The 72,089-nt window shown below is 34.7% G+C and overlaps 1 long non-coding RNA gene across 1 annotated transcript; it reads left to right on the top strand.

Annotated features, from left to right (window-relative positions):
- The first annotated feature begins 30,124 nt into the window (after positions 1-30,124).
- On the top strand, positions 30,125-59,492 carry LOC116423320. The gene is made up of 3 exons (XR_004233875.1): positions 30,125-30,185; positions 30,606-30,641; positions 58,522-59,492. It is a non-coding gene; the product is annotated as an uncharacterized LOC116423320 (long non-coding RNA).
- Positions 59,493-72,089: the final 12,597 nt, after the last annotated feature.

The following is a 72,089-nucleotide window of genomic DNA, read 5'->3' as shown; positions in this document are numbered from 1 at the left end:
TACAGCTGGTCCCTTCCTCAATCTCCTTTCTACCTGCCACTCAAGTGAACAACATTCCTTTCTGCAGTGTAATTTAAAGAATATTAGCTTTGCTACCCATCTATCACTGACTATGACCCCTATAGCTTCTATATTTCTCTCCTCCCTATAATAACTAATCATTGACATTTTAGGAGAATTGTTTTCAACTTCCCCCTCCTGTTTTCTTATCCCTGTTTCCTTCAACCTTATGCTCCCCCCCACCCCGCCCCATGTTCCAAATTAATCCTTTCTATTTCTTCCACTGTCCTTCCTTTCCTTCTATCCTTTGCACTCTGCTATTCCCTTTCCATGATGAACAAATTCCCCTTCATCGGGTATATACTTTTAAAACCCTCTTTTCTTTTTTCCTTCACTGAGTCCTCACTCTGTTCTGATGAATTTGAATCCCAGACAATCTTTAGCACTGTCATACCTCCTTTCACATCTGGGGCAGGGGTATCAGAATACTCCTTATTCCAGACTTCCTTTGCCTCCATTCTCAGTTACCTTTGCTCCTTTGAAGTTCACTAAATCAAAATTTTCTATTTAAAATTATGGCAACTGTAATATACCAAGTCCCAGGTCAATCCCCCTCCTTTCTCAAAGATCACCTGGCTCACCATGTTCCTCTCCTTTCCAATTTCTGGAAATTTATTTTATATCTCCATATAGATGCTTCCTTTCTATTGAACTTTAGTCCTACATCATCAATTGCCTACTGAATTTTTCAAATGGCCCAAACACATTTTAAACTCAGAATATAAAATACTGAATTCATTATTTCCCCTAAACCTTTCTTCTTCTAAAAACTCCTCACTGAAGGCATCACTGCCCTTCCCTATATCCAGGCTCTTAATCTTGTCATTTTCCTGGACTTTTTACTCTCCTTCATTCCACATATCCAATCAATTGCTAAGTCTCATCATTTCTCCCTTTATAGCATTTCTCATTTGGCATTTCTCCAGTCATACATCTACCTCCTTAGTTCAAGTACTCATCACTTCCCACTTGGATTACTTAAAAAACCACCTAATGACCTCTGTGACTTCTTTCTTTCCCTTCTCCAGTCCATCTTCCACTTCATTGCCAGAGCAGTTTTACTTTAGTACAGATCTAATCAGAGCACTAACCTGCTCAATCAACTCTAGTAGCTTTCTGGGATAAAATATCAACTCCTCTGTTTAGCTTTTAAATCCCTATGCGATCTGGCCCTCAGCTACCTTTCTAGCCTCGTTAGATATTATTTCCCCTTCCACACTTGATGATCCAGTCAAATTTTTCTTCTCTCTGTTCCTGTCCTGCTCACACATTATGATCTCATCTTTCCACACCTTGATTTTACAATGTACTCCTTAAGGTGGCCTCATGGTGTCTCCCTTTTCCCTTAAGATATATTTGGGTACCATCTTCTGTCTGAAATCTTTTCTGATCTTCCTGCAAGTGCCCTTCCTTCCAAACTTTCATTTAGCTATTTAGTATATAATATTAACTTCATAGTTATGTCGCACATGTGTATATGTACACACATACATATAATGTATATATACATATGTACATACATATACAAATTTTACATATATATATATATATATGTATGCAGATGTGTATTTATTTCTTTGTTGTATTCTCAACACCTAGCCCAGTGAAAGCACAAAGTGGGTGCTTTCATTGATTAAGTTGATATTAGTCAGAACAAAGAACTAAATATTTCTGAATTTTCTTTTAGTACAAGGAGGAAGGATAACTAGTTACTAATAATACAGAGCAGGCTTTGCTTCTGAAAGAAGCTCCACTAGAGAAATACCAAGAAATCAGAGAAAGTTTTGAAGGGAGAAATTACTTTTAGATGGGGAGATAAAGGAAGAGTTCATGAAAGAAATATTTCATTTTTCTTAAATGAGAGGATGAAAGCAAATTAGGAACCATTTCTTTTTTCCATTATCATTGAAGAATCTGACCCAAGAAATAAACCTATTTCCCCCTCCCCCATATTCCAAACATATTTTTTTTTCCTGAGATAATTGGGATTAAGTGACTTGCCCAGGGTCACATAGCCAGGAAGTGTTAAGTGTCTGAGGTCAGATTGGAGCTGAGGTCAGATCTGAGCTCAGGTCCTCCTGACATCAGGGCTGGTTCTCTATCCACTATCCCACCTAGCTGCCCCCAAACATATCTTTAGAATTTTCCCCAAACAAGGATCTGTTTATTCTGGGTTTTAGTTTCCTGATACTACCGTTATGTGGTTCATGCTCCTTTGCATTTATGTTTCTACTTTTGTGTGTCTACTTTTCAAATATGAGCCTTCTGAAGGCTCCTAATGAAACCATTCTTTAGTTCAAAGAATTGGAAAGGACCTTAGAGATAATGTCATTCAACTTCCTCATTTATAAATGAGGAAAACAGATCCGAGAGAGGTGCTTGCTGAAAGTTGAACAGATAATAAGTAGAAGAGCAAAGATTTAAATTTAATTTAAATTTCTGTCATTAGATCTGGTATTCTTTGCAATGGATTGCATCACTCTTGTTCTCATCACCATAATCCTTGAGATTGTATTATCAAAATTCTGTCTTCAAGACCCTATTATTCTTCTTAAGTTTTATTCACCTCAATTGACAGTCTTAATACTGGGGAGGACTTCAGAGGTCACTACATCCACCCCTTTACCCAATTTGATGTTATATTTTTCAGTCATTTCAGTCATGTCCAATTTTTTTGTGTCCCCATTTGGCATTTTCTTGGCAAAAATACTGGAATGGTTTGCTGTTTCCTTTTTCAGGTCATTTTATAATTGAGGGAAATGAGGCAAATAGGGTTAAGTGACATGCCCAGATTTTGACTCTGTATAAGAAGGAATTAAAAGTTAAGTAACAATATTTAAGATAAAGTTTAATAGCAAATAAAAGTTAAATGGATATCTTGAGGAGATGTTGAGTTTCTTATCACTATTTGTTAAGGATGCTCACTCAACAAGGACTTATGTCAGGGAGAGGTGACCTTCCAGGTCCCTTTCTATTCTGAGATTCCATAATGATCTGATTCAGTGTTTCAATGATTCTTAGATTCTTCTCATCACTTGCCAGATCCTTTTACTCCATTCTAGGCTTTAGCCTCATGACATTATTTTTAGGATTCTTGTTACTCCTTTGTATTTATCTGTCACTGTTTTTTTTTGTCTGTTTACTTTAAACATTGAGCTTATTGAAGGATTTATGCCACCAAATAATTTCCTTTAGCTCAAAGGATCTAGAATTGGAAGGGACTTTTGAGATAATGTCATTTCCTAGCTTTAAGCCTTTCCATAGCTGGCCCTGTTAGTACTTTGTATATTAGTAGTATCAATCAGAGGTTTCAGATATCCCCGTCTTTCCATTTTTCCACTGTGTGGAGCTCAATCATACATGGGACAGAGTCAGATATGTTCAAGTTAGGACATCATATGATCATTTTTTAGTGGAAGAAACTGAAGTCCCAGAATTTTAAGTGACATACTTGAAAGTCATACAAGTAGTAAATGACAGAAGTGCTATTCAAATTCAGATTACTGATTCCTTTGACTTTCTGCTTTGGTGTTTAGTAACTACAGAACTCTGGGCATCTCCTTTAGTCTCATGTATTAAATGAGTGGTTAGGTGGCACAGTGCCAGACCTGAAAATCAGGAGGACCCAAGTTCAAATCAGGTCTTACATATTTACTAGCTGTGTGATTCTGGGTAAATCACTTAACCTATTTGCCTCAGTTTCCTCATCTGTAAAATAAGCTGTAGAAGGAAATGGCAAATCCCTCCGGTGTCTCTGCCAAGAATACCCTAAATGGAGCCATGAAGATTAGGACAGGACTGAAATGAGTTAATGACACAGCATAAAATTAGAGGGGGGATGTTGAATGAGGTGACCTCTTAGGTCTTCTTTAGTATTAAATTTATGACCCTATAATTTCTAAGACATAAAAATTCACGCCTGAGTATGGTCAGCATTCCTCCTCCCAAAGAAGCACACTCTTCTCTCTGTGGGGTTTCAGCTTCTTCTTCAGGCTAGAGGAGGTGCCATTTCTGACTTAATTGGCAGAGCATAAAACTGAAACTCAGACTTGCTCTGGTTGGGTTCTTCTTCCTCTCAGAAATAATACTGAACATCCTTAGGACATCAGATTGTGATTTTCCCCAACTTTGGTCCTGAAAAACATTTTCAGGTAGACCTAAAAGAGGAAATGAGGTAAATACAAAAGGATACTTTATTGATGAATCAAAGTGCAGGATGGGCTCTACTTGCAATATATAAGTATTACATAAATCCTTGTTTCTTCTATACCAGTTCTCTCTCTTACATATACTAGTTAGGTGACTCTGAGCCAGTCATATAATATCTCAGGGCCTCAGGCAATTACCTGAGACTTTAAATTCTGAGAAGGTTCTGACTTACATCTGTAGAAAGAGTTTCCTCATTAGAGAGTTCTCTAAATAAACAAAACCATAAATCCAGTCGGGAGCCTTATCATTTTCACTGGGTAAGCAAATATAGCTTTTGATGTGCTTTCTGAGCTCTGATTCTTCATAATGTGGATATGAAATAGTTTTTTTTTTTAACTTGCCCAGGGTCATCTAATGTTCGAGGCTGGATTTTGAACTCAGGCACATCCTAATTCCAGGACTGATGCTTTATTCACTCTACCACCTAGTTTACCCTATAACAATTCTTTTTTTGAAATATAAGCAATGATAAAAATTGTTTGATATCTGACAGCCACTTAGGTATTTTTCAAATCTTTCTTTGAAACGATGGAGATGTTTAGCAGAGAAACTTGGGGATCTGTTAGAATTTTATTGATACTTTTTGAATGCTTTTCTGAGTGACAGACAGCTCCTGGTCTGTCGGTTGGGCAAAAAAGAGTTGTAACTGTAAGTGAAGCTCATATCTCACAGTAAAAACAATTGCTTCCAGCCCTGCTTTTTAGTCCTTTGTGTAACTCAAGAGAAATCTTGGAATCTATTTTCTAAAGGAAATAATGTTATTAAATTTGCAAAATGACAGGCACTTAGTAAGATCTTGATTTCTTCCCTTTCTTTCTACTTGTTCCAGTTTTTTTTTTGTTTTTTTTTTTTTAATTTTCTGAACTTGCAAGGATTCACACTGGTCACCTCATTAAAATTTTAAGGATTTGAGGATTTCCCAGATGCATTGTTGTCTTTAGTCTTGTGAAATACTTTCTAGCTTTGGGGAGCAATTTAAGTTTTTGTTTTTTACTAGTTCTTATTTGCCTATGCTAAAAACTAATCGTGTAAAACTGGGATAGGTTCCATTTGGGGATTAGCAAAATGAAGGTTTATTCTGTTGTGTAGACTGGCTTAATAGTTGCTTATATTAAACTGTTGGTTCCAAGTATTCCAGTGCAAATTTTGTTTGCAGACAGTTCTCAATTTTGTCTTGTACAGTTGGCCCTGACCTTTTTGCCAGGCTTAAAAGTCTGAATGATGATTTTGGTTAACCTACTTGGATCATGGATCTTGTTTCTAGTCTGATATAGCATCCTGGAATTTGACTTTAGCTTTACTTTTCAGGACTAAGAATTACTAATTATTCTATCCCATTGGCTTAATTTCTGATTCTGATATTCCCTGACCTGTTTTGTTCTGTTTTTAGAATCCCTAGGTTTTTTTTTTTTTTTTTTAAACTCTCAATTCAATTGCCTTTTCTTTATGAAATCTATCCTCTCCCCTCTTTTCAGTGGCTAGTTCCTCCTACTTCATCCAAAGAGAAAAAAAAAAGTATATTTTGTGAATACTTGTAAAAGTATATTTGTATATAATAGTACAAGTAAATTTGTACATAATTATATGTATACATGCTAATTTTCCAATAAACTAAAAGTTCAGTGAAAGAAGAGAAGATGTAGTTTTAACTTTTGTATCACAATCCCTTAGAATAATGCTGACATGCAGTAGGAGCTTAATAAATTTTTGTTGAATGATTGATGAGCCACTTTGATCTATCACTGGTGCAATCATACCATCTGGATAAGAGCTACCAAGACACGAGCAATACATAATTTTCTTCTTGTTTATTCAAGGAATAGCAGAAAATGGAAAACAACAACAACAAGAGTTATTGTTGTTGTATGTGTACTTAAATATATAAATTGGAGCTTTTGCTAAAGTCCCTTCATTGTATCAAAAGAAATAGAATTGCTACCATTAAAAATGCACATATTTTCTGAGCACCTATAAATCTATTTGATTCATTTCATTTGGCCTTTACATAAATCATAAAAACCAGGGTCAAAGGAACAATGATATTGTTGGTGGAACTTGTGAACTAGTCCAAACATTTTGGAAAACAATTTGGAATAATGCTAAGAAAGAAACTAAAATTAAAATAGATATAACTTTGATACCTCAAATCCCATTACTAATTATGCTCCTCAATGAGATCAAAAATAAAAATAAAGGCCTTATATATACCAAAATATTTATAGTAGATCTTCTTTAAGTAGCAAAGAATTGTGAAAAGGTAGATGATCTTTTATTAGAGAAGGACTAAAGTTATGCTATGGTGGGAATAAAAGAATATTAATGTATTATAATATTGTAATAAATGATGAATGTCTGAATACAGAGAAATATGGAAGACTGGTGCAAAGTGAAATAAGCAAGAGGCCAGCAAAGATGATGAAGTAGAAGGAAGCAGTCCAGACTAATTCTCCTTGATAACTATTCCTACAAAAGACCTAGAAAGAGCAATGACCAGGAAATCCAAGTGAAAAAAATGACAGTGAGGAATTCCTCCCTAAATCTCTCTCCCTTATCCCATTCACCACCCCACCTCAAGTCAACAAAGAAGACTGACTTGGGTCTAATCCGAGGATGGAAAGCTTTCAACCCAAGAACCAAGAATTGAGATCCGTGGCTATTCAATAGGGTAGGAAGCAGTACCAGATCATGGATGGATACATGGCAAAATTGCTTTCTAACAGAAACAGGAACCAGATGGAAGATGATCTCAGGGCTGTGTGACATATCTGAAAAAGGTATTTTTATTTAGGAGTGGTCTACCTATGATTTCTTACCAGGGCAAGGGACAGTCACAGGCTTGATATTATATAGTAGGTAAGGAATAGAAATAGAAGTCAGTGTCGATCATGAAGCTTTGAACCTGGAATAAGGCCTCAGATTAAGCCCTTAGTCTGATCTGGGCCTAGTCTGTTCCTAGCTTGTATCTTAGTAAACAGGGAGTGATCCTGCAGTTCTATCTCAATGGACCTGTAGACACTTCTGGCTTTTTGAGAGAAGGACCAGGGAGGCCAGCAGCAGTTTACTGGAGCTCCAACTAGGGATAAATTTACATTTGTATCTCTTATCCCCAAACAGGAATTAGGAATTTGCAAAGCTTTAACCAGATAAGCAATATTCAGACTTCACTTAGGTCAGATAACTTTGAGTGAATTGAAAGGTTGCAGCTATGGTTGAGATCCTTGAGGACCACAACATTCTATACCTGAAAAAAATAGGATCAGGATCCCCCCAAAATACAAAGTAGGACCAAATAAGGACTACACATTGCTTTCATTAGTGGGGTGAACTTGGCTTTAACACAAAGCTTTATCTTTGTGTTAAAAAATTCTTTAAGGAGTAAGACTAGAAGAATAAGTGAATAAAATGAAGCAAGCAAAACTAAGACAATGATATGCCAAAATGCCTAGACTCATCCAAGATTCTGACAAGGGAATTTTTCTTGCCTGCACTCAGGCCTTTACCTGACCTACTCACATCATGCCATTGTATTTTTGCTTCCTACAATCTCAGCTCTCCCTTTTGTATTGTTTTCCTTCATTACAGAATAACCTTCTCAAGGTTAGGGAGTATTTTGCTTACTTGTATTTGTAACTACAGTGCTTAGCATTGTGCTTCCATCCATCCATCCATCCATCTATCTCTCTATCTCTTGATCTATCTCCCTATTTAATCTATTTACATACCTATGAATCTATTTAAAAAATAAAAACAAAGCAGTTTAAACTGAATGATATGGAATCATGTTCAAATTTAGCACCAAAGAAAAGATATGAGAATGTATCTCTCCTAGTTTACTCCATTTTCTTTGCAGAAGTGGGTTTTTATGTGTGTGAAACATTACATAGAATGCCAGATTTTTTTGGGGGGAGGTATTGATTAGTTTTGCTCAATTGTTTCTCTTCTGTTTGTTTTTAAGAAATAGCTCTTTGGGAAGGGGAGGATGAAGGTATATATTGAGAAATGTGAATGTTATTTTTAAAATCAGTAAAAATTAAATTAAAACTGAGTTCAGTTAAAGTTTATGTGTGGAACTTACCTTGTTTACCAAATTCTAGAGATTCTGTAAGAGCAATAAAAGTGATGTTCCAGAGTCCTTTATAGGGAACATCATCCTGGTGCACACCCTCACTTCTTCATATGTGGGCCTCCAACAGATAATATATTGGAGTCAGAGAAACTATCTCAAAAAATCCTGGTCTTCCTATTTAGTATCTAGTACTTGTGTGCTTCCCTTATCAAGTCCAGACTCTTAACATCTCTGGGCTTCAGTTTAATTTGCCAGCCATAAATGGGAGTTTGAGTTACATGACCTCTCAGGTCTCTTTTAGCTCTGACTCTATGGTTCTGTGATTCTTATTTTTCTTTCAGATTCCCCACTATTCTTACTCCAACCATATCCTCTGCCTCTAGAAAGTTTCCTAAAATATTACTTTTATGATGCCCTCTTTCCCCACCTCACTATAATACCTCCAATAAATCCTTGTTTTCTACTTTATCAAATTTAAGTTCATTACTTGACTTTTAATAATGTTCATAATCTGGCTCAGATCACTATGCAACAAAAAATCCAAATTAAAAGCTATGGAATTCTTTTATCAAATTTGTTCCCAAATAAGAAATATAAAAAAAAAAAAAATCACCTTCCCTGGTTTTCCTCACCTTTTTTTTACCTTTTTTGTTCTCATTATTTCCAAATACATCCTCTATTCTAAGCAGCCTGATTTCATTAATCTATTACTAGGTTATTCCCAGTTCCATCATTTTGCTTTCACTTCTTATTCTTCATAATTATAATAAATAAAGATAATAATCTTCATAATGCTTCTTTCCCTTCTTTCTATTTCTCCAGATTCTACCCATCTTTCAAGGTCTGGGTCACATTTTACCTACTCCATGATGTCTCTGGCAGAAAATGCTGTTGGTTCATTTTGTTAATATCTCTCTCCTTAAGGTGCCTCCCTTAGTAACAACAACTTAGATTACATAATTTATCACTTTATATTTGTGAAGGTGTAGTATAGTAGAAGGAAACCTGGATTTGGATTTGGAATAGTTTGGTTCAAATTCTGATTCAACTATTTATTCCTTTTGGGATCTTGGGCATGTTACTCAAATCTTTTTGAGACTGTTTCCTCATCTGTAAAATCAAGGGATTAGAATAGCTCTAAATCTGTGTGATCTTATAGCCAGTCTCATATCTTGCTAAGGGGATTTTTAAAAAGTCAAATTAGTTATGTTCAAAATGTTCTATAAGTAAATTTATTGCTGGGATAAAATACAAAATCCTTAGGCTGACTCATAAGCCTTTCCAAAGCCGAACTCTTATATACCTTTTCAATTTTATTTCACTCTAGTGAAATGACATACAATCTCTTCTCCCTATGTGACATCCCATCTTTATCCATTGTCTCTTTGCACAGTAGTCCTCATATCAGGAATGCATGCTGCTTCAACTTTTACTGCATAGAATCCTTAGGCTACTTTTAAGCTCAGCTTAAGGGCCATCTCCTACTTGAGGATCTTGATGATACCTTCAGGTAATACCACTCTTTTTTGTTTTTTTTTTTCTTGAAGCTATTTTATGTTGCTTCACATACTTTGTGTTACTGACTTGTGTACATGTATTCCTCAGAATATAAACTTCTTAAAGGAAGGAACTATTTCCTTGTCTATATTTCTACCCTTAGTAAAATCCCCATCATAGATAGGCAGAGGGGTAGATGGATAAATAGATAGATACAAAGACAGATAGACAAATGGATGAATGGAAAGATATATAGGAATAAGGAGACTAACTGTTAAATGTTTGCTAAATGCCAGACACTGAGCTAAGTGATAAAGATACTTTCAAAAAGAATCAAGACAATCCCTGTTCTCAAAGAGCTTATGTTCTAGTCGTGGAAGATGTGCTAAAAAGAGGGTAGGGGAGCTGGAGAGAGTTCTTATGTGAAGTCCTGATGAGATTGAAATATTGGTGTAGTAGTAACCTGGTTGTCAGCTAAATAATAACAAAATTGGAGAGTCAGCTGTAGAGTTCAAGTTTCTGTTAGGATAAAGATAATCAGGAAGTGAGGTTAAGATGAGAAGATTTCAGGTGAGGTGGTCTGATTTCCAGCTGGATAAAGCAAAAGGTTCATTCACCTTGAAAAAGAGGTAAGTGGGGCAGAATTAAGAGTGCTTCATAATAGAAACTTAATAGATTCTTGTTAATTCAAAAGATTTGTGGTTTTCTTGATGGAGATCACCATCTTTTTTCACTTTATTAAGTAATTTTATGAGTTGCCATAAAATTACAATTCTACCATCCTTTGAATGAGTCTCTCTAACCTCAGACTAAGTTCACAGGACATAGTCCAATACTGGTCCTATATTTGAAGCCTTTCTGATTTGGAGCCACCAGAGGTTATGCCTCTGCTGGTACGGCTTTCAGCAAATTGGGGTCCTCTCTAAGCCATAGTGCCATGGTGAGTGAGGCACTGGAGTAGAACTTTAATAAAATAAATAAAGACCATTCCAGTTTTAAAATATAAGTCCCTTGGTGTTTGTATTTCAAATGTGACCTAATTCAACAAGCATTTATCATGCATCTACTATAAATAAGATATCATGCTAAGTAACAGAAATATGGAGGCACAGTGGGAAACAGTATTTGTCCTCTTCCATTTTATAAAATAGGTTGAGTTCATGTGGATACATGTGAACATAAACAAGTACATAATGATAGGGTGATGGAGACAAGGAAATTAGGAAAGACTTTTAACATGAGATGACATATGAGGTGAGCCTAAAAGGCAGCTGAGGATCCTGAGATGTAAAGGTGACAAAGAAGTTCATGTTAAGGATTAAAAAATAGGACAAAGTTATTAGAGCAGAAGGTAGAATACTCAGTACAAGAAACAGGAGAAAAATCAGTTTGGCTAGATCAAAGGTTCTTAAATTGTGCATCATGACCACATATGGGATCATGTGGGGATGATGAATAATTTAGCAATGGTAAAAGGTATCAAATGTTCCATCATGATTTAATTCTTGATGTAAAAATAAACACATTCATCTCATAAGTATGCAAATTTGCTTTCATCTTTAATCAATGGTAAAATTGTGTGTGTACAAAAGAATTGTTTTAAAATAAATTTCTTTATGACTTATTATCAGTAAATGTTTGATTTGTATGTCTATTTTATATATCTATATAGCCATGTATATGAAAATCCATATAAATGCATGTGTGACTACATATGTGTATATATGTACATGTATGTGTACATTACAGCTTAAATCTATGATTTTTTTTTCTGATTAGGAGGAGGATACTTGCATTTGTGGATATTAAGAAAGGTCTTATGTAGAAAATGATATTTGAGCTGGGCTTTCAAAGAAAATTAGTGGTTATCTTTTCTTTTTTCTTTCTTTCTTCTTTTCTTTCTTTCTTAACTATATAGCCAAGGGGCAGCATAGTAATTTCTTGAGTGAAAAGGGGTCTTGAGTAGAAAAAGTTTAAGAGGCCCTGGGCTAGATCATAGAGCACATGAAAGAGAATAATGGAAAATAAGTATAAAAAGCTATGTTATAAACATTATGGAAAGTATTAAATAATCAGTAGAAAATTATATATTTTATTCTAGGGAGTTACTGAATTTTTTAGAGCTAAGGTGTTACATGGTTGGTTTATATTTTAGAAAAGATGGACTTGGAAATTGAGCAGAAATTGGATTGCAAAGGAGAGATACTAGAAGCTAGGAGTCCAAATAGGAGATGGTTGCAACAGTCTAGGCTAGGTGGTGCAATTCTCAGTCAGGATTATGGCCATGTCAGGAAAAAGAAATAGATGAATAAGATATAATATAGATAGGATCATCAAACTTAGCAATAAATTGGCTATAGGAGTGGGGAAATGAGGAACAGAGGTATCTAGGATGACTCTGATGATGTTTGAAAGGATAGCAGTGTCCTTTATTATTATTATTATTATAGCTTTTTATTTATAAGATATATCCATGGGTAATTTTTCAGCATTGACAATTGCCAAACCTTTTGTTTCAATTTTTCCCCTCCTCCCACACCCTCCCCTAGATGGCAGGTTGACCAATACATGTTAAATATGTTAAAGTATATGTTAAATATAATATATGTAAATATGTCCATACAGTTATTTTGCTGCACAAAAAGAATCATACTTTGAAATAGTGAACAATTAACCTGTAAAGGACATCAAAAATGCAGGCGGACAAAAATAGAGAGGGACTGGGAATTCTATGTAGTGGTTCATAGTTATCTCCTAGAATTCTTTCCCTGGGTGTAGCTGGTTCAATTCATTATTGCTCTATTGGAACTGATTTGGTTCATCTCATTGTTGAAGAGACCCATGTCCATCAGAATTGATCATCATATAGTATTGTTGTCGAAGTATATAATGATCTCCTGGTCCTGCTCATTTCACATAGCATCAGTTCATGGAAGTCTTTCCAGGCCTTTCTGAAATCATCCTGCTTGTTGTCATTTCTTACAGAACAATAATGTTCCATAATGTTCATATACCACAATTTATTCAGCCATTCTCCAATTGATGGGCATCCACTCTGTTTCCAGTTTCTGGCCACTACAAAGAAGGCTGCCACAAACATTCGTGCAGATACAGGTCCCTTTCTTTTCTTTAAGATCTCTTTGAAATATAAGCCCAGTAGTAACACTGCTGGATCAAAGGGTATGCACAGTTTGATAACTTTTTGAGCATAGTTTCAAATTGCTCTCCAGAATGGCTGGATGTATTCACAATTCCACCAACAATGTGTCAGTGTCCCAATTTCCCCACATCCCCTCCAACATTCCATATTATCTTTCCCTGTCATTCTAGCCAATCTGACAGGTGTGTAGTGGTATCTCAGAGTTGTCTTAATTTCCATTTCTCTGATTAATAATGACATCTTTTCATATGGCTAGACATATTTTCAATTTCTTCATCTGAAAATTGTCTGTTCATATCCTTTGACCATTTATCAATTGGAGAATGGCTTGATTTCTTATAAATTAGAGTCAATTCTCTATATATTTTGGAAATGAGGCCTTTATCAGAACCTTTGACTGTAAAAATATTTTCCCAGTTTATTGCTTCCCTTCTAATCTTATCTGCATTAGTTAAAACTTTTCAATTTGATATAATCAAAATTTTCTATTTATCCATACATCTATCTATCCACAGTGACATTTAACTGCACCCAAAACTAATGGTTTTAAAAGACAGAAGTGATTATAGAGTGTACTTTGGGCATGCAGAATGCATGAAGATCGGAGATGGAGGTACTGGTTATAAGGAGCAGCCAGAAGACTAATTTGTCTGGATCATAATGTGTTAAGGGTAATATTGCATTATTAGACTGGAAAGATAAGTTAGAGTCAAACTGTGAAGGGCTTCAGATTTCAAAGAGAGGAATTTGCATATGATCTTAAGAGTTACTGAAATTCACTGAGCAGAATGTTGCTATTGTTCATTTGTTTTAGTCATATCTAACTTTTTGTGAAATTTGTGGTTTTCTTGGCAAAGAAAGTGGAGCAATTTTCCATTTCCATTTTTAACTTGTCTTACATATGAGGAAACTGAGGAAAACAAGATTAAATGACTTGTGCAAGGTCACATAGCTAGCAAGTTTCTAAGGATTAAATGACTTTTGCAGGGTCACATAGCTAACAAGTTTCTAAGGCCAGTGAACATACGGAAATGAATTTTCCTGACCCCAGATCCAGCACTTTATCCACACAGATGCTCCCACTTAGCAGGGTAGTGACGTGGTCTGGAAAAAAACCCAATATTTTGGTACTGGTGTAGTGAATAAACTGAGGAGGAAAGAGGCTTAATGTAGTTTGACCATGTAGGGTCTGAATAGGTTGATGGACATGTTAGTGGATGGGAGAAGATATAAAAGTTGTCATTGGAGGTAGAATTGATGATTGTGAATCAGTAGTCTGAGGTAAAGTCAGTAGACTGAGGTAGATTGTGAATGACTGAATGTGGTGGGGGAGGTTTTGAGTGAAAGTGAAAAATCGAGGATGACTGAGATTCCTGGGTGACTAGAAGAATCATATTTTCTTCTATAGATATAAGGAAGTTTAGTTGAAAGGTGAGCTTTGTAGGGTAGAATAGGATCCGGACTGGACTTGAGAAGATGTGAGTTCAAATTCAGCCTCACTAGTTGTATGATTGAACAAGTCACTTAATCTTTTTGCCTCAGTTTTCTCATCTGTAAAATGAGCTGGAGAAGGAAATGGCAAACCACTGTAGCATCTTTATCAAGAAAACCCCAAATTAGGGTTACAAAGAGTTGGACCTGACTAAAACAACTGAACAACAAAACAATGCATTTTGTTTTAGACATGTTCAATAGCTAGTTCATGCCTAGAGATTGTAGTTGAGAGACATTTAAACTGGATCTAAAGATTTTAGAGTCATGTGCCTAGAAGTAATAATTAAATCCATAGGAGCGTATGGGATCACTGGGAAAGATCAGAGAGAAGGAAAAAGGCTCAGTTCAGACCATTGGGGAGTATGTCCTAGTTACACTTGTTGTTATAAAATGTTGTAGACTTATACTTGAGGTTGTGCTGGAGCCAACTTGAATCTGTTTATTATGAGTTAAATGTTAAATTTTTAGTATGAGTATTTATATTTCAGATATCAGCAATCACTACAAATCAGGGCTTGACTTGTGTTTTATTGTTAAACTAAAGAAAGTATTAAAAATGTCTCTTATACTTAAAAGTATGTCCTGTGGACATTCCCCTCCCCTCCCCCCCCCCCCCCCCCCGGAAAGCCCTGTTGTTAAATATTTTCCAGTATTTACTAATATATACCCATATTTATAGAAGTAATTCTTTTTTCCTCTATCTAGGTTTTCAAGATTCTAGCTGTTTGTCACCAGCCAACATGCATAGGACTTTTCAAGGTGGACTTGCTGCTATGTATGTTTCTGTACTTACTATTAAGATGTCTATCTGGTGCTCTTTGTCATTTTGCTTTGTTCAGTTACATTTTGAATATTCTAGTTATTTAGTGCAACATAAATGGGAACTTCCATGGGAAACTTGGTGCTATGAATAATGGATTTTTAGTTTCTTTGTGATAATATTATATCCTTGAGATAAATATAGGACAGACTCTATTTAGAACAATCCAACAATAATTGAAGCTATTTTTGACTTTTGACAATGTTGTTGTAAATACATGACTTTTACTTAGATTCTTAGTGTTAGAGATGTAGGAGATAAAAGGCAGGTCTCAAAACCAGGCAGACTTGAGTTTAAATCCTGTCTCTGGCACATACTGACTATATGATCCTAAGCAAATCATTTAATCTCTTAATTCCCTGAGCAACTCTCTAAAAACTATAATTTGCAGAGGAAGTGATACTCTGCAGTGGGGAAGGGTGTTTCCTAATCTGAGAGTTCTCTATAGTAATGAAATTATTATCCTTTCTAGTTTACTAGCAGGAATATCAATTTTCAGCTAAATGTCTAGAATTCATTACTTTTATTTTTGTTTTTGCAACTGAACATGAACTAGAGCTCTCTAATTGTGCTCACTGAAATACCTTTATACCAGTGTTTTCTACTTACATTTTTTTTCTGAAATAAAAGAAAGCAAATTATGTCATTCCCCCAAATTTCCCATACTTTCTTATCCTTTTTCCCAAAAGGGCCACCATTTCCTTCCCAGTAGCTTTTAGTAATATTCTTAGTTATTGACTATCTTAAGTTTTCTAATTTTAGTATGGGGAGCTAACATTTGGAACATCAGGACTCCTTTGATATCATACATCGACCACAAATATTGATATTTGGTCCTAGTCTAAGGCTTATATTTGTCAGCTTGTGTTATTTTCCAGCTAGTTCTATGATATCTTTAAAATATAGATCATATTAATTATTCCAAGCGCCTATACAATTTCAAGTAAATCCAATTCAACAAAAATTTTTATAAAGCAACTTCTGAGTGTATAATGCATGTTCTAAGTGCTAGGTTTGATGCTGAGTTTAGATAAGACAATGGCATTGACTTCCACCAATGTATTCCTGAAATTAGTCAGTAACTATTGAAGAGTTGACTAGGCAATGAGAAATTATTTGATCTGACCTTGGTCACCAAGGACAAATATTTTTCATTTTTGAGAAGGTTTCCCCTGGTGGAATTGGCAAATTAGAACAATTTGTTCCAACAGCCATGAAGGGAGCTGAAGGGCTTATAGCTGAAGGGCTTACATCAACATATCACTTATACTATTGTTCCTCTTCCAAAATGAAGGACAAGTAACAACCACTTCTAAGATACTATGTTGCCTCTTGTAGAAGATACAAAATTAAATAAAAAATGATCCCTGATGTTATGGGATTTACAGTTTAGTTAGTAAGAATGACATCTGATCTGTGGAGACTCAATAAATACACTCTAAGAATCCAATCCTTAAAACAGTAAGAACTGAAAATTTCATAGAAATAGAAAAATTTCCCCTTGTATCATTTGAAGCCCCAATACTATACTATAATTACACCAGATTGTTCTTTGTGGGTATCCCTTCCTGGGTGGTGAGTCCCCAAGAGTCCTCATCCTGCATGTTGTTTCTTCTGGAGGTTTCCTGTTGTAAGTGTCCCATGAAAGTTCTAATCCTCTTCAGGAGTTTCTGTTCTGCCAAGAGAGTACCAGCCCTCCACATTACTCCCATTTAGTACTCCTCCCCTATCTTTACCTCCTCCTGAACATTACTCAGTATGACTATATACCAATGTCTTCTGAGTCTCCCATTGTCTCTTCAGATTTGTATTTTTGTATTTTTATCAACCAGATCTGAGTTCAGTGCTGGATGCCCTATTTTAGGGAAGACAATGAAAAAATAGAGAGGGTTCACAGAAAGCTACCAGAATGGTGAGAGGGAATTATACAGAAGGAGTTAAATTGGAAATGAGGGTTTAACCTGAAAGAAGAGAAGATTTGGAGCAGGTGGGCAGACAGAATGGTTGTCTTCAGATATTTGAAGGATTGTCACATGGAAGAGGGGTTTATTAGATTTATTCCACTTTGGACATAGCCAGTATTAGCTGATTGTATTTAAGCTTGTTATCGGGAGAAACAAACACACTTTTTAACCAAAAGAGTTATCCAAAAGTGCAGCAAGTTTCCTCTGATTATATTGCAATTCCTCTAATTTGAGATCTTGAAGACTTTCTGGAACTCAAAAGTCCATCTTAAGAATACTGTAGAAGACATTCTTATTTGGGTACAGTTGGGCAAGATGGTATCTAAGGTTCCTTCTAACACGAGGAAAGAATGGAGGTACAGTGATTTTGGAATCAGAAAAACTGGTTTCAAATTCTACCTCTGATACTCACTATCTGTGGTAGGCTTGACCAAGTCAGGAAACATTTTTCAGCCTCAGTTTCCTATGATGGGTATTGAACTGTGAGGTCCATTCTATTTTTTCTATGTCTCTGTTTCTTCCTCCCTCCCCCATCCTTCTCTCTCTCAAACCAATTACTATTATACCTTGCACTTGGAAATGAAATCCTGCAGAGTGCACTCTTTTATAGGAAATGGTATTTGTCCTCAAATCCTGGTTATATTATCTTTTGAAAGAGGAAATTTAATGCTCTGCACATCTGCAATTAATACAGACAAAGAAACTGTCTTTGAGTTGGTTCAATGTTTCTTGTTGCCTTCCAACAAATTTAAGCTTATGTTCAAAGGAGCTGTTTACAATCCTTTCCTATACTTGCAAAATTGGTCTGAAATAATAAACATAACCATAAGAATAAGACTGATTATGCTTTAAAATATTAAAAAAAAACACTTTCACTGAGCTCCAGGGGTTTGTACGGAGTTGGGCATGATGTGTTTGAAATACCGTTTTCAAGGATTCAGAGATTCTTTTTTAAAAAATGAAAATTATTCTCATTATTCAAAATCTTAACAGAGGCAAACTGGACTAAAGGGTTCCAATAATTATGTGATTAATATCAGGGTAGAAGAAAGCAGTTTAGGTTAATTTAGATCACAAATCCATTTTTTTCATCCATAGGTTGAGGGGCCTAAAAACATTTAATGAATTCACTTTATAAAACCACAGGCCTTTAAAATGGAAAGTAATCTTGTCCAGCCTGTGGCTGAACCAGAATGTAAGTGGCAACATCCCTACTAAATAGTTGTTTAGATTTCAGTGAGGGGTCATATACTACTTCCCAAAGTAGTCCACAACACTTGTGGCCAAGTACTAAGAGAGACAGCTAGACTGTTCAGTGGATAGAACACAAGATATTGACTCAGCATCTGAGTTCAAATCCAGCCTTAGAAATTTAACTAGTTGTGTGGGCAGTTAATCACCATTTTGCCTAAATCTGGTTAATAAAACCACTAGAGTGGTTTGATGGCAAACAGCTCTAGTATCTTTGCCAGAAAAGCTCCATGTTTTGGTCCAAGGGGTCATAAAGAGTTGAACACGACTGAATTACAATTATTAAGAAGTTTTTCCTGACAACAATCTTAAGTCTGTTTATATCTTTTTTGCTTCTGATTTTCCCTTCTAGGATAAAGCAGTACAAATCTTAAGCCTTTTACACATAGCTGCTTCAAATAAAGTAGTTCACTTTAGGTCTTTTCTTCATGCTAAACAAACCCATTTCTTTCCATATTTCATCACACTGAATGGTTTCCAGTCCTTTTCCCATATGTATTACTCTTTGTACTCCCTATTTTATAGAATAGAATAGCTATAGAATTATAACCCTACCCTTGCATCAGGCCAAATTAGTAGTCTCTTGAATAACAGTTCCTCATCTGTAAGGAGTAAGGCATAAATCAGGATTATTTTGGAGATATCTGATCCAGGATGTGATTGAGCCAGCTCAAAAGTGAATTAATTGTTAAATTTTCAGTGTGAGTATTTGTTGATTAGGAATCAGCAATCAATCAGAGCTTGATTTATTGTTTTGTTAATTTTTGAGATTTAAGAAAGTAATGGAGAAAATGTTGATAATTCAACTTAAGCTTAAAAGTACATACTTTTTTTTGAGAGTCTGTTTTTAAACATTTAGAAATACACTGATTCTTCTAAGAAATTACCTTTATGGCAAGCATGAGGGAGAGACATTTAAGAGACTGAAGAGGGAAGTGGAGTTTGGGAGAGAATATTTATAGGAGCCTTAGAGCTAGAGGTATGTAGAAAAAACCAGATTCTAACCAAGTCCCTTGATTTCCAAAGGGACTCAAAGGGAATTCTAAGAGTGGATTTCTTCAATGAGATTATTCTCTTTCTAGTTGAACTGAGATTTTATCTCATTCTAAAAATGAAGAGCATGTTTATGCTCATGTCATATTATTCATATTAATCTGGCTAACTTCTTAATTTCTGTTTCACTGATTGTTCTGATAAATATTTGCTTGCTACTTGTGGTTGTCTTTTGTGTATAAGTCGTCTTTGGTTGGAAGGAGCTAGGCTATTACCTTCCTAGTCTGAGACAGGCCTTCTTTCAATGTAGAGTGACAAAGAAAAGTTGTTTTTACTCTGATTTTCCTTAAATAGCTTTGGTAGCCTAGCAGCCAGTATCTGATGTGTGATTAACAAATATAATTCTAGACCCAATAACCTCTGAAAGGAATGAGTATTCAGCCACAGTCCTATTCTTGCTCCAACCAAAGGTGAAGATTTCAGTTTCCTTTGGAGTTATGGTATGGAGCTGTCCAGATTATAGATCTTATTCATCTAAATATGTCCTATCAATGTGGGTCTTCTTGACTTCCCGTGGTTCTAGATCAAGCTATTACATAAAACGTATGTTAAACCCCATTATAGAATCATAGATTAGAAGGAATGTGGGAAGGTCCCTGCTGTCCAATCTCCTGACTGAGGAAGTGACTAGCCAAGCTATTTGTCCAATGTTCAAGCCTTTCTAGTAATTGAACTTACTTTACTTTAATGTGCAGAGTCATCTTTCATTCATTTGTTTCAATACAGCCTCGGTTACCTTTCTTTAGGGAATAAATTTTTGTTCTTTACTTGTGCACAGATATGTTAATTATTATGCATCCCCCTCTTTATAATTAGGAAAACATTTCATGGAACTAAAAGAATGAAAATTGATTTATTTCACAGTTAATTTGAATGAAATCCATTTTGTACAAATATTATTAGCTTTTTTTAGAGAGGAGGAAATGGAAGAAATATGGAATGATAAAATTAGAGATTTTAGGATATAGCCATGTATTATTTTGAATCTCAACTTTTCCACCTGAAAAAAGGGAAAACTGGACTACATTATGCCTTAAATTCTGTCCAGTTCTGATATTATGTTATCTATTTGCCTGCAACAGCAACATGTGCTGAATAAATTCCTAAGAATCAGTTATTACTGTCTGTCTGCTAGTCATGACTGAATCTTTGTGACCCCATTTTGGGGTTTTCTTGGCAAAATACTGGAGTGGTTTGTCATTTCCTTTTCAAACTCATTTTATAGATGAAAAAATGGAAGCAAATGAGGTTAAATGCTTTTCCAGAGTCACACTGCTGGTAAGTGTCTGAGGTCAGATTTGAACTCCAGTCTGAGACTTTGTGCATTATGGTGCTACTTAATTGCCCTCCTAGGAGTCTGCTATTGCTTATGTTCTTCATCTGCCTATTATTACTAATAGCTAGCACTTATATGACACTTAAAGGTTTTCAAAATGCTTTACAAATGTTTTCTCATTTGATTCCTACAACAACACTGGGAGGGAGATGCTATCATTATCCTTTTTTGACAGATGGAAAAAACTGAGGCACAGAGAAATTATGTAACTTTCCCAGGAATACACAGCTAGGTTCTGAGACTGGGTTCAGATTCAACTCCAATTCTATCAGTCACATCATCTAGCTCCTTAGAAGCACATGAATTTCATTTGGAGTATTTACTTGGGGATAGAAAGAGAGAAGTGTCAGTAAATCAATAAACATTTATTAAACACTTACTTGACTAAGAACTGGAACTACAAAGAACATCAAGACAGTCCTAGATCTCAAGGACTTCACAATAGAATGTGTAGATATCATGCAAATAACTGTACAAAAAGATTATGTAAATTAAAAAGACAATAAAGTAAAATATTAGAATTAAGGTGGATTAAGAAAGTCTCCCTGTAGAAAATAAAATTTTGGCTGAAATTTGAAGTTAAGAAAGCAAGGAGGCAAAGATAATTTAGGAGTGCTTTTTAGGCATGGGGTATTACATTGACTGCAATGAAATGCATGGAGTTGGGAGATAGAGTGTTTTGTTTGAGGAACAACAAGGAAATTAATGCCTCTGGCTTACAAAGTATGTAGAGGAGAAGTGTAAAGTTTAATAAATAATACTGGAAAACTAGGGGTGAGGTATGCCATAAAGGGCTTTAAATACCATATAGAGGATTTTTATTTGGTCCTGGAGGTGATAGGCTCTCTATCTAGGAGATACTTGTGGTAGTGGGGAGAAACTTGTAGGGAGATAAATAAGAAAGCTATTGTAATAGCATGCATAACTATGAATTAATGAAGACCAACATTAGGATGGTGGAGGGTCAAAAGGAAAAAGAAGGATACAAGATTTAATTAAAAAGCAAAATAGACAAGCCTTGGCAACCTATTGAATAGAGGAGAAGGAGGAGGAAGGAAGGAGAAAAAAAAAGAAATAGAGAGATAGAGAGAGAAACAGCAAGAGAGAGACAGAGACAGAGACAGAGGCAGACTCAGGGACAGAGAGACATAGAGAATCACACACACACAGAGACTAAGATGAAGACAGAGAGACACACACACACACACAAATACACACACACAGGGAGACAGAAAGACACACACAGAAACAGAGAAATAGAGAGAGACAGAGACAGAACAAGAGAGAAACAGAGAGACAGAGACAAAGAGACAGAGAGATACAGAAGGAGAGAGAGACACAGACACACACACAGAGGGAGACAGAGAGAGAGACAGAGAAAGAGAGAGATAGAGAGAAGGAGAGAGAGAGGGAGAAGGAAAGGGAGAGGGAGAGGAACATACACAGAGAAAACATCTTGGTTGTCAGCTTGGGCAATCCTCAGATTGTGAGGATGGCCATATTTTCATAGGTGATAGGAAAGTTAGGAAATAGGAAGGATTTTGGGAAAAAAAGATTCATTCAGTTTTGCATGTTTAAGATATCTATGGGAAATTCAGTTCAAGATATCCAATAGCTGTGAAACTGGAGGTCAGCACAGAAATTAAAGCTTGATAAATAGATTTAAGAACCATTAACAAAGGGATGATAACTGAATCTTTGGGAGCTGATGAGACCACCAAATGAAACAGTACTAGAAGGAGAAGAGAATAGAATTTAGGATAGAGCCCTATGGGTCTCCCATACTTGAGTATATCTTGGATGAAGATCCAGGAAGGAGACTGAGAAGGTAATAATAATATAGGTAAAAGGAAAACGAGGAAAGTAGTGTCATGAGAGATAAATGCGAATCAAGAAAGAGAGAGTGATTGGTGGTATTAAAGGCTTCTGAGAGGTCAAGCAGGATCAAGATTGAGAAAAGACTATTGGATCTGGCAATTTAGAGATTACTGGTAACTTTGGAAAAAGTAGATTGGTTGAATGATGAAGTGAGAAACCAGAGTCTAGAGTTAAAAAAAGAGTGAGAGCAGAGTAAGTATACACATCTATTGTTGATGGCTTTTTTAGGGAGTTTAGTCACAAAAGGAAAATGTGATGACAGCAGGGACAGACGGATCAAGTGAAAATTTGTGTTTTTGTTTTGTTTTGGTTTGTTTCTTAGGATGGGATAGGCATGAGCATGTTTGGAAGCAACAGTGAAGAAGCCAGTAGATATGTAGAGTTTAAAGATAAGTGAGCATAGAGAAAGTAGATGTGATATATTTGGCAATTTTCTAGAGAAGGAAGATGAAATGGAAATTCTTGTGCACATGGAGAAATTTGCATTGGTAAGGAGAAAGGTCACTTTATTATGTGAGATGGCTTTGAAGGAGAAGATAGTATCAGAAGGCATATAGTTATTGTGAGATGAGGAGAAAAGGGAACACTCTGTGAATGGCATCAGTTTTTCCCCCTGTAAAATAAGTGTCATGATTCTTAGCTGAGAGGAAGAAGAAGAACGAGTGGCTTGAGGAAGGATGAAAGGTTTGGGAGAACCAATGTTGTGAGCTGTGGGTAGTGGACCCAGTAAACTTAGTTTTGTGATTTTCCTTAGCTTCATTTAGTAGCACATATGTAGGAAAAAAGGCAGTGGCTAGTGGGATGGTGAAGATTCAAGGCTGAGGTTTGATGGGACAAGAGAAATCATATAAAAAGAGGGCAAAGGACTCAAGAGAAAAGGCCACTGTAGAGATGAACTGGTTCATCAAGTGGTCAAGATGGGAAAGGAAAGTTAACAGAGCTAGTGTAGTTGTGAGGGCCAGGGAAAGAAGTAGGAGGTAGATTCACTGGAGATCATGGTGTGAATGAAGAATAAGTTTTGGAGTACAAGACAGAAAAGAAATGATCAAATAGGGAATTTCAGAGTTCATGAACATGGATATAGTCTACTTGTGTATGATGCAAAGATGAAAGATATGGCCATTTATGTGTGGCTGAGTTATATGGGAGTGTAGGTCGTGTGAAATGACTAAGTAGAGGTATTGTGAGGTTAGGAACTTTGAGGGAGTATGAATATATAAATATAAATGTAGTGAAATTACTTGGTATGAGAATAGGAATTAAAGAGAGAAATTCTGTGAACTGAAATCTTTTAGAAAAGAAAGGAAGTATCTTGGAAGTCAGTAGAGAATAACTACCATAATTTGATTAGGTACATGTAGATTGAGTGAACTTCAAAGGGGAATCCTAAAAAGATTGAAAAATGGTTAGTCAACAGAAAGTTTAGAAATTGCAATGAGGAACAAAGAATATTCCAACTTCTCTCCTTGATGAGTGAGTTGGGGGAATGAATAAATGAGAGTGTAGTTAGTAGTGAGGGCTTCCATTCAACACCCATTTTTTGGTTCACCCTAAAAGATTTTAGCATTCATTGCCTTATAGAATACATGTATATATGGATGTATGAATAAAAACCATTTATTATTATTTTCCAGACAATAGAATATATTTATCTACTCCCAGTGAATTAGTAACATTTTTTAAACTTTAAAAACAAGTTTTGATAACTATTTCAATATAATCAATTTCCTTTGTCATTCTATGTTTTTTATTTATTTTAAAAATTTATTTCAAAAAGAGGTTCATACATTTCCTCAGACTGCTAAAGAGTTCCATGAAAGAAAGATTAAGAATTCTTATCCTGGAAAGAAGGGTTTTTTTTTAAACTCACCACTTTATGGATTTCAAAACAAAAGAAGCATGAACATGGAAAAAAGGATGGGAACCTAATTGTTCAGCAGCACCAGATTCTAGGACATTCTGCCAATTAGAATGAGAAAAAAGGAACATTTCTTGTGTCACTTGGAGTTTGTCAGACCAGGGAGAAAATTACCAATTAGTTTATACAATGGTCAAATGGAACAAAAGGAATCACCAGGGTTTTGAAATAAGGAGGCTAGTTGTTGGGTAAAAAGATTTTTAATAGGGGAGATGGGGGGAGCTGAAATTTTTATCCAACATTCTTAGTAACAATAATTTTTTTCATGATATCAAGGTGCCCAAAAGACTATTTGAATAAGGACAAGATTCAAAGTGCTAGAAGTCTGTGGAGGTGTTTGCTCAGTGGATTAGAGCTAGAATCAGACTTGGATTTGAATTCTATTCCTGACACTTTACAGCTATATGATTTTAGGCAAATCATTTACACTCCTTTCACTCTGTTTCTTTATCTTTTGGGTAGAGATTATAATGCTCACTATACCTCAAAGGTTTCTTGGAAGAATCAAGTCAATATCCTTTATTAAGCACCTATTATGTGCTTGTACTTATGCATTAACCTTTATATACTGGGTATATAAAGATAAAAAAGAACCAATTATTGCCCCTAAAGGGTTTTCATTCTACTGGCAGAAAGGATATGTTCATAGGTAAATGAATATAAAATGATACAATATTCCAGTGGATCTGTGAATTCCCTATTAAGATAAAGGTAACCATCCCTCCATACTTGTGCATCTTGAATGACTCTTACTCTTCCTAAAAATTAAATTTTCTTGACATTACAAGGATACTAGTAGATAAAAGTTTTGTAATGAAGATTTGTGTAAGATGTGGCAATCCATCCCACCCCCACCTCAGTATAAACACAGAAAGGTCAGACAGTTCAATGGAGGAAGTCACAGAATTTATCAATCAATTTAATGGGTAAATAAAACTGATTTAAGTTCTTATCCCTTTAATCAGGCAAGAAACCCAATCACCAAGTCAGATTTCCTTATGGAATTTTTCTACAAATCCATAAAGTATGTCTAAGTCCTTAGTCAACTGCAGAAGATTATAGAGATTTCACTGTAAGAGGAAAGACAACTGATACCACATCTTGTGATTGGGTGAGATAATTACTACTGCTCTCATCTCTTCTTCCCTCTCCCCACCCCGCACTGCCTTTCCATATATGTTTAAAAACAGTAACCAGTGAATCATTGGCAAAGTTATATATTGTAGCTCACTGATTTAAAGATGAAATTAGAAGTGGAGGAAGAAGTCCTTTGAATGTATAAACAGTATATAAAGCAAGGAACAGAAAGACATGCTAAGGGAAAACAGATTCAGATAGAGATTTGATGAAAATCAGCTTCAGGGAGTATGATCACTTATGGTACAGAGATGGGCCACTCATCTCTGAAATCACCCTCCTCCCCCAACTAAGAGATGTACCTAAAGGGAGCTTCATGAGTTTTCCTTAAGGCAGAAAAACTCTGAAGTACAAAAAATTGTGAGTTAGCCATTTTGCCACTATTCTATTGAGTCTATTCTTTCCATGGACCTTACATAAGAGAGCAAGTCTATTTTGGCTTTTGGGGGGGATGTTTGTACCAACTGGTCTTACAGCACTTCAGCGAATGCTTTTGTTAAAAACTGGTTTTATGTCTAGTGACTGATCAATGTTAGGAGGTCAGGAGTAACAATGTTAAGAATAGATCACTCTGATCTTTTAAGGATACAATCTGGGAATATGGGTGCAAATTGGGGGAATAGCCTCCCAAAGGAGTGTTATATCCATGAAGAATTTCATTTAAAAAGCATTGCACGTTCAAAAACAGTGAAATCATTACATTTGATTTATAGCTTCAAAGTTCCACATATTATACTAGAGGAAAGGAAAATAGCACTGGAGAAAAAGTTAGGAGACACAGAAGAGGCTCATGCTGGAGGCAACAAAATTTTTAGGGCATTAAGACATCTATTCTTAAGGTACATGAAAGAAGAGAGAATGCCAAAGGCATGAAAAACATCTCAGACCTCATTGTTACTGTCAACAGAGAAAATACCAGTTTCTAGCAATATATATACTAATTAAAAAAAAATCTCTAGAAAACAAGCAAAAAAACTAAACCAAACCAAACCAAAACAAAACATCAAAGCAGCACAAATACTTTTTTGGGTAGTGCAGACCTGTAATTTAATTGATTTAAGTAATTCTCTGTAAGGAAATTCCACTTACCAGTGTATATGGTTATCTTACGATCTTTAAAATGTACATGGTTTGCAAGGATCAATGTTGAAAAATTATCCTTGCATATGTTTTGAAAATAAAAAGCTTCAATAAAAAATAAAATGTACATGCGATAATAAGAACTTAAGTGGAAGAATGTGTCAGGGGTGGGATCTGAACATGTCTTTCTAATTCTAAGATAAGCTCTCTATTTATGACACAGTTCATCTCTTTTTTAATTTTAATTTTTAAAATAAGAATAGTCTACAGAGGAAATACGTTTTTGCAAGGAATATTCCATAGTAGCTAATATCTTTACCATCAGACAATTGACTTTGAAGTCAAGCAAATCCAAGGGGATGGATCTTCATTCCTCTTTCACTGCTTTCCAGGACATTCATTGTCACATGGTTTTACTTGGTTATAGATATTAGGGGTAGGGAGAGGGCATTACTATAAGAAACTTAATTTTTTTTTTTATTCCTTGGCTTCCTGAATTACCCACCCTGTAAAATTCACACATTATGGATAAACTACAAACAGCTTTTATTGCTGAAATTGTATAATTAAGACACAGCTTCCTACTTAAACAAGTATTCTAGTAACCTTGGGAATAAAATGGTGAACAGATAAGCAATTTATGAATGTGTTAATTGTTCCTCCCTGTGGTGGGTATTATAGTAGTTAGCTGGTATTTTAGGACTTACATTGATATTCAGTATACATTCTTCTCCCCCCCTCCCTTCTCTCTCTCTCTCTCTCTCTCTCTCTCTCTCTCTCTCTCTCTCTCTCTCTTTCTCTCTGTCTCTTTCTCTCTCCCCCTCTCTCCTCTCTCTCCTCTCTCCTCTCCCTGCTTTCCATGGATATTTCTATGCCTTTTTCTGTCTCTCCTCTCCTTATCCCCTTTTTCTCTTTCTCTCTGCATTCTCCCTCTCCTCCCTTCCCTTCTCCTTCCCTTCTTTTCTCCTTTTTTGCTTCTCTTCCCTTTCAGTGCCTTTCCTTCTCTTTTCTTCCTCTCCCTTCCTTTCCTTTTCTTTCTCTCCCTCTCCCTTTCCTTCTTCTCTCCTCTTTCAATCATATTATTTTCTCTATTTGTTCTTGGAATCCCACCTAGGCTTTTCTGCCAGATTTCATCACTAAATTACATTTAGAATTTTTTTTTTTTAGAATGCATGCCATGGCATTTTAATGTACCATGGAGGAAGGCTTACAATATAGAGATTATAGCAGAAGATGAACATTCGTTTTCCTTTTTATTACCTACTCCTTCATTTACTACTCTGAATCACTTGTTCTTCTAGAAACTGAATGCCAGATCATTCTGTGAGTTCAATTAGTTTCTTGTTCTTGCATCAGAAACAAATAACAGACTTTGAAAACCTAATCTGTGCAGTACATTGGGACAATGGAACAATGTAGTATACACTTTCAATGTACAACTCCTTCAAAGTAATTAGAGGGAAGGACAATTCACAGAACAGCTAAGGATTGTATTTGTCTAACACACACTATATTATATATATTAGAAATATCTTGTACAGAGATACAGAAAATAGCTCCAATAAAACATGATCTATTTTTCCAATAATGTAGCTAATGAATATTTTATTCCCTCAAGTATCAGATTTAATAAACATACTTTAAATTCATGGAAGAAAAGCATCACATATATCTAAGGTATTATTATGAATATTGTAAATAATTATTAAGAATTTTAATAATTGCTTATAATATCAATCTTAATAATTTAAAAAGATACTTTGCCTAAATAGTGACCTCCTGACATTAATCTAGTGTTTCTAATTTTTAAAAATTTTGTTTTGTTTACATATCCACTTTTGGGAAGTATCATTTTTGACATACGAATACAATTAACAGAAAATTCCAAAAATATTATTGCCAATCTATGTCCCAGCAAACTCATAAAATTGTTGTCAAAATTAAATTAGCTAATACACATTAAAGGTTTTTTTTTTATAAATTGTAAAGAGCTGAAAATTGCAAAACATAATTGTTATTGCTATTATGAATGTATTAATTAGTTGAATCCCAAATTTGAATGTGTGATCTGTGATTTCATTACTTCCATGTGTTGAAGTTTCCTTCACAAAAGCAGATCCCAACCCATATGTGACTTAAATGTATTGTAGGATCATTTATTCAAACTTAGAAGAGCTCTAATCTGATCCCATCATTTTACAGATGAGGAATTGAGACCCAGAGGGATTAAAGTAATCTCTTTTATCTACCTAAAAGTAGTAAATGGCAGAACTGGCATCCCTACGAGAACCCTTAGTTAGGTCCTAGGTATCCTCTGAGACTCTAAACAGCTAAGAGACTTGTCTGCAGTCTGGGACCTGCCAGATAGAATCATTGCATATCTGGTTCTTGAGATGTGACTTGCATAATGTTGCCAGTCTAAGTTTTGAAGATATCTTGTGGAATAGTTTTGAAGTAATCCCTCTCCCTCTCAAAAAAACAAACAAACAAACAAACTTGTACAGGTTTCACAGTGTTGTTGTGAGAATCAAATGAATGAATATATATATATATACACAAAGTGCTTCATAACCCTTGAATGTCAACCATTGTTATTGAAAGGTAGTGTAGTTCAATGATTCTGGGGTCAGAGAACTTGAGTTTGAAACCCCACTTGTTACTTGTTTGACATTCGAGGAGTAGCATGACCTTTCTACTCTGTTTCCTCACTTGTAAGGTGAATAAGCTGGACACAAATACCTCTAAGATACCTCCCAGCTTGAAATCCATGCTCCTAATATTTGAATTTCCCAACCCCACAGAGCTGCTGTAAGAAAAGCACTCTGTGTACTTCAAAGCACAATATAAATGTGAGTTATTATTATTATCTCTCATAGTGCTGCTTATCACAGTGCCAGGTACATAGCAAGTACTCAATACATACCTGATTGATTAATCTAATTAAGATTTGGTCAATAGCTACATGTTGTTACCTCTGTTTTCACATTTGGGAACAGAAATGTTCAAAAAGTCACTTTGGTCGGAAATAGCCTTACTGAATCTCAGCCTGAAAACATTCCTTTCTGATGAAGCTGTTTGGCTCCCACTTTATGAGCACAATTTTCCGAAGTGATTTGCTCATTGGCCACGCCTTTGTTGGAATGGGAACTCCACAGTGGTATTGATTTGAAAATCAAACTGCTGATTGTATAATTCCACAGGGAAGTTGTTGATGCTATCAGGCTTTCTCAGTGCATGCTGTGATTTCGAGGGAACAGGAAAGGTTAGTGGCAAAAACAGAGGCAACTCTGAAAGCTAAAGCTGTTTATTAGTTGATAAGATGCCAGGGGCAGTTTGTTGTTAAGTGGGATGATTATGGTTTAAAGGAACAATTACTAAGTAGCATGAAGGACATAATTACTTATAAAGTCATCTTGGTGTACTTACTATCCCAAAATGACGAAACAGCTACCCATACTTCTAATGGATTAATTTTTATGTTCACTTAGTCATTACCATCATTATCTTCTTCCTAACACCAAACTTTACAATCCCTGGAATCCTTTAAGACTCAGCTCAATCTCTACTCTCTAAAGAGGTTTTTTCCCATCTCCTACAGCTACCAATACCTCCCTCCCTACCCCCAAATCAGTGCTACTTTACATTTACGCTGTATTTATCTTTTATGTATCCATCTCTGTAGATGCTATCTAACCCTTAGAACTCAAGGCCCTTGAAGGTAGGAACTATTTTTCCTTTATTGCTGTTGGTTAGCTCAGTTCTTGGCACTCAGTAAGTGATTAAAAATATTTAATGATTGTTTGGGCTTAAGATTGTTAGGCTTAAGAAAGAACTCTAGCCCATGAATCCTAAGACATTTTGAAGGATTTCAAGGATCAAAATTTAGATTCCTTTGGGAACAAAAAGATAGAAAAAAGAGAACAAAGGAAAGAAAGAAAAAAAAAAACAAGAGAAAGAAAGAAGAAAAAAAAAGCAAAGGTCTGGTCACCTGGTTCTCAGTGAGGCAGCTTCTACTCACAGAAGTTTATTCTTTGTTCTCAAAGACAACCTTGACATCTGGGGTAACGTCATGACACACAAGTTGAAATGAGAGAAGGCTGCACAAAGTCACTATCCTCACTTTCTCCTTCAAAGCCGTCTGGGCTACTCCAGTGGCCAGATATAGATCAGGATATCTGGAGATGCAACCTTGCAAGATGTCTTGGAGTTCATGGGCTAGATTCTTTTTTAAGGACCATGCCTTAAACTCAAACCACTCTGGCTTTCATTGATTGGCCAACAAAAGGTGCCAGGCCAACCCTCTTGGTCTTAATTTGGGCTCTGATGGCTTCAGAGTGAATGTAAATAGAAATTATTTCTTTTTTGGCCAGAAACCCATTCCAGATACACACACACACACACAGACACACACAAACCCACACATTTTTAAAGGCCATCCTTTGGTTTCTTTCTTATTTAACTTTAATCCCCGAATGGGCAGTTGCCTTAGTCAAACTGAGACTTTTATTTTTTATTTAATAGCCTTTTATTTACAGGTTATATGTATGGGTAACTTTACAGCATTAACAATTGCCAAACCTCTTGTTCCAATTTTTTACCTCTTATCCCCCACCCCCTCCCCCAGATGGCAGGATGACCAGTATATGTTAAATGTATTAAAATATAAATTAGATACACAATAAGTATTTATGACCAAACTGTTATTTTGCTGTACAAATAGAATCAGATTCTGAAATATTGTACAATTAGCTTGTGAAGGAAATTGAAAATGCAGGTGGGCAAAAATATAGGGATTGGGAATTCAATGTAATGGTTTTTAGTCATCTCCCAGAGTTCTTTCGCTGGGCGTAGCTGGTTCAGTTCATTACTGCTCCATTGGAAATGATTTGGTTGATCTCATTGTTCAGGATGGCGAGGTCCATCAGAACTGGTCATCATCTAGTATTATTGTTAAAGTATATAATGATCTCTTGGCCCTGCTCGTTTCACTCAGCATCAGTTTGTGTAAGTCTCTCCAGGCCTTTCTGAAATCATCCTGTTGGTCATTTCTAACAGAACAATATTATTCCATAATATTCATATACCGCAATTCATTCACCCATTCTCCAACTGATGGACATCCACTCACAAACTGAGACTTTTTAATAAAGACCTTGGCTTAAAAAGGTCAAGGTCTTCAACTGCATCCAAGGCCACCTCCAATCATTTTGATCTATATTTGGCTACTGGACCCAGATGTCTCTGGAGGGGAAAGTAAGGCAGGTGACCTTACCCAGCCCTCCCTCACTTAAATCCAACTCCCTCACATGTTATGGCATTACCTCTCTGATATCATGATTGTGTTTGAAGACAAAGGACAAACAGTAACAAGAATAATGACTGCTTGAGTTAAATGAGCAAACTTCTTATTTTCTCCTTTTTTCTTTAGAGAATCCAAGCTTTTCTCATGAGTATGAAAACACACACATTAATCCTGAAATCTCTTTAAAACTTACTCCTTTCCTGAGTACCATAAAAAGCATATAACATTGTGTTTCTTACCATATTTTTGCTCTGACCTTTCATGAGTCGTTAAAAATCTTCATAACACCCAGCCCAAGTATTAAGAACCAAGTATTGGTTCTCTGATAAAATTATGAAAAAAATGTTACTTAAAATCTATTAACTAAGTAACATCTCAGCTTATCTCTGTTCATGAGAAACTGAGCTTCAAAAGTATTAATCAAAAGAAGAATCACACTCCTAAAACTCTCTTGTCTAGGACATGGTTAAAAAACTTAGGTATTTATATCATTATTATTTCTAATTAGGCATCACAAGGGGATGCCCTTAGAGAAAATGCCAAGAGGTGGTAGAACATTCCCAGCAAGGCGTTCAAGGCAACAGAGCATCTAAAATGATGATGCCTTTGAAAAGAAATCTTTGCATTATTTAAGTTCATTAACATTCAGGGGCTATTCAGATCCAAGCTCATGGGGATGATACTGAAACACAGAACTCAGGAAACACTTTGGGCTTTATTTAATAACTACCAGAATACATGAGGATCTCACTATCATAGAATTTGTTGGTGTTCTGTTATTTTTTCAGTAGGATCTGATTCTGTGATCCCATTTAAAGTTTTCTTGAAAGAAATAATGAAATGGTTTGCCATTTCCTTCTCCAGTTCATTTTTTATAGGTGAAGAACTGAGACAAACTGGGTTAAGTGACTTGCCCAGTTAGGAAGTATCTAAGGCTAGATTTGATCTCATGAAAATGAGTTTTCCTGACTCAAGGCCCAGCAGCCTATCTACTGCACTACCTAGCTGCATTCACTTAGAACAGAATTTGTCAAAAAGTGAGTTCTACTTGAACCACATTTAAAGAAATTCAATTACATATGTACCTTATATAATCTTGCCCCAACTTATGCCATCTCATAATTCCATCTCTGATATATTTTAATCAAATCTCACAAAAATGATACCAAATTTGTTGTGAAATTGTTCAGTCATTTGGCTACAATCAAATAATATGGATAAACCATGGAATTAACTTCTCTTGAAAAATCACTTTAAATGATGTATGTGTAGTTCTCTTTCTCTCTCCCCCTCCTTCTCTCTCTCTCTCTCTCTCTCTCTCTCTCTCTCTCTCTCTCTCTCTCTCTTTTCTTTGTCTCTCTCTTTCCCTCTCTGTCTGTCTCTGTCTATCTCTCTCCCTCCCCCTCTTTCTCTCTCTCTCTCTCTCTCTGTGTGTGTGTGTGTGTGTGTGTGTGTGTGTGTGTGCCTTTTATTTTGGTTAATGAGTGACATTAAACAGTACAAATGAGAGTCTGGAACTTTCATCAGACAGCATGCCAGGTTATGTGAACATTATTGAACCAACCCTCTTTGCCTCAGATGCTTATGGATGATTGACAATAAGAGCTGATGAGGGACTTTCAGAAGTGAGACAAGCCCAGAAATGAGACAGTAATATTAAAGTACTCCAGTTCTGGTCCACTGAAGGTATCTTACTATAAATGACCAGTTTTGATAAATCTCAGAGCAACCAATTCAAGTAGGAACAAGAACCTTAGATCTAGAACCTATACATTTTCTGTCTAGAACTTCAGCCTTTGAAACTTCTCAGTTTTTAGCTAACTAAAGCCATCCAGAAATTCAAATTGAGGAATGTAGGACTGTAGTTCAATGGAAACTGGAAAAGAAATTATAAATTCATATTTACCCATGTAATTTGTACCTTGCATATATGTGCATATGTTCATTGATGTATGTGCTAATCACTACAAGTTTTGAGTAAACCATTATTTTCCCATTTCTTTGTGTTTAGCTGCTTTTGTACTAATATCATGCAATGTATTTTACAAGCCTGTTAACTGTACATGGTTTTGTTACTTGTTTATTTGTGTATATGCTGTTTTTTTCCACTTTTTTTGTTATTCTAGAGATGTCATTATTTCTCTATCTTTGTTTCCCTGTTATATGCATTTGCTTGTATTCTCTATATCCCTCCCTTGCTGTGATATTTACATGTAATATTTCTTGCATGTAATTTAGGCCTGAAGTTACTATAGTAGCTTTTTAAGCTTTACATTGTTATATTTATTATTGATGTATTTTTGCTGCGAAAAGCACCTGAAGATGATTATCTGGGATGCTGGGTTAAGTGTGGATATTTATTTTGATGTACTGATATGCAATTACAGATGTCAAGTGGACCATAGTTGATTTTTTTAAGAAACTGTAAAAATCCTTATTCTAGGTAAGAATATAATGTCACTTGTGAGGGATATTGGCAAGAAGTTGAAGTGAAAGCTGGAAGCTTTCCAAGAAAGGCCTATCACAAATTCTGGGAATTTATCTGAGGTATGAATGGTAGATCAGGAAACTACTATTCAAATCTAGCATCAGACACGTAACTTAAGTGCCTTATATAGTATGATGTCAATAATAGATAATCAATAAATTATATCAATAGATAGTCAATAAATGTTTATTGACTGATCACCCCTGTCTGCCTCCGTTTTTTCAATTGTGCAGTGGGGATAATATCATCTACTTCTCAGATATAAGGCTCAAATGACATAACACATGTAGTAGGTTACAGTACCTAAACTCTAGAGAACAAGTTAAGAACTGAGTATAAACAAAGAGGTTCAAATCCTAGAAGCATAAATGAGTTTCAGTTCCAGGTTCAGCCCAGTCTGAAACCCACAAAAGAAAACTCAGGGCAGGAATCTCAGATCAAAAGAAAAACTGTAGTTCTGTTGCTCAGAATCAGCAAAGCTTCCCAGTGGCTTGACAGTGGCGGAATCCAGTAACAGTCTGTTGTTGCTCAGGACCCAAATCCAGGTCAGGAATTTGCAGAGCTAAGACCAAGGTGATAGTAATCAGATTTTGGATCTAACCATACCAATTTGGGAACATTGAAAGTTTGCATGTTCCCAGCTTGAGCTGGCTCAGATAACCTGGAACAGAGAGCTTAATCCTCCCCCTCACATATGTCTTTTCTCCCCAAAGAAAATGGGAGAAGCAGTGGTCTTCCTGCAACTTTGTGCCTAAATCACACTAATAGCTTAGATTTGCCCCTAATCAAATTACCTCATCTATTTGATTCTAAATATGTGCCAAATTGCTGTTTCCTAGTGTTTCCTACATGACTAACTTATTTTTATGCTTTATTTCTTGCTCCATGGATACAAAATGCATACTCTGTTGTATAAATTTTGTAGGCATCTTGTCACTGTTTCAGTTTATCTCACATTCTCCCCCCAATCACCTTCGAATGTTATCATTTCAGGAAGCAAAAGTAATAAATTGAAGTGAAGCATCTTGTTAAAAAGTAGTTTTATTTGGATAAACAAATAAATAGATTCTCCCCTCAGAAGTTATTGGGGAACTCCAATGCATTTTCTATAAGGGACAGAATAAAAACCTAAGATATAAGTGGGCAGCAACCCAACCCCCAGATCCCTTTTACTATTATATTTTAAGTGGTATAACTGATATGAGTTACTTGTATCTATAGTCTGCATTGTGGCAATTAAAAAAAAAAACAACTTTGGAGAAGATATACTGATAGGCAGATCATACCTGATGTTGCAAACAGGCCTGACTTGAATAGTTAATTCTTTATGGGTGAAGAATCACAAATGGGATAGAAGCATGAAATCCTATCCCCCAAAATTATGAATAATTGTGTTACATTTTGCAAATTTTAAATTATACCCTAACTTGTTTGATTTGAGTCTGTGTAGAATGGACTGTATGAATGGAGCAGCATATTAGGAGTTGTAAAAATAAACAATGGCATTGTTACATTCTCTTTGGGCCTCCAAATCCATCATTATTGCATCAATTCAATCGCATTTAATATGGTGAAATGAAATAAGAATTAAGGGAAAATGTATTCACTGAAAATCTTTTTTGGGGTACTTAGAAAAATATTCTAAAAAATTTTGCTTTTTTCCATTTCACTTAAGATTTAAGTAGATTTAAGCTATGAATGATTTAAGAAAATGACTCAGATATACTTTATGTGTCCTTACAAATACATTTCCTCCATAAATAAAATGATAGAACCAATGTTCTCTCAGGAACTTTGTACTCAAGCCACACCAATAGTTAAGTCTATCTTTCATCAAATTACTTTATTTCTTTTACTAGATTTGTGATTTTCATTTGAATAAGGAAGTTTTGTAAATATTCTTTCTTTGTAATCTGTAGTTTGAGAAAATTGTCTAAGGCCACTGAAACCTTAAATATCATGCTCAGTATCACACATTAAGTATGTGTTAGAAGTAAAACTGCTTTCCATCTGATATAACATGCTCTTGTTTCTTGAACACAGTAGATGCTTAATCAGTATTTTTGATTGAATTGATAAATATTAGGCATTCAATAAATACTTCTTTTAAGTGTAATCATATTGGAGAAACAAGGTGTGTTAGAAGGGTACAAGATAATTGTCAAATTTAATCAGAAATTGATTTCGTGAGCTTACAATTGGAAATTCAGTAACCAAGCATAAGAGGAGGCAACATGTAAAAAAAATACCACTTAAAGACATTTTGAGTGACACAGAATCAGGTATGGGATTTTAGCTTCTCTGATCATTTTAACTTTGACCTCTGATCAAAAGGTCATGAATAAAAGGAGAGCAGACTTATTCTGACTGAGTTTAGAGTTAATTATGCAGTTAAAACTCTTGCTGAATTCATGGCCCAGAGGAAATAAAGATAACAATTTGTAGAAATCTTATTACCTCAAGAGCATACATAGAAAAGAAAGCAGATGAGACACTGCTTAATGTTCCTTATAACTAAATGTATCTATTCTGCTAACCCTCTCTCATGGGTGTATGAAAAGGGTTGACTTTTAAATTAAAAAGGCTGAAGAATGTTCTTTTTCTGTGAAAGAAGAAAATAAAATGTTCATTTTCAAAATCATTGCTTGCTGCTATATTCCATATTGCCCAGATAAATTAAGTGGGTGTCACAATGCACAGGTAAGCTGGAAAGAGTCTTTGTATCTGTAGTTTCTGCGCCAAGAGACTGTTGGCTTCATTTCTATGCATCTCTTGCTTATTTCATGTGCATTTCTATATAATGAGAATGGGAAAAGATCAATAGATATGTTATGGATAGAGAAACTGAGTTGACTCAGAACTAAGCTTTCCTTTTCTGACATTGATAGGTACCACAGAGATCCAGAAAAGGACAGAACTCAGTTTCTTCTCTATAAAATGAATTTGTTGGACTAACAAATGTTTAACTGGTAAATGTATAATAACCAGCCCCCTCCCAAAAAAAAGTATTCATGGCATACTTTTAAGATTAATCTAGATTATTAACATTTTCCCCATCATTTAAGTCTGGGCAATCAACTGTTATGAATGAGAAACCCTGACAGAGTTTCTGGGTAATTAATAATCAATTTATTAGTTAGACTAGCTGGCAGTCCATGAATTGATGGACAGTGGTTTCTCTCAGTAATTAAAGACAACTAATGGAGACATGGAATGCTGTAGATGTTTTTGTAAAAGGAACGCATTTGACAAGTGAAAATCAACTTTGATGAGAGGAGATGGGGTACAAATCTTAAGTTCCTGCGGCTGAGAATGTGCCTTCATCCTTAGACTCAGCTATCTCTAGCAATCCAGATTACTCTGGTAGGTTTTCTTCTTCATGAATGTTGAAAACTTTCTTTATATATATTTGGAAAAACAAAATACTATTGAGAAACACAAACAGAATTAATCACCATGGGGTCATCAAACAACTTTCAAGGTATGTTATATTGATGAGGGGAGCCCCAAAACTCTTTCTCTTTCTCTCTCTGACTTTGGTAATGAGCACTTGAAGTTCCTTGGAAGAGAAATTCTCTTTGAATCCAAAGAGAGACCCACCCCAGGGAACCAAGATAAGATGGTTTATCTTGATGGGACTAGTTGAAGTAATTTCATTTAGCCAGAAATCTAGATTTTTTTTGACCCCTATTGTTGGCTTGAAACCACTCCCAGTAAGTGGTCTCATCTAGGCCTGGGAGCAGTGACAGCATTGAGGGAATCTCATTCGATTTAAACTTCTGTCTCAGATTTCTATTATAAAAAGAGCCAATTTTAAGCTCAGTCCTTGCAGAGGACCTAACATGCTATGCCATGCCAAGGAACCCTCTGCCTGCTGAAATGATATTCTCTTTCAATGTTACCCTCTCTTTATCTTCCCCACCTATTTCCTTAACAAAACTTTATACCTCTGTACTGCCACTAAGGAATTCAGTCTTTCTATTCATGCATAGCAAAGGCTGAATTCCCAATGCCAATAATAAACTTCTTTTTATCAGTCTAGCTTTTTGGGTTCGTAAATTCCTTTATGAAGGACCTCTACACTGCCAAAAGGGGGTTCCCACAACTCCCTACCCTGCATCAAATCCTAAAGGGGATTTGGGGGAGCCAAACCTCTTCATTTGGTTCCCTGAATCCCAAACTTGCCACTAATCTCATCATTTAACTCCCTGACTACAAGGAACCCTACATCATCATTTGGTTCCCTGGATCTAATCTCATCAATATGACTTCAAGCTTTGAATAGGAAATACTTTGTAAGGAATACAGCCTTTAAGGCAATATTTTGCTCTACTGAAATAAATATGATGTTAAAAACCATCAATAAACAATAAGAACAAATTTGTAATATGTTCAGATCATGAAAGATTGTTGTTTGTCCTTCATTATGGAAGAAGACCCATAACATGAAGAAGATGATGTCATGACATGTAAGTGAATTGGGTTAAAATGAAGGACTGGGCAAGGTCACCTGCCTCACTTTCCCCTCCAGAGCCATCTGGGTACAGTGGCCAGATAAAGATCAGGATGACTGGAAATAGCCCTGGAGGCAGTGGGAGACGTTGGCCTTTTTAAGCTCAGGACTTCAACAGGTCTCAGTTTCACTGAGGGTGCACCCATTCAGTGATTAAAGCCAGGTAACAATTGAGGCAAAGAATCTTCTCTTTTACCAAGTCCAAAAAAAAGTCTAAATAAATAAATATATGAATCGGGGAGTGGAAGACCCTCAGGGTTTCTGACGAAAGCAGAAATGGTAGCTATTTACATTCAATCTGAGTCAATCAGAATCCAAACAATGACCAAATGGGGCTTGGCCTGGGATCTATTGATGGCCTCGCAATGAGAACCAGATTGGTTTTGATTTAAGGCATGGTCCTTAAGAAATCTAGATTATTAACATTTTCCCCATCATTTAAGTCTGGGCAATCAATTGTTATGAATGAGAAACCCTGACAGAGTTTCTGGGTAATTAATAATCAATTTATTAGTTAGACTAGCTGGCAGTCCATGAATTGATGGACAGTGGTTTCTCTCAGTAAACTTCAAGATAAATCTTGGGAAGCTTCAGAGGTGCAAAAGAAAAGGAAGCAGCAGCTTTTAAGGGCATCTGTAGGTAAGGGTATGATATCTTATGTGGACAGAGGGAAGAAAGGGAAGGAAGGAAGGAAGAAAGGACAGACGGAAAGAAGGAATGAATGAAGGAAAGAAGGAAGAAACGATGGAAAGAAGGAAAAAAGGAGGGAAGGAGGGAAGGAGAAAGGGAAGGAGGGAGAGAAGGAAGGAAAGAAGAAAGGAGAAAAGGAGGGAGGAAGGGAGGGAGGGAGGAAGAGAGGGAGGAAGGAAAGGAAAGAGGGAGGGAGGAAAAGAGGGAGGGAAGGAAGGGAGAGAGGGAAGGAAGGAAGGAAATCATGGTTTAATGAAACACACTTGTACTGCAAAGGGGAGGGGATGAAACTCAATGAAAACTAACTTCTCTTTTATAACTAAGGAAGATAGAGTGCTCTGTGGCCATAATAATGATCGTTCTTTGTACTTAGTGTCTGTTTCATTTATCTAAGGGCCTCTGAGTGCTTCACAAGGAGTCTGATAATCTCTTTTGCTGAGATTAGGGGCAATGGGGGATATAGAGGTCAAATGATTTCTCCACTGGGAAAGACTGAGTCTGATGTTGGATGAAAGTCCTGACAACTGATTCTCAAATGGCTTAAGTAGGTACTAGACTATTTTTTTTTTTACTATCATAGCAGGACAGAAGATTGAGGTGATTTGTTTTCTCTTATCCCTTATATACATTTTATGATGCATTTTATTTGTATCTTATAATCATTTCCAGGAAAAAAATATCCTTCCCTGTTGAATTAGTTCTCCCCCCTCTCTCCCATGATGAAAAAGTACCTGATATGAGAGTCTCTTGTTATTCAGTCATTATTAACCATTTCTAACTCTATGACTCTGAGGTTTTCTTGGCAAGATGCTAGAGTGCTTTGCCATTTCCTTCTCCAGCTTATTTTATAGATGAGGAAACTGAGAAACTCAGGAAGAATGGGTACTCTCTCCACTGTGCTACTTATCTGCTTTGATATAAAATTCTATTTCAGAAGAATTTGGCCATGCCTATCTGTAAAACCTAAACTATAAAGCCTAAAACTATATTGTAAAGTAGCTCCATCCAAATCATTTTGTACTGGCTAAGAAATAAGAGTAGTCAATCAGCAGAATAGATTAGGTGCACAAGACACCTATATATATATATATAGTCAGTGACTATAGTAATCTAGTGTTTGATAAACCCAAAGACTCCAGTTTCTGGGATTAAAAATTCACTATGTAAAAAACATTGCAGGAAAAATTGGAAAATAGTATGGCAGAAACTAAGCACTGACCAACAACTAACATCATATACCAAGATAAGGTTGAAATGGGTTCATGATTTAGACATAAAGGGTGATACTATAGGCAAATTAGGAGAACAAAGGATAGTCTACCTCTCAGATCTGTGCAGAATGAAGAAATTTAAGGCCAAAGAAAAGCTAGAGAACATTATGAAATGAAAAATGGATAATTTTTGATTCTATAAAATTATAAAGTTTTTGTACAAACAAAACCAATGCAGCCAAGATTAGATGGGAAGCAGTAAATTTGGAAAAAATTTATATTCAAGGGTACTGATAAAGGCTTCATTTCTAAAATATTGAGAATTGACTCAAATTTACAAGAGTACAAGCCATTCTCCAAATGATAAATGGTCAAAGGATATAAACAGACAATTTTCAGATAAAGAAATTAAAACCATTTCTAGTCATAAATAGTGTCTAAATCACTATTGAATCAGAAAAATGCAAATTCAGATAACTCTTAGCTATCACTACACACCTCTCAGATTGGCTAAGATGATAGGAAAAGATAATGACAAATGTTGAAGGATTTATGGGAAAACTGGGACACTAATACCTTATTGGTGGAGTTGTAAACTGATCCAACCATTATGTATCAAACCAAGCAATGTGGAACTGTGCCCAAAGGGGTATGAAACTATACATACTCTTTGATCCCACAGTGTTTCTACTGGGTCTGTATCCTAAATACATCATAAAAAAGGGAAAAGACCCACATTTGCAAAAATGTTTGTAGAAGCTCTTTTAGTAGTGGTCAGTTGAACAGAATGCCAAACAGTTGGGGAATTGCTGAAGAAGTTATGGTGTATGTATTATAGAATGTTGTTATTCTATAAGAAATGATCAGCAAGACAATTTCAGAGAGGCCTAGAGAGACTTACATGACCAAACACTAAATGAAGTGAGTAGAATCAAGACAATATTGTACAAAATGACAAGATTATGTGATGATCAATTGTGATGGACTTGGCTCTTTTCATCAGTGAGGTGATTCAGAGCAATTCCAATGGACTTGTGATGGAAAGAGCCATTTCCATCTAGAAAGATGATTATGGGAAATGAATGTGGATCACAACATAGTATTTGCACTTTTTTGTTGTTGTTCGCTTGCTTTTTATTTCTTTTCTTTTTTGCTCTGATTTTTGTTTTGCAGCATGAGAAATATGGAAATATGTATAGAAGAATTGCACATGTTTAACATATATTGGATTGCTTGCTGTTTTAGGGAAGGGGAAAAGGAGGAAAGGAGGGAGAAAAAATTTTGAACACAGGGTTTTGTAAGGACAAATGTTGAAAACTACCTTTGCATGTATTCTGAAAATTAAAAGCTGTTATTTAAAAAAAGAATTTAGCTATGTTGAGGGAGACATATTTCATTATTCTCCAGGGCCATCATTGGTTCTTCTTTTAAGTAGAATTTAACTTCCTTTTACTGATTAATTTGGATTATTATGTATACTGTTCTATGATTCTTATTTCACATGCATTAATACAAATCTTCCTACATTTCTCTGAATTTCTTGTTTTTGTGATTTCTTGCTGCACAACCAAGTTCTATATACCATGTTTTGTTTTTTTTTTTGTTTTGTTTTTTGCAACTTTTCCTCACTTTATGTGCTCTACTCAGCTTTCTGAGTAGAGGAGAAGGTGAAATCATCAGACTTTTACTTTAGGAAGATCATTTTGGCAGGTAAGTAGAGGATAAGAGATTGGAAGCAGAAAGCCCAATCAGGGTTATTATAGGAATCTGAGCATCATAAGATAAGTACCTAAACCAAGTGTCAAATATGAGAATAAAGAGAAGAGGCTTCATCTGGGAGATTTTTTGAAGGTAGAAACAACAAAACTTGGCAAACTATTAAATATATAAGATAAGTTAGAGTTAGTTGTAAAAGGTGACATCAAGGTCTCAAACAATATAACCAAAACAATAACTCATTAACTTTCTTCCTTCTTACTATAGAGAGCCATACAATCTTCCCAGTTACTTAAGCTCAAAATCTTGGTTCAGGAAGGAGACTTAGAGGATATCTTCATTTAATGGATCTAAAATTGGTGAAGATCCAGCAAATAAAACTGATAAGGAGTGATCACATACATGGAAGAAGACCTTGAGGGAGAAGTGTCACAAAAACTAAAGAGAGAGTTTCTAGAAGATCAACTTTGGCTTTTTTTTAATAAGATGTGAAATTTATTCAATATGAATAGATTCAAAACCATCCACAACCACCTCAACTTATATACAAAGATATTTTCTCTTTTTTTTAAAATTAAAGCTTTTTATTTTCAAAACGTATACATAGATAATTTTCAGCATTCACCTTTGCAAAACCTTGTATTCCAATTTTTTCCTTCCCTTTCCCCATCCCCTTTCCTACTTGGCAAGTAATCCAATATGTTAAAGATGAGCAATTGTTCTATACACATTTCCACAATTATTATGGTCCACAAGAAAAATCAGAAAAAAAGGAAAAAAATGAGAAAAAAACAAAATGTAAGTAAACAACAATAAAAAAGGTGAAAATTCTATGTTGGGATCCACACTCAGTCCCCACAGTCTGGATGCAGATGGATCTCTTCATCATAAGACCACTGGAAGTGGCATGAATCATCTTGCTGTTGAAAAGAGCCATATCCATCAGAATTGATCATTGTATAATCTTGCTGTTGCTGTGCACAATTTCTCCTGGTTCTACTTCACTTACTATCACTTCATGTAAATCTCTCCAGGCCTTTCTGATGATTGCTTCTTATAGAACAATAATGTTTTGTAACATTCATATACTATAACTTATTCAGCCATTCCCCAACTAATGGGAATTCACTTAGTTTCCAGTTTCTTGCCGCTACAAAAAGAGCTGATACAAACATTTTTGCACACATAGGTCCTCTTCCCTTTTTTTATGATGATCATCATTATTAAAGACTGAAGAAACATCAAAAAGGATGAAAAGTAAGAAATGATCATTAAATTTGTAAGTGAAGAAATCATTAGTAACTTTGAATAGAATGATTTTAGTTGATTGATGAAGTTGAAAGACAGAATACAAGAAGTTAAGAAGAGAATTAAAAGAGATGAAGAGGAAACATTGATTGTAAATTCCTTTCTGAAGGAAGTTAGTCCATAAAGATAGAAGAGATTCGAATGAATGTTAGTTTAGATGAATAGATTTACCAAAAACACATGAAATAGGTTTTTTACCTTATGGAATTTGAGTGATATCGAAATGTCAGTTAAACCCAACAAAATATAAATTCTAAAATTCTAAAAATATGTGAAAATAAGATAAACCTGAATACTTCAAGTTTGAACCAGAGGTTATAATGATTGAATGGAGTGAAGATAAAACCAAAAATAATTATTTGGGTTCCTCAGGCTGAACAATTTAAGCAGAAAACAGTGAAAGCAAAGTCTTTGACTGAATGCATTAGGAAACTAACTGGCATCCTGAAATCAAAGCTAAATGAGAAGAATATTTTTAAGGTAGCTAATACTTATACAACAGCAGTCTTATTGTATATTTTCAGAACTAAAATTTTAAAAGATTTGGAAAAAATCTCAGTAAAATCTATATTATATTAATGAAATTCAGGTCATATCAGTGTATAGCACCAATAGGAAAATTTATGCGTTCTCAGTAAAAAACGGGGGGTGGGGGAGGGGAGATTGGTAAACATTTTTTTTGAGCACATGATAATGTCAGAAGCCTTTAAAAATTATTCTGGAATACTAAACTTTATATCCTTGTGCAATAATAAAGTATGATAACAGGTACATGCTATTGGATCTGTTATATTAAGTCAAAAGTAGGCTTACTCCAAATGAAATGTATAAGACATCTATTGTCCAAGAATGAGAAAAAAACCTCCATGATATCTGTATGAATTCGAATCTTCAATGTTGAAAAGAGTGCTAAAAATGACATAGTCGTACAGATCTGTTTGTGGAAAATGGGTTGGTTTATAATGACAATTTAGGACTAAGTCACTGACACTAGACATTACAGTAGGATTATTTTTAAGAAGGCTGAACTTAATAAAATAGATCATTCAAAGAAACTCTAGAAAATATACAACACATTTACTACAAGCTTTTAAAGTTCAGCACCTATCAAATATCTAGCAAAATATGATCTGGGGAACAAGAATTATACTTTAGAAGGCTACAATTGCCTGATGAATAACAAATTCCTGTACTACATATACTATATATGTACACATACATATATATATACTCATATATATACATATATACACACATATGTACATATAATTCCTGTACCATATCAAACCTCAAAATATCCTGAAATCTTAAGCAATAGATTGTACTGGAATTAAACCATCAATCCAAGCTAAATCCAGCATTGTTGTTGTTGTTGCTGTTTTTAATGGTTGCTTGCATCCCAAATATATTCATATATGCCTCAAACTACAAGGAAAAATAGAGATCTAGATGAAAAGATTTAAACTATATGAGAGCAGAATGAAATATGTATCATCTATGTTGCTCTGGGAGCTACTGTATTTTTTTTTTAACAAGGATGGTTCCAGTGAGTCTATAAAGCAAGGGTTCTCAGTGGCATCTCTGTTGATATATTTCAATAGGTCTGTTAACTTGGTTGGAGAAAGGAATAGAGTTGTACTTTGACTATCCTTTGGTTTCCTTGAAACCAAACTAAGTATATTTCTAAGGACAGATCTAAAATACTATGTCAGAATTGACTTGAGAAAACTATTGAATATGTGAAGAAAGCCATTGGAAGATACATCTAAAGTTAGCAGATACACAGAAGAAAATTCAGACACAGTGATGTCTTCTTAAAGAGGAGAGGAAAAATACCTCTGGGATGGAAGACAGAAAACAAATGTTTATCACAATAGAAACTTGTCTTAGGACAACTTTATATAGAGGAAAAACAATAATGGTACTGCTGCTACTGATCCAGTGGCCATCCATGTGTGTGTTTGTGTATGTATGTATATATACATATGTGTACACACACACACAGACACACACACACACACACACACACACACACACATATATATATATATATATATATATATATATCAATATCAGTATGTCAGAAATTCTTGATATCCTTAACTTTTGAAAAAGAATGGCAAATGGTTAAAATTATACAAGGTGTATAAGCAGCATAAAGAATGAAATAAATACTTCTTTATCAATTATAGATATACTAGAGATTAGATACTATTAGATTAGAGGAGACAGAGAACTGAAAAAAATGAGGAAGTGAGCAATTTCTGGTTGTCCATATGGTCCAAAGAATTCCAATACAATGAAAATGCAAGTTGGATCAAATGTGAAGCAGAAAGCTTGCATATGGTTAATATAATCAGTGACAGAATGGTTGCATCAAAGGAGGTGATTGAAACTCTAGCTTCTTTACAAAATTGGAAAGCTGTGGGGCCAGATACAATCCATAATTAATGGTTCATATGCTTCATAGTGGCACACGAATAGCTAGCAATTCACTTTACCACATTTCTCTCTGATGAAAGTCTGATCCCATCACAATGGGCACAAATATTTAAAAATGAGACAATCACCTCTTAAAATTAAGTTAATTTCATGTTTATATTTTTTATATTAAGCATTCACATGCCAATAATAGTTAGCACTTATATAGCTCTTTAAGGTGTACAATGTCTTTACAAATGTTATCTCCTTTGATCCTAATAATCCTGTGAACTGGGTTTCTGTTAACTGGTATTATTAAGTGCCTTTTCTGTGCTAGGTATTGTGTTAAATACTGAGTATACAAAGAAAGGAAAAAGGTAATCCATGTTCTGAAGTAGCTCACAGTCTAATAGAAGAGACAGCATGCAAACAATTATGTACAAACAAGCAGTATAAGGATAAACTGGAGATAATCAACAGAGGCAAAGCATTAAGATTAAAGAAGAATTAGCATCAGGGAAGACTTATTGCTGAAGGTTGGATTTCAAGTAAGACTTAAAGGAATGATAGGGAAGCTAGGAAATGGAAAAGGGAAAGAGTTCCAGATATGGGGAGCAGCCTGTGGAAATGCTAGGAATCTTGGAGAAAGAGTGTTACATGTAAGAAACTTCAAGGTGACATTGAATCATAAGAGTATGTGGATGGAAGGAAACAAGCATTTGTTAAATACCTATTATATACCAAATGCTTTGCTAAGTGCTTTATATATTATATCACTTGATTCTTGCAACAACCTGGTACAAGAGGTAGGTGCAATTAGCATTCCCATTTTATATTTGAAGAAACTGAGATAGACAGAGCTTAATGACTTTCCTAGGGTCACACAGCTGATAAGTATCTGAGGCTGGATTCGAATTTCAGTTTTTCTGACTCTATGCCCAGTGCTCTACCCACTGCACCACCCACTAGCTCCTAGAGATTTGAGAAGAGTAAGTTATAAGAAGATTGGCATGGTAGAAAGGAATCAGGAATTTGAATATCAAACAGAAAATTTAATATTTAATCCATAGTTGATGGGGAGATGATTGAATAGGGATGTAACATGATCATACCTGTACTTTAGGGAGATTGATTTGACAGCTGAATGAGAAGACTTGAGGTAGGGAGACTAGATATCAGTTTACTACAGTATTCCAGGTATGACGTGATGAGAGATGTAAAGTAGTTACTATGTCAGAAGAGAAAGGGAGTCTATATTCAAATATTTCTATCTCTATACCTCTACCCCTACCATTTCTATTTCTACAGGTATCTATGTCTCTTTCTATTTATCTGAGAGCTATTTGGAAGATAGAAATGATAGAATTTGGCAACAGATTGGGAACAGGATGTGAGAGAGTGAGGAGTCAAGGGTAACACTTAAGTTATGAGTCTATGATTGGAAAGATGTAAGTAATATATAAAAAGAGGGAAGGTTTAGGAGTTCAGTTTTGGACAGGTTGAACATTAAATGTCTACAATGCTACTGTTATCCTCATTTTGTAGGTGAGGAAACAATCTAAGATTGCCTAAGGTCACACAGCTAGTGAAGTATTTGAGAAAAAAAGTGAATTCATGATTTCTTGACTTTAAATTTTTTGTTTGATCCATTATGTCAGAATTACAAAGAAATTTCTAAACTCAAGAAAACAATAATATTGGTTGAGAAGCCAAAAAATAGAATGGTGTCAAAATGTCTTAGGGATGCAAAGAATGAATCATTATCAATTGAGTGCTTATTAAACAAGTGTCAATAATGTCAAATATGTCAAAACATTTGCATTTTCTTTATCGATAAACAAAGATTTTGACTCAGTTTTGAACTTATGGTTTAGTCATAAACTGCAAATATCCTAAATACTTCCAAGCAGAGAAAATGTTTTAGTATTTGAGGTCCATGCGAAAAATTTCTAGGATCATTGCCAGCACAAAAATATCAAGAAAAATTGATAGAAAAATAGTATCTTTGCAGGAGAAAGTTTGGGTCCATCTATCTACTCTTAAACTAATTATCATAACTCCTAATAGAATTAAATATAGTTTTCAATTAAAGAACTAGGTATAACAAAACATTACACAGATCATTTGATATGCCTGGATAACTTTAAATCTTATGACTCTACTGGGAAGAAAACCCTAACATAGTACAGAACTACTTGATCTTTGGTCAGTAAGGATAATATTCTTAATTAAGTTAAAATTAGAAGGAGAATAGTCAACTAGGGGAAAATCCCTTTGCAGTAACTATCTCTGATAAAGGTTTCATTTCCAAGATGTATAAGTAATTGATTCAAATTTATAAGATAAAGAGCTATAACTCATTTGATAAATGATTATGTGACAGGTAGTTTCAAAAGAAGTACAAGTAATCAATAGCTAGATGAAACTCCAAAAACTGAAATTCCATGTTTCATCATTCAGATTGTAAAGTTGATAAAGAAATTTTGGAGGGCCCGAGAGGAAATAGGTGCATTGATGCACTGTTGGTGGAGCTGAAATGTACATATCTTTTGATCTATCAATACCACTATTGGGCCTATACCCAAAAAGAATAGAAAAAGAAACCACATTATATGCAAAAATATTCATAGTAGCACTTTTTGCAATGACAAAGAATTGGAAAGTAACAGGATCCTGATAAATTGAATATTGTTCAAACAAATTATATATTCTGAATGTACAGAACCATTATTGATTTTAAAAGAATGACATGGAAATATGTGAATGCTATTATTAATTGGTAAAATGCACAAAATCAAAGAACAAATTTATAATATAACAATATTTGTAAAGACAAATACCTTTGAAAAACTCAAGAACTTCAATCAAAACTATTATCAACCACCATCCTGGAGGACTGATGATGAGTCATGTTACTTAGCTCCTAACAGAGGTGATGGACTCAAGAGGCATAATGAAAATGTATTTTGGGATATGACCAATTTGAGAATTGTTTTGTTTGACAATTCATAATTAGACAAAACTTGACAATTCATAGTTCTTAATTTTTTTCTAACAGGAGGGTAGAAATGAAAAAGAAAATAAATGCTTACTAGAAAAATTGAAATAAAAGTCAATTAAAAAGTTGAAAAAATGGGAAGGGAATATAACCCCAAATCTCATATGGCAGTTCCATATCTTTGTGGAAGAATTTTACTTTCCAGATTGATAAGTGAACTGTTCTACAAGTACTTTGTCCAAAAGAATGACTGTTGATTTTTTGGAGATAGCAAATAAAAAGAGATAATAAGAGCCACTTCCAACAACATAAAGGAGTTAGCTCTCTCTTTCCCAGGTTAAAACCTTGTCCATGTACATGAGGTCACAACTGAAAATAACACTTTAACGAAGAGGGGTAGATTGCTTTTCCTACTTGTATCTTGTGATATTTCTTGTTTTTGGAATTGCCGGAATATCTCTCTTCCAAATTTTATCCATTCCTATTTCCCAATAAGAACAATTTAGTATGTGTTTGTGCCAAATCTTAAAAGGTCTTTCTCCAATCCTAACCCAATTTGACCTTTCTGTAGCTTTCTACCCTGTCAATGACACTTTTCTCTAGCATAGTCTTACCTCTTTAGATTTTTTTGACACTGTTCTCTCCTGGTTTTCATCTAACATATCTGATTACTTCTTAATATGTTTTGCAGGATCTTCCTCAATATCATGCCTACTGACTTTGAATATTTCCTAAGAAACTATCCACTTTTATAGCATCTCATTTGGTGATCATATTAGCTCCTATTATTATGTCTCTGCTCAATATTCTGAAATCTATTTATCTTACACTAACATCTCTTCTGACTTCCAGTCTTTAATCACCAATTTACTATAAATTTATTTTAAAGCCTTTTCTTTTCCAAATATATGTATGGATAATTTTCAGCATTCACCCTTGCAAAACCTTGGGTTCCAAATTTCTTTCTCCCTCTCTTCCTCCCATTCCTTTCCTTAGATGGCAAGGAATACAATATATATTAAACATATGCAATTCTTCTATACATATTTCCACAATTATCATGCTACACAAGAAGAATGAGATCAAAAATGGAAAAATGGGAAAGAAAACAAAATGCAAGCAAAAACATCAAAAAAAGTGAAAATACAAAGTTGTGATCCACACTCAGTTCTCACAGTCCTCTGGAAGCAAATGGCTTTTTTCATTACAAGACTATTGGAACTATCCTGAATCATCTTGCTGCTGAAACGAGCCATGTCCATCAGAATTGATCATTGTATAATCTTGTTGCTGTGTACAAAGTTCTCTTAGTTTTACTCACCATGTTTCTCTGAAATCATCCTGCTGATCATTTCATTCAGAACAATAAATATTCTGTAACATTCATATACCATAACTTATTCAACCATTCTCTAACTGATGCCTAGCCACTCAGTGCCTAATTCCTTGTCATTACAAAAAAAGATTGTTACATTTTTGTACATGTAGGTCCTTATGATTGCTTTGGGATATAGGTCCAGTAGAGACATTTCTGGATCAGAGGGTATGCACAGTTTGAGCATAGTTCCATATTGCTCTCCAGAATGATTGGATCAGTTCACAACTCCACCAATAATGATTCAGTGTCCCAGTTTTCCCACATTCCCTCCAACATTCATCATTGTCTTTTACTGTCATCTTAGCCACTCTGAGAGGTGTGTAGTGGTACCTCAGAGTGGTTTTAATTTGCATTTCTCTACTCAATAATGATTTAGAGCATTTTTTCATATCACTATAAATGATCAATAGTGATTTAGAGCATTTTTTATATGACTCGAAATGCTTTTTCTGCATCTATTGATATAACGATATGATTTTTATTAGTTTGGTTTTTGATATAGGTAATTATGCTAATACTTTTACTGGTATTGAACCAGCTTTGAATTCGTAGTATAAATCCTACTTGGTCATGGTGTATTGTCCTGGGGATAACTTGCTGTAATCTCTTTGCTAATATTTTATTTAAGATTTTCGCATCAATATTCATTAGGGAGAGTCATCTATAATTTCCTTTCTCTGTTTTCACCTGTCCTGATTTAGGTATCAGCATCATATCTGTGTCATAAAAGGAATTTGGTAGGATTCCTTCTTTCCCTATTTTTTCATGTAGTTTACATAGTATTGGGATTAATTGCTCTTTAAATGTTTGGTAGAATTCATATGCAAATCCATCTAGCCCTGTAGATTTTTTGTTAGGGAGTTGATTAATAGCTTGTTCTATTTCTTTTTCTAAAATGGGACTATTTAAATAATTTATTTCCTCCTCTGTTAATCTGGGCAATCTATATTTTTGTAAGTATTCATCCATTTCACTTAGATTATCAGATTTATTGTCATACAGTTGGGCAAAATATCTCCTAATTATTGCTCTAATTTCCTCTTCATTGGTGGAAAGTTTACCCTTTTCATTTTTGACACTAATAATTTGATTTTCTTCTTTCATTTTTCTAATCAAATTAGCTAATGCTTTGTTGTTTTCTTTTTAGTTTTATTTATTAATTCAATAGTTTTTTTATTTTCAATTTTATTAATTTCCCCTTTTATTTTCAGAATTTCAAATTTGGTGTTTAATTGTTTTTTTTTTTAACTTGTCATTTACCTTTCTTTGTTTTATGCAAGTAAGCCTCTAGATATATAAAACTTCCCCCCAAAACTGCTTTAGCTGCATCCCATAAATTTTGGTCTGTTTTCTCATTATTGTCATTCTCTTAGATAAAATTATTGATTTTGTCTATGATTTGTTCTTTCACTCACCTATTCTTTAGCATTAGATTATTTAGTTTTCAATTAATTTTTTGCCTATTTTCTCCTGGCCATTTATTTCACGTGATTTTTATTACATCATGATCTGAAAATGATGCATTTACTATTTTTACCTTTTTGCATTTGATTTTGAGGTTTTTATGCTCTAATACATGGTCAATTTTTGTATAGGTTTCATGTATCACTGAGAAACAAAAATATATTCCTTTCTGTCTTCATTCAATTTTCTTCAAAGATCTATTTTATCTAACTTTTCTGAAATTCTGTTTACTTTTTTATTTTGTGGTTTAATTTACTTAGTTCTGATAAAGCAAGATTGAGATCCCCTACTAGTATAGTTTTGCTGTCTATTTCTTCCTGTAGCTCTCTTAACTTCTTCTCTAGGAACCTGGATGCTATACCACTTGGTGCATATACATTTAGTACTGATATTACTTCATTGTCTATGTATCCTTTAGTAAGATGTAGCTTCCTTCTTTATCTCTTTGAATTAGATATATTTTTGCTTTTGCTTTATCTAAGATCAGGATTGCTACCCTTGATTTATTTTTTTTTTTTACTTCAGCTAAATCATAATAGATTTTGCTCCAGTCTTTTATCTTTACTCTAATGAAGTATTTTATATTTTCATCTACTTTTTTCATTTTGGGGGTTTTGGTTTAACTGATTCTTGATGTCCCATTGAGTCATTTGGTTCCTTTCATTTAGTTCTAATTTTCAGTAAATTATTTTCTTCAGTTAGTTTTTTTTTTAATCTCCTTTTGTATTTGGCTAACTGAACTTTTAAATGAATTGTTTTGTTCATTGGATTATTTTTTTCCATTTCAGAAATTCTGTTTTTCAAGGAGTTGTTTTCTTTTCCCATTTCCCCAAAACTATTTTAAGGAGTGATTTTCTTTAGATAATTTCTGTGTTTCCTTTTCCAGTGCTCTCATTCCCCTTTCCCATTTTTCTTCTAACTCTCTTTTAAGATACTTTTTGAATTCTTCCAACAGAGTTTTGTGAGATGGAGATGAATTTATATCATTCTTTGAGGCTTCATCTGGAGATGTTTTGCCTTTAGTGTCCTCAGCCTTTGAGATCTGTTCTCTGTATACATCAAAGCTGTCTTTAGTCAGAGCTCTTTTTGCTTTTTTGCTCATTTTTTAAAGGTTGAGGTCAGCACTTAGGGCAAAGGGGAGAGTGGCCCAAACTTCCTCTACAGAAAAGCTTCATGCTGAACTGGGACTAGAGCTTCCGACTTCCTTCCAGTCCTGCGTGGGTAACAGGGCAGGGTATTAATTGCTGCTGTATTTTGGCTACAAGTCTCCCACTAGATTCCCCAGTGCTTGGAAGATTCTCTGTCCTGGGTTTCCCTGCACTGCATTGCTCTGTTTCTGCACTGACCATGCTGGTCTGCAACCACTTCCCCACCCCCATCCCCAATTGCCTGTGACAGACCCTTCCTAAAGTTCTTCCAAAATAACTTCTGCTGGAAATTTTTTATACTCCAAATATTTTAGGGTTCTGTCATTCTAATATCCATTCAGAAGTTTGATCTGGTGTTGATCTGAGGGTAACCAGGAAGAGCTCAGGCAGAGCTCATGTTAATCTTGTCAACTCTCAGCCATCTTGGCTCTGCCCACAGTTACTATATATTTCAAATGGAATGTCCTGTAGCTATTTCAAACTCAATTTATGTCCAAATCTCCCAGACACTCCACTTTCCCAATTTTACTGTTGCTCTCAGAGGCACAACCATCCTCCCAGTCCCCCATGCTTATAACCTAAATGTCATCTTTGACCCCTTACTCACATTCACAATCGTTCCTACTTATCTACTTGGTTGTTGAATCTTATCATTTCTGCCTTCACAACATTTATCATATAAGTCTTACTTTGTAACCACAATTTTGCTTGCATCAGTCCCTCAACATAGCATACATGAACTATTTTTTATGTCAAGTATTTATTTTGTCTCTATTAGTTCCTTAAAGCAAATTCCAAGGCACATTCAAACAACCCCACCTACTATATATGTATATATATATATATATTATATATATATGACATATATAATATATATTAACTATAATCAGAATTAACAAATTCAGGATAATGAACTAGAAGCACCATTTTATGTATAATCAATAAACAAAGACATAATGAAACAAATAATGTGAATGTCTGGTTTTACAAGTCAATATATAGCTTTCATCTACTAAGACTCTTGAACAATGTGTTTTATATATTCAAAAAAGCAGATATAAAAGTGGAAGAAGAAAAACAAAAGGTCAAGTTTCATCTTTTTGCAGGATATCATTAAGCATCTTCATATGGATTAGAATATATAATCCATGGAAAAAAATTCAATATAAAATAACAATCACAACACAATTACAAATTACATCTCATACAAATAAAGTCAGATCTAAACAATTGGAAAAATATCACTTGCTCACAGGTAGACTGAGTTAATGTAATAAAAATGACAATTCTACCTAAATTGTCTTTCTTTTTAATTAAAGCTTTTCATTTTCAAAATATATCCATAAATAGTTTTTAATATTCATCCTTACAAAAGCCTTATAAAAGCCTCATTTCTAAAACATACAGAGAATGGATTCAAATTTATAAGAATTCAAGATATTGTCCAATTGATAAATGGTCAAAGGATATAAACAGATAATTTTCAGATGAAGAAATTAAAACCATTTCTAGCCATATGAAAAAGGTACTCTAAATCGCTATTGAGCATAGAAATGCAAATTAAGACAACTCTGTTGTGTTCTAATTTTTCCTCTCCCTTTCCCCCCCTCCTCTAGAGAGCAAGTGATCCAATATTAAACATGTGCAATTCTTCTATACATATTTCCACAAATATCATGCTGCACAAGAAAAATCAGATCACAAAGGAAAAAAAGAGAAGGAAAACAAAATTCAAGCAAACAACAAAAAGTGAAAATACTACCTTGTGGTCTACATTCAGTTACCACTGTCTTCTTTTTGGATGCAGATGGCTTTCTTCATCACAAGACCTTTGGAACTGGCTTGAATCATCTTGTTGTTGATGAGAGCCAACTTGCTGTTGCTGTGTATAATGATCTTTTGGCTCTGCTCATTGCACTTATCATCACTTCATCTAAGTTTCTCCAGGCCTGTCTGAAAGCATTCTGCTGATCATTTCTTATAGAATAATAATATTCCATAACATTCATATACCATAACTTATTCAGCCATTCTCCAACTGATGGGCATCCATTCAATGTCCAGATTCTTGCCACTACAAAAAGGGCTGCCACAAATATTTTTGCACATGCGGTCCCTTTCCTTCAAGATCTCTTTCGGATATAAGCCCAGTAGTAACACTGCTGGGTCAAAGGGTATTCACAGTTTAAAAACTTTTTGAACCGAGTTCCAAATTGCTCTCCATAATGGCTGATCTTCCTAAAGTATAATTCTAACCCTCCCTTTCAATTAACTCCAGTGGCCACTTATTATGTCTAAGATCAAATATATACTTTTTCAGCATTTAAATTTGATCACAATTCCACCACTAATGTATTAATGTCCCAGTTTTCCTACATTCGCTCCAACATTCATCATTATCTTTTCCTGTCATTTTAGCCAATCTGACAGGTGTGTAGTATTACCTCAGAGTTGTCTTAATTTGCATTTCTATGATCAATAGCGATTTAGAATACCCTTTTCATATGGCTAGAAATGGTTTTAATTTCATCATCTGAAAATTATCTGTTTATATCCTTTGACCATTTATCAATTGGACAATATCTTGAATTCTTATAAATTTGAATCCATTCTCTGTATGTTTTAGAAATGAGGCTTTTATAAGAACCCTTGAATGTAAAATCCCTCCACCAGTTTATTGCTTCCCTTCTAATCTTATCTTCATTGTTTTTGTTTGTACAAAAACTTTTTAACTTAATATGATCAAAATTATCCATTTTTCATTCAGTAATGTACTCGAGTTCTTCTTTAGCCACAAATTCCTTTCCTCTCTGATCTGAGAGGTAAACTATCCTTTGTTCTTCTAATTTGCTTATAATATTACTCTTTATGTCTAAATCATGAACCCATTTCAATCTTATCTTGGTATAGGATGTTAGTTGTGGGTCAATGCCTAATTTCTGCCATACTAATTTCCAATTTTCCCAGAAGTTTTTGTAAAATAGTGAGTTATTATCCCAGAAGCTGGGGTCTTTGGGTTTGTCAAATACTAGATTACCAGTCATTTACTATTTTGTCCTGTAAACTTAATCTATTCCACTGATTGACTACTTTATTACTTAGCCAATACCAAATGGTTTTGATCACTGCTACTTTATAATATAATTTTAAGTCTGGTATAGCTAGGCCACCTTCATTTGCATTTTTTTCCTTAATTCCCTTGAAATTTTTGACATTTTATTCCTCCAGATGAATTTTATTATTTTTTTCTAGCTCTATAAAGTAATTTCTTGGGACCTTGATTGGTATGTCACTGAATAAGTAGATTAATTTAAGTAGCATTGTCATTTTTATTATATTAGCTTGACCTACCCATGAACACTTGATATTTTTCCAAGAGCTTAGATCTGACTTCATTTGGCACACATTAACTATGGCAATAGATATCTGATTCAGTTCCCTGTCTCAAGTCTTTCTGTACTCCAGTTAATGTTTCACTCAGCTGCCAAAGTGATCTTCCTAATGTATAATTCTGACCATCCCTTTAAATCTACTCCAGTGGCTACTTCTATCTTAAGATCAAATATATACTTTTTTAGCTTTTAAAGTTGATTACAATTGGACCCTTTGCTACTTTTTTCAGTCTTGTTATGTTTTATTTCTTTCCAAATGCACTACAATACAGGGACACTGCCTTCTTGCTCTTTCTTACACAAAATATTGCATTTTTCTTGTTTCTTTCCTTTGTTTTCTCAGTTCACATCTGACCTTCTTCAAGATTCTTTCCCCAAATTAACTTTAAGAAGTCTGTTAGCTCTAAATCTATAGTAAGCTCACCCACTGAATAATGAGCAATTACTACTCACCTTGGGTTATGTTTTGCTACTGGACTTTGATGATTCTGGAGGAGATAGTGAGGCTGATGTCATTGAAATCCAATTCACACATAAGTCAAGTCATCACCCTCATGTTGTCATTGGGCCTCATTGGTTCCAGCATTCTCTACTATTCACCCCTATTGCTTTTCTTTCCTCTGATATTACTCACCTATTTGTATAAAGGTCCATATTTTCCATATATTTTGTATATATGCTAGTTTATACAGGCTTTACTATGTTATTTTCCCTATTAGAATATAGTTCCCAAAGGAGAAAGCCAGAGTTTTGTTTTTCATCATATTCTCTATGCTTTCCACAATTCCTATTAATTGTTTAATAAGTGTTTATTAGCTAATCTTCTATTAGGAAAAATAGTTATTTAAAAAGATGCAAAATCAGTATATATTTATATTTCTGCATAGTATATGCACACATATGTGTATACATATATATTTATAGATAGACATACATATGTATACACACATATTTTAAAGAATGATATATGTGAAGGCACTAGCATCATGAAAAATCCTATATATTCTTTAAATATTGATCATTCAGAGGTAGTTAATTTGATAGCCATCTATCTGACTGCTGTATCTTCGAAGCATTTTTCATTTGGCATAATGTTTTGGGGAGATTTGAATACTAATACAGAAAAGGTCCTGAGGAAGCTTTATTTTCACTAGAAAGATTGTTTTCCATAGATTGCATTTTAAAGGTACCACTTTAATTCAAGGAGCAAAACATCTGATGAAGTTCATTTATCCCTATAACCTCATGCTATTGTCAGGAAGACACTGAGATCTTCTCAGATATTAATCAACTTTTAGAATTATAGGATAATAGAGTTAAGAGAAATCTTAGATGTAGTCTAACCCTTTCATTTTACAGAGGAAAATGAGGCTCAGTGAATTAATGAGTTAGTGAGCTATCTAGTCACAAAAATTATCAGGTGACAGAATTGAAGCAAGATAAGTCTTTTAATTCTAATCCTACCATTCTTCCAACTCTATGGTACTTAGTGATATTTGGTGAAGCCAAAGGACAGATTTAATTTATCTAAACATACCTCTAATTTTGATTTTTTTTTTGTCTTTCTAGATTCTTGAGAGCTACTGTAATTTTTCAGTTTGATCAAGATGCAGGAACTTTGTCAGGTATACCTAAGCAAGCTTGTAATGATAATAGAACTTCAGTGAGTGGATCTTTTTCTCTACATTTTGACCCATTCTAGATAAGATTGACTTGAATGAGTTCTCCATCCTATAAAGTGCTAATCTAGCTTTTGCCTATGGAGTCTATCATTGCTTGAAAGAGACTACAGAACCAGAAAACTACTTTATATGTGAAAGTTGGTCTACACCTTTCTCCTGCTACACAACTATGTCCCAAAGATAGACCTGAAAACAGTTGGCATGCATTCTTTCCTTCCTCCAGAAAAGCTATCTAATAATTATCAGGAGCCTGGCAATGAGTGAAGAGACTGTAAATTGTTATTTGTTTAAAAATGCTTTTGTTTGTTCACCCAAGACTGCTCTAACAACAGCAGCAACAATAACAATTCAATTGTCAATGAGGACGGACAAATAGTGCAGAGAAGCCCAGATAAAATACAAAATCTAGATGATGGTGAATCATTTGTGTGTTTTTTTAAAACATCTTTCCATGTGAAGCGAACTCATGTATTTTATAATATTGCTAGGTGAGAAATATGGACTCTTTCCTTGTGTGTATCATCTTGTTCTACGCTCCTTCTCATACACTGTTCAGTGTCCCTGAGGGTGTCCATCACAGAAATATTGATATTCTTCCAGGAAAGGCCCTACAGTGTGGAAATGGGATATCTGACAGCATTAACAAGCTTCAGCAGCTGCTTACAAAGAATCAGTTATTATGCATCTTGGGACATTAACTAATGTGTTCAGCATTGCAATTTGTTATTTGTTCTAATAAAAGAGTGAATGAAAGTGTACTTTTTAAAAATAAATTTTATTCTTAATTTATGGGGAAAGCATGCATTTCTATAACAGTATGATAAAAAAGATGATTATACATGAAAATTCAAATTTCTATTAAAAATACAAAAAATTATCATGTAAGTTTCTTTTTTTTTTCTTCCCTACCTTACTCTTCCATGGTTCCCATTAAATACTGTACATTAAGTACAGTAAATATACATGTACTATCTAGACTATCTCTATATCTCTCTCTCTCCACACACATATGAAACATACATATATATATATATATATAAGTATACATATATACAGATATATGTATATAGTATCTTTAAAGTGTACTTTTAAAAGAACTACAAATTCTTGGAATGAAGTTTGAACATTATAAGATGTTCTGCATCTTATAATAAGGCTTCTTTATCTTTTTTTGGTGTCCTGAACCCCTTTAACTATCTGTGAAGCCTATGGGCCCATTTTTAAAGTAATTTTAAAAATAAAATACACAAGATTATAAAGGAAACCTATTATATTTAAATGCAGTATTTGAAAAGAAATGAAGTTCATGGATCTCAAGTTTAATTATCTCTTAATCCTTTTAATTATTTGTGAATTTCGCATTTTTTTATTTTATTGTCAAGAACTTTTCAGCATAAACATTTATCAATAATCTGCTATGTATATGCAAGACAAATGCTAGGTGCTGGGGATAGGCAGAAGATATAAACTCCTGCTCTCAAGGAGCTTTCAAGTAGGATCATTTAACATATAAATACATAATAACAATTATATAAGTTAATATTATTGCAAAGTATGGCATGATAATGTGAGGAGAAGGCAGAGAATACTAAAACCAAATGTTATCAGGAGAGGCTTCCCATAGGAGGTGATTCCTTAATTAAGCCTTGATTAAGGAAGACAGAGTTTCTAAAAAATGGAAGAAGAATTCCATCATAGGCAAAACATGGAAAAACTGGTAAAGGTGCTGAGGCCAGAAATGGAATGCTAAATTCAGGGAATCAGATATATTTCTTTGACTAAAATGACATTAAGGAGAGTATTGAATGCGATTTTTTTTGAATGGTAGGCAGGAGCTAAATTGTAAAGACCTTTAAATGCTAAACTGAAAATTTTGTATTTTAGATGAAGGGTTCTAAACCTTTTTTTTAATCTAATGGACCCCTTTGTTAGTGTGGCAAAGCCTATGGACTCCTCTGTAAAATATTTCTAAATACTTTAAGAAATTGATAAATTTTAGTTAATGAAAATAAAGATACATATATGGATGTATGTATACAATTGAGTCTGACTATGATCCCATTTAAGGTTTTTTTTTTTTGGTAATTGTAGCTCAATTTACAGAAGAGGAAACTGAGGCAAATAGAATTAAGTGAATAGCACCGGGTCACACAGCTACTAAATGTTTGAGGTTGGAGTTGAACTTAGGGAGATAGATGTCTTCCTGACTCCATCACTCTTCACTCTTCCACCTAGTGGTTTATATGTGCTTTAGCAAAATTTAAATTTTTATTTCTTTTTGTTTGTTTTTTGTTTGTTTTTGTTTTTGGCAGCTAAGTGGAAAAGGAAAGATCTTTGACAGAGGAGAAACTGGAAGCCAGGAGTCCAAATAAGGATTGTTTCATGGTATAGGGGAAATTGGATGAGGGCTGAAGCATAAAGTTAAAAAAGTACTGAGTTTGGAGTCAGGAAACCTGACTTTGAATGTTTTACCAGGGAGATAGAAGAAAACTCAATTCACTTCTTTTTAGTTCAGTTTTTTCATCTACAAAATTGAGAAGATTACATTATATAGTTAATCTCTAAATCCAATTACCCCAATAATTAAAGAAGAAAAAAAGAAATGAAATATTTGTCTCTGCAAATTTCTCTATTGAATTCAATAGAGACCAAATGTCTCTATTGAAATAGCTAAGAATCACATTCTCTTATTGAAGCAATCGATGTCCAGTCCTAGAACTATCTAATTTTCAGTCCATGAGCAGATTTTATTTGTTTTTTTTTTTCAAAATAAAATTTCTCTCTCTAAACGAAAGGACAGAATTCTTGGGAGCAACCTTCTTCAATCTGCCTTGCCTAAAACTTCAAAATGAGATTGAAAACTGGGGAAAATGAGTTGATAAAGATGAGGGTGGCTTCCTTTAAAATGCTCTACTCTTCTGAACTAAATTTGCCCATCTCTAATGACATACATTTTCCTTTCTGCTTTATGATAAGACATTCATAATTTTTAAAGGGGCACATTATTTCTTGTGGTTAATTGTGCTTTATCAAGTGATTAATTTTAATCAGAAAACTAATATGGTAGGCTCCAAAGAAAAGGGAATTAAACAGATGCTCATTGATAATGCGGAGAAGAGAATTCTATTTGAATAAACTACGAATATTTTCTCCTACTATCCATTTAGGCAGATGTTCTGCTTAATCTACATTCACTTTGCTCACCATCTTATCTTTGACCTTTCTTTTGAAGGTATTCATAGAAGAGAATGTCAGTATTTACCTGCCTGCTGTGCTTCCATCTGTCTGGGCAATGCACAGATACACACAAATTATGCTTCTTTTGTAGAACTTTGAGTGACAGAAGCATATCTAAGACTCCATACACAGAATGATCAGATATTATCTCTTTAGTCCTGGAATAAACTATAACAGCATCTTACATCTAGACAGTTTACACCAGTAATAGGTGCTTAAATCACTACAAACTGGAAACTTACTTCCTCAGAGGTTTCTCAGTATAGTTCTTTGTTTTCTTGGATGTCTCATTTCTTCCATTTTGTTATTAATTTAATCTGTTTGGACAGACATAAATATAATCTCAAAATAGAGAAGATACAGATCTGAGGGGATGAGACTATGAAAGTAGACTTGACATTTGTTCTATTTGGCAACCAGACGGGTATTGTTTCTTTTAATTTTAGGAGGGGGGTTTATTGAGGAAGTGGGGTACAGAGCTTAACCAGAAAAAAATAATAAAGGTTTGGCAGCTATGATTAAACAGAAAGAACCTGGGTTCTAATTATAGTTCTGCAGCTTGTTAGCTTTATGGAAGGTTTAGGTATTCCCCTGATCTGGGTCTTTGTTTCCTTCTCTGGTATAGCTCACTAGTAAGATCTTTCTCATTTCTCAGATTCTTTTATAGGTCGTTTATCTGATACAAAATACAAACATATTCTTATTTGATTATTTCTGGAGGGAGGAGCTATAAGAAACCACATGGAAGAGGAGTTAAAGAAATGACCTTCAATGCAGTATCTGACTTCGGTGTCAGACATATATTGGCAATTTGACTTTACCTCTGGGCAAGTCTCATCCTATCAGTATAAAGTATGGGCTAGCTCCCTGGAAGGACTCAGGATCAGTCAGAGTCAGGATAAATCAAAGTCCTTAGTATTTAGGGGGAGAAGTGAAGGAGGCAGGCAAGGTGCCATGTGGCTTGCCAAAGATGAATCCTGGATTCTGGAGTCTGCAGTCACCAACTTCTCTCCTCTTTGTCCTGCAGCCAAGTGACTCTGACTTCTCTCCCCCAGCCCTCCAATCCTTGCCTACGATTATCTCAACCCTGAGCACCAATGGTGAGAAGAGCAATCACATCACCATCTCATCTAAATATGTATATAGAGCCATTATCTCACATCGAATAGGTAATTAGCCTTAAGTGCTCTGTTGTCTGATTGAAGCATACTTTTTTCCAGTTTCAGCCCTCTACATCTCTCTCTTTCTTTTGTTTTAGAACACAGGTGGTCACACCCTCCCCAATTTCTCAGGAAAGGATGTGAAAACACTAAAAAGGAGGTGATCACTCCCCCATCCCTGACTTATTAGGAAGGGAGATGAAAAACACCAAAGGGAAGTGGGGAGTTAAGCCAGATATTGTTAGGAGTTTCTGGGCTGAAGGGTCTTACTTCAACAGCAGCCCTGCTTAAAAAACCAAAGTACTCATTTGTAATTTTAACTGTTATAAAATGTCTCTTCTCCACAGATTGATAGGGATTTTTTCAACTATAAAAGGAGTAAAAACTCCTGTTTTACCTTCAAAAGTCCATCTCATAGGGGCAACACTAACTTCAGCTGCTATTGATCCTCCTATGTCAGGCATGTAGGTGTCTGCCTTAATCTTTGGCCAGTTAACACCTTTAATGACTGTATGATCTGCACCTGTGTCTATCAATCCTTCCAATGGTAAGCCATTTATATAGATCGTGAGCATAGGTTGGTTAGCTGTTATAGCTGCTGTCCAGTATATTCCTGGATTTTGTTGCTTGGCATCAGAATCTGGACGACTATCACCAGGTTGCTTATTAGGAGTCTGTATCCGTAAACTTGATGCTGCTACTACTCCTGGGTGATGTCACACATTGTCTACCTGTATTAGTGACTGGGATATTATCTACACATTCCCCAGCTTCCCACAATAGTGTATGGATATTAGTATATGGATGGACACTGTTTTGTAAGTACTCTCAGGAGGTGAAATAGTCAATCCTACTTGCCTGGAGGCAAGGGATCCATAGGGTGGAGAGGAACAGATTTTACCTCTCCAGGGGGGGTATCTCAGTAGTCCCAACTGCATACAACTCTACTCTCCCCAATTATAATCCCTTTCTTCTATCAGATGGCTTCCTGGATGATTGATTGTGTAATCCCTTTCTCCCATCAGATGGCTTCCTGGTTTATTGGACATGTCTGAGTACTGGACTTCTAGGCACTTTCTGGGTGCACCATTGGCTGCCATCATGCCCCAAGTATTTTTTGTCTTGGGCCCTGGGGCTGAGCCCCTCATCCCGTCTCCCTGAATCAGTCTACGTTCTGATGCCCAATAGAAGCCTCTGTTGCATTTTGGACATGGGGTTTTGGGTCTTCTTCTCCCACCCTGTTTTCTCACTCTGTCTCTATGCCAACATTGAGCTTTCAGATGCCCTACTTTACCACATTGAAAGCATTGATGAGTCTCCCTGGAAGTCCCTTCCCAAAAGGGACCCTTCTTCCCATGTTGGGATCTTGGGAAGTCTGCATCATAACCTGGCTATAAAAGTTATTTGTGCCCACTGTGGCATAGCATCTTATGAACTCCTCTAAAGGAGCATCCTTGCCCAGTTCTAGTATAATTCTTCTCAAACCTCATTAGCATTTTCTTTAGCAAGTTTCCTTATCATAATTTCTGTTGCTTCATTTTCACCAGTAGTTCATATGACAGCTTTCTGCAAATGTCCCACAAAATCAGCAAAGGATTCATTTGGCCCTTGTGTTATTTTCGTGAAGCCCTCTTCTTTGACCTGTTTACCTGGGATAAAACCCCATGCTTTGATAGCAGCAGAAGCAATTTGCTCATATGCTGCTATGGGGTAATTAATCTGTGCTGCAGTGTCTGCATAAGAACTTACACCTGTTAGTTGGTCAGAGGTGATTGGAGTATTAACTGCACTTTGATTATTTTGTTGGTCATGTATCCTACAGAGTTCATTATATTCAGAAAGCCACAGGTTTTGTCCAGGTTCTAAGCATGTCTTTGCTAGATTTCCAGTCACTAGGGGTTGAAATTTCATAAGACAAATTCTGTAATAACATCTTAACATAAGATGATGTCGATCTGTAAAGAGTATAAACCTTTTTCTGATTTTTGATAATTTCTAGATTAAAAGGAGTGTAACTTCTTTCTCAACCTGAAAAGTTTAGCTGTTCAATCACAGGATAAATTTCTATTCTCCAATCAGCTGTATTCTGCCCTTCCTCTTTGGCTTTAAGTAGTGCCTTTTGTATGAGTCATAGAAGGGGGTGATTGCTGGGGGTGTGTGTGTGCTGGTGATATCACTGTCCCTTCCAGTCTTCCTCCTCCCTCCACTCAGGAAGGTGAAGTTGATGGGGGAGGGTCAAGAGCCTGCTCAGGTATAGGTGGAGTTGAAGCTGGACTGTGAGAGTGAGAATCAGTATGCCCTTCAAGTTCACTTAATTTCTCATGCCCTCTGGTGAAATTTCCATTACCCTCTTCCTTCTCTTCCTCTTTCTCCTCATGCTTCCTTGTTTGACTGTTCTCCTTAGAAAATTTTCTTTTTTTCTATAACTTGTGGGATTCTTTAAGGCCAATTGTATTATATTGTATATATAAAATATTTCCTTAGAAATAGAAAGGACCATTATCACTGTAATATTCACATAGTTGATCTCCTATTAGTTTCTAATTATCTGCCTCTATTTCTTCCTTGAAGAACCAAGGAGACATGCATTCTAATGTATCCAAGAGCCCACCAATCTGCTCCCAAGTTACAAGCAAACCTTGTCTCTTTATAGTCCAAATATGCTTTCTATAGTCCAAACCCTTGGGGTGGGGGTTGGGGTGGGAGTTGGGGAGAATCTTTTCCTAATATCTACCTCATATCATCTAGAAAACAAGTTACTAGTTTAGCCTTTAACAAAGTCCCCTGTTTTTAATATCCTATTTTCTGGTCACAGGGACTTCTTCCCTGAAATTAGGGTCCTTGTTTCACATTGGGGAGCCAAATATAAAGTGTGGGTTAGCTCCCTGGAGGGCATCAGGGTCAGTCAGAGTCAAGATAAATCAAAGTCCTTGGTCTTTAGGGGGAGAAGTGAAGGAGGCAGGCAAGCTGCCACACGATTTGCCAAAGATGTATCCTGGATTCTAGAGCCCGGAGTCTCCATCCTCTCTCCTCCTCATCCTGCTCCCAAGTAACTCTGGCTTCTCTTTCCCTGCTTTCCAATCCTTGCCTACTATTATCTTACTACCAAACATTCAGCAAGCACCAATGGTGAGGAGAGCCATTATATCACCATTTCATTTAAATATATAGAGCCATTTCTCTCATCGAATAGGTAATTAGCCTTAAGTGCTCTGCTGTCTGATTCAAACATACCTTTTTGGAGTTTCAGCCCTCTACATATCAGTGCTCTAAGTAATTCTTTAAGAATATAAATTACATAGGGGTAGCTAGATGGTGTAGTTCATAGGGCAGTGGTTCTGAAGTCAGCCGGATCTAAGTTCAAATCCAGCCTTAGACACAACACCTATTAGCTGTGTGACCCTGGCCAAGTCACCTCCTCCCTGCCCCCCAATTAAAAAGTAAATTGCAGAGATGGTGTTTCTCTATGTTGGTGGCTCGAGTTTCTTTACTTGAGAGATCTTACTAATGTAATCATACAATCCCTCTCTACCCTACATCTGTATGTATTTTATGTTAACTATTTAGACTACTATATTTAGGTTTTCTTACCAGAATGACCTCAGCATGAATAATTTATTTGGCCTCAGTTAACTCTCTAAGGGTAAGAGATAGATTATAAACAGACCAAGATAAAAGTCATTTATGGAACTTATCTCTGTGTTGGTTTTAGGGAATGCATTTTTATATGGACACAAACACAGATTCTTGAAGTATTTTTAGGCTCCAAAAAATCAACTATAATAATACAGTATGGGAGAGATTTTTCATGAAAAAAAAATTAAGAATTTTATCTGACTAAAAAATTAATGTGAACCAACAGTAGGATATAGTGGCAAAACAAATAAACAAAAAATAAAAACTGAGTTTGGAGAAGTATGGAGTCCTTTTTATGAAGAAATACATACACTAAACCATAATGTGATCAGAACGCATACGGAGTACTTTTTTCCAATTCTGGGTCTCACATAAGAAAAATATTGTCCAAATGAAAAATAATAAAGGTTGTGAAAGGATTGGGAAATGTTGAATTAAAGAATTAGGGGCTAAAATATTTAGTAATCCCGATTTAAAAAACCTGGGCCTAAGGTAAATACTAATAGAAAAGTGCTGAGCTAGCCTGAGTCTGGTGAATAAGTGCAGGAAAGATCACTTGGAGCAAGTAGATTGAAAAAGTGAGTCAGTAAATCATTAAACTACTCAAAACTGGAAAATTAGGAGTAGACAATTTTGCAAAAGTCATACCAAGGTCAAAGGCAGTTGCTAGAATTATTCCCAAGTAAGTGAGTACTCTTAAGGTTCCCTGGATACTCCATTCTTGGGCTGTCTATACTTGTCTCAAATGAGGTATCTCTTGAGGTGAAGGTCTTAACTTTCTCCTTCCAATAGTCCTCTGAGTCTCATGCAGTATAGTATTCCTAGGAAAGGTTGCATTCTAGACTAGAGCCATTATGGGTACAGAATCAAGCAAGATTCTGTTTGTCTTTCTAGTCTAGATCTAGATGTTTTATCAACAAAATCATCGGTCATCATTATCACAGCAACATTTATATTGCAGCAACTATATGCAATTTATGGACATAATTTAATTATAATGAATTATTTTAATTCTATCATAATTTTCTTTATTATGGATCTCATAATCTCAAAAAAATTAAAATTGTGATAAATTTGAGCTTTCTTATCTGCAAAAAGACAAATATTGCCTATCTCTCAATGTTGTTGTGAGGATAATTTTGTCTTTGTCTATAAGCTTCTAGCAGTTTTAAATTTGTCTCTAAATTAAAGAAAAAACAAACCAACCAAATCAAGAACCCTTTCTTTTATTTACCTAAACTTTTATTTTTGTAGAACCTAAATTTCCAAATACTCAGAGTACTTTTGCATATGCTATTGAATCACTCATTTATTCATCCCTGCTATTTCCTCTTGTTCTGCTCTTGTCCTTGTTCTTCTACAGATGACCTTCTCAATGCATTAAAGGTTTTCTTCCACATCTTTCAATTCTTCATAGATACCAGGCAATATTCGGCCTGTATATGTCTTATTTCTCACTCTTCATATAAGACTAAACCATTTTCTGTATTACTTGTTTATAAGTTACATATCACTACATACTCATGCTTACCTTCTGTCTTTCCATTACCTGTTCAGTCATCTGGAATCTTGATTCATCTGAAATTGTTTCATTTCTTTATAGTCATATAACATCACTGGTAGAATATTGGTGCTAAACAGATAAGTTTTGCAGACCCATGAGAACATTGAATGCAGTAACAGCAAGATTGTGTGATGATCAACTATGATAAACTTAACTTCTCAGTAATACAGGACTTCAAGAAAATTTCAATAGCCTTGGGAAGGAAAATGCCATTCTCATCCAGAGAAAGAACTATAGAGATTAAATGTGGATCAGAGCATACTATTTTCACCTTTTTGTTTTTACTTTATTCTGTTTTTCCTTTTGTTTGGATTTTTCTTTAACATCACAAATACAGAATATATTTAAAATGATTGTACATATCTAATCTATATTAGATTGTTTGCTGTTTTGGGGAGGGGGAGATAAGGGAGAGAGAGGGAAAAATTTAGAGCATAAAATTTTACAAAAATAAATATTGAAAACCATCTTTACATATAATTGAAAAAAACCAAAATGATATTAAGTAAAAAATGTTACCAAAATTTAAAAAATGGGCTTTTAGGCACTAGTTTGTGACTTTGAAAGAGCTACATAATTTCCCAAATGGGATCTTATAGTCAAATAATAGTAAAAAAACAATGATGATAATAATAATAGCTAATACATATATAATATTTTAAGGTTTGCAAAGTGCTTTACAAATATTATCTTATTTAATCCTAAAAAACAAACCTCCAGAAGTCTTACAGACAGAAGTTGTGACAAAACTAAAGTCCCATAGCTATTTAAGTGTCTTCACTTTTTCTTCAGACATATCCCCTGCCTTCAACCAAAATGTTTTTACCTTCTGGGTTGTGTTTAATGATTATAAAGACCTATTTCAATGATTTCTTTTTCTGTGTTTGCTCATAGACGTACATACATGTACGTCTTCTCCTTAAATGTTGTTGTCAATTATATTTTTCTTAGTATTAGGTGAAATTAGATTTGAACCCAGATCTTTTTGACTTCAAGTCTACTGTTCTAGATAATGTGTCATCTAGTTACCTCTGACCTAGTTCATTGTCTATCAAACAGGCTATCCAAAGTATCAATCAAGCATTATGCAATCTTCATCCACTTGGTTGAAATGGTTTTATTGCTCACATTATCTTTCTAAATATTATCTTATGAGGTAATTCTCAGAACATCCTGAGGAGCAAATAGAATAAATTCTATGATTTTTTTTTTTTTTTTATATTTTTCACTATGTCATGGTGATGATTGTTTGGTATAACACATTTTCAGAATTATATATTTGAATCTAACTAAAAGTAGAGATAAAAACTCATCTACAACTTTTATTCTTAGGTATGCATCTCTCTTTAGATATGTCATAGGGATTTGGCCCACTGTACAAGGACCCCTTTAGATCTGTCATAGGGATTTGGCCCAATGTAGAAGGACCCCTTTTAAATATCTTATCATTGTATGCCTACTAATGGAGTAGACACATTTTCTATCAGTCATCACTTGTTCTTACTACAAGAGCATCCCATCTCCTTTCAAGGGCATTATTTTTCTAGTAATATCTTTAATGATATTTTTTCCAGTGAAATTCTCTATTGCCTACATGTTATAGTAGTACATGTTACTTGTACCATAATGATCCTTTCTATTGCTCTTTGGAAGACCTACAGTATTAACACTCTGGGACTGTGCTATTACATTATTCAGATTTATATTATATCATTGGACAAATATTGATGTTAAAAAAGATGAGTTTTTGCTTTCGATGTGAAGAAAGTTTAGGGCCATTAAAGTATAATGCAATTTCATAAAATCAATCCAGTCCATTATCCTCCATGTAGTTAGTCAAGGACCAGTTCATTGTCCATTTGCAGTGTTCAAGATATTTCTACTGTTGGACTACTTCTACAGGTGATCCATTCAAATCACACAATAGATATTCTTTATCTATTGGCTTTTTTCTTATGAAACTCGTATGAATAATTAAAATTATAACTTAGAAAGTTTTACTTTATTCCAGGGCTTTATGTAACTGGAACAATGCCATCCATAAATTGGATAAGTTGAAGGGTTTCACTATCTACAGGATATTTCTCTTCCATGCTTTAAACATCCTCTCTTCAGCAACTTGGAACAATGCCCAAAGGTCTATAAAATTGTGCATCGCAAAGAGATAATAGAAGAGAGAAAATCAACCACAGTTGGAAAAAAAATTGTGGAAGTCCTTTTTTTAGAGGCAAGGAAATGGAGGTTGAGTGCTTGTCCATCAGTTTAGAAATGGCTGATTAAGTTATGGTATATAAATGTAATGGAATATTATTATTCTATAAGAAATGATGAGCAGGCTGATTTCAGAAAAGTCTGAAAAGACTTACATGAAGTGATGCTGAGTGAGGTAAGCAGAATCAAGAGAACTGTGTAAATAATAACAAGATTATGTGATAATCAAATATGATGGATTTGGTTCTTTTCAACAATGCAGTGGTTCAAGGAAATTCCAATAGATTTGTGATAGAAAGTACCATCTGCATCCAGAGAGAGAACTATGAAGATTGAATGTGGATCAAAGCATGGCATTCTCACTTTTGCTGCTACTGTTGTTTGTTTGTTTGCTTTTTTTTTCCTTTCTTATTTTTTTCCACTTTCAGTCTGATTTTTCTTGTGCAGCATGACAAAGATGGAAATACATTTAGTTTAGAAGAAATGCACATGTTTAACCTATATCAAGGTGCTTTCTATTTTGGGGCATGGAGGGGGAGAGGGAGAAAAATTTGGAATACAAAGTTTTGCAAAGGTGAATGTGGAAAAGCATCTTTGCATATATTTGGAAAATAGTAGTAAAAATCCTTCATAGTAGTATCATACACCTTTGGTAATGATACATCTCCTTGGTTTGGTATTCATTGAAATGATCAAAGGATCATCAAAGTTAGCCCTGTTATATCTTTCAAAGAATCTTACATGATTTTGACATATACATAGGAAACTATTTGAAGAGAGCTTTTAAAGTGGAATTTTGATTTAAATTATTGTTTCTAGTCAATGAAAAAGAAGCTCAGTGTGATATTCTAATCATATTTTTGGGTCAGTTTTGTGACTTTAAAGATATGTTTTACTTTAAAATATTGTTTCAAAAGCTTGTTTTATTGTATTGGAGAATGCTATTTTTATTTTTTATTTTATTTTTAATTTATGGAATAAAATAAGCATTTCCACAACACAGTAATAAGATGATTGCCCATGAAACTGCAAAGTTACTTTGCATAACTTACTATTCTTTCAAATATACAACAAAATTATTATGTGCATTTTTTCCTCCTCCACCCCATTGCCCTGGAGATAATTACATTAGAGACAAATATATGTATGTATGTATATATGTAAAATTTTTCTATATATCTATTTATCAGTTCCTTTTTCATGTCTTTCTTTCTTTCTTCATATGTCCTTTATGGTTAATTTGGATATTAATAAATAATTTATTCACTCAAAGTTGTATTTAAAATAATATTGCTATTATTATGTACCGTATATCATCTTGGTATATGATTTAATTTATTGATTTATGCTAGTTTCTACCACACTGCTTACCAGATTTTCACAACAATTTTTTTTTATCAAATAATGAATTCTTTCCCCCAAATCTTAGGTATTTAGACTCATTAAACACAAGATTATTATATTTATTTGGTGCTGTAAATGGCATATATACTTTATTCTCAAACAAGAAAGTAAAAAATAGAAAGAATCCATTGATCACCACCTGAAAGAGATCATAGGAAGAAAACTTACAAGAATGTCATGGCCAAGTTTAAAAATGACCAGATTAGAGAGAAAATATGTCAAGTAACAAGAGGAGCTATGATT

Source organism: Sarcophilus harrisii, chromosome 4 (assembly GCF_902635505.1).
Source record: "Sarcophilus harrisii chromosome 4, mSarHar1.11, whole genome shotgun sequence".
Classification (NCBI taxonomy): Eukaryota; Metazoa; Chordata; class Mammalia; order Dasyuromorphia; family Dasyuridae; genus Sarcophilus; species Sarcophilus harrisii.
Note: the sequence above shows the minus strand (reverse complement) of the source record. Positions and strands in the feature narration are given on the sequence as shown.